The sequence below is a fragment of the Chanos chanos genome, chromosome 4 (genome assembly GCF_902362185.1).
Source record: "Chanos chanos chromosome 4, fChaCha1.1, whole genome shotgun sequence".
Lineage (NCBI taxonomy): Eukaryota > Metazoa > Chordata > Actinopteri > Gonorynchiformes > Chanidae > Chanos > Chanos chanos.
Genome location: NC_044498.1, coordinates 32,565,835 through 32,637,923, shown reverse-complemented (window position 1 = coordinate 32,637,923; position 72,089 = coordinate 32,565,835). Strand labels below are relative to the sequence as shown.

Here is a 72,089-nt window from a genome sequence, read left to right as displayed (position 1 = left end):
CCTCGGTCCTCTGAGTAGCAGAGATTTAAAGTCATTAGGCACGCATGGCTGCTAATCTAAAATGGAACCAAGGGAAATCTTGTAAATAGCATTCTGAACTGCGCTGTGTTGCAGCGCACTGCTACTTCAAAGAAAAAAACAAAAATAAAATAAAATAAATTAAAAATAAATAAATAAAATATGAAGATCTGAAGATGGCCAAAGGGAAGTTATTATTTAATGATTCATTTTGAAATATCTAAAACAGAATGTCAATACTATGGTTTTCTTAACCCCAAAAACATGTTGTACAATAAAAATAAGCGCAATACCAGCTGACCAGGGGATTATTTTGGGGGGTACGTTGGCACTGCTTTTAATGCAAATGTTCTTTCCACATGGAAGCAGAGTCTGTGGGTGCCCCAAATGTCATGATATGTTGACATGAACATGATTAGTGTATACTGATATCATAAGGAATAATTTATTTTCTCAAAATACGTTGAGGTGGACGTGGAGTGAATTTGTACAAGGCTCTGCACACGCACCATTGGTCAGTCATCAAACTGACATGTATAACATGTTGTGAATTATTTAAGCAAAGTGGCAAATGTTGTTTTGCAAATCTGTTCCTTTTCCGTGAAAATCTTTCTGGGGGGTTGTTTGTTTGTTTGTTTGCTTGTTTGTTGTCCTCTCAAAGCAGTGGTAGTGTCTAAGAGTCTTAGTACAAATATAAGGATATGGGCCTTTCTTCAAACTAAGAGAATAAACCCAGTCTCTCCATCAAAATAATAATAGTTTCACCTGTCTGGTTAGATGAATGGAAAAATAGCTCATGAAAATGAGTGCAATGCTGTTGTGTTTGTTGTTGTTTTTCTTCTCCACTGTAAAAGGATGCAGTTTACTCAACCCTGTGACAGGTAATGCTGTCACTGACATTAGTCTGAGTTGGACCTGATTATGATGGATAAAGGGTTTTTTTAAAGCCTTTTCTCTGTTTTCCACACGTTCAGAAGCTACAGAATTTAAATCATTTTCATACAGAGATGTACAGATTTTTTTTTACACATTTTAATTGTCTCCAGTTCTCACATTATGTTAACCCTAGCCCTAATGGCATTTTATTTGCCGTATATGAGTTGAGACAGGTATTTTACATGCTATGAAAAATACTTGGAATAATTCATAGTTATAAACAGATGTATGTACAAAAGAATCAATTAGGAATGTGGGAATGTCTGTATACCATAAATTCTCAAATAGGCCATTATTTGTGATTTGTCTTTTTTAGTAGTGTATTTTGTAATATTGTAGTAATCGTTAATTTCTAATTTATCCTATAAAGATTTATAGGTATACCTACTACTTGAATATAGCCTATAATGTACTGTACTTAAAGAATAAAAATATTAGGTCTACTACAAGCAGTTTGTGTCAGATTATGATGATATGGTGCTGATAATAACAGCAGACAAATAAAATAAACAGCGTATGGTAGTATGTACGAGATATCCAATGGAAAAAAGTCACACAAAACAATCAAGCTTCGATATCATATAGAAATATATTGGTCCACAAATTCTCAAATAATAGCATACTGTATCACGGTAACAAATGCTTTAACTATTTGGAAAAATAAAGAGCATGTCAGATGTACCGTTAGACTACTTGTAGGTAAAATACAAACTCAAAAAAAGATAAGGGTAAGACAGGGTAAAAGATTAAAATCACAGCTTACTGTGTGAACTAATGAAATAACACATAGGAAATAGGAAGGAGACAGTTTTGGCAGTGATGTCCCTGAATACTAATTATGGGCCATTAACACACATAGTCCTACAGCAACCACAATCCATGTGCATTAGAACACTATGACATGGTATTTCTGTTAAAAAGTGAAACTGATAGCAACAGAGTGGTGAGCATAACTACCGTATGTTGTCATACTGATGTAAATAATGCTGTGGAAATATGATGAATTTACCCCCTGAGCCTTTCTGTAATTTATGTAGGGTTTTTTTTTTCTTTTCTTTTTTTTTACCCTGCCTGTATTTGGAACTAGCCTTTATTTGCCCAAAAAGGTCGCACCCCCGGTTATAATTTGACACCCGGCCATTATGTGAGAATTAACAGTATAGAGGGGACTAAATCTAGGCATTCACCTATGTCCTTCACACACGAGTGAAAAAAAGTCCAATACTTGTTATCAAATTTGCTGTAGCAAAGCAATATGTGCACCTTTCCATCTCTTGCAGTTGACAAGAATGGGATAAATCTGTTAGTATGACGAAAAGAAAAATCAGACTCCACTAAACTCGATATTGAGATATGCATATGGTCATTATTGATATGACTGCAAAAATGTAACTGTTTATCATTCCATCTCATCTCAAAACCCTTATGAGTCCTTTCTGTCATATCAGACATTTTAAATTCTGCATTGACAGATACACTGTTCAGTATGCAGAGAGCATACCATCAAGGCTCAACGCCAAGATGAGTTTAACTTTTTGTAAATGTCCACTGTGTTCGAGGTTTTGGGGATGAGAATTAGAAGGAGCTGAGAGTATGCTTGGAAAGCTGAACCTTTTTTCTGACTGCATAGGTCAGCAATAAAACTGCCTGCAAAATTAAATGGAGAACATGCCTCTTTCATACACTGGTGTGAAATGTGCAAAATGTCAAGTCACATTTTGCTCTCTGCGCCAATTTGTCTTCCAGTGTAAATTGTTGCATTAAATTCATTCATTCTACATCTACAGCTACCCACTGCTGTCATGTAGGGAGAGAGAGAGAGAGAGAGAGAGAGAGAGAGAGAGAGAGAGAGAGGATAAAGTGCATTTATCAAAATTAGAATTCAAAATGCAAATGTAACATCAGCGGGGAAATAGACAATGCTAAAATAAGAGTAATGTGCCTTTGTTAGACTATTTTTCTTTCTCAGCATAAAATGATTGTCAAAGTGATTTTGGATAAGGGATTTTTTTATCTTTTAAATTTGTGGAAAATAAAATACCCTATAGACAAGAACAGACAAGTGAAACACTGGATGTCACACATCAGTGTGATTTAACAAACATAATGGCATAACTATCACTTGTGATATGCTGTTCTTTCCATAACCTTGACAGAACATGCTAAAAAAAAAACCTGAAAATCAGTTGCTGTGAAGCAGAGCGTGTTCGTCTCTTTGTAAACTCTCATAAATAAATAAATACATAAATTCACCACTGACGTGCTCTTCTAAATGTAAATTTGACCAATTGCATCAGTTTGCAAAATAGTTTGCCTCTATGTTGCTCATTTTTACTTCATTTTCTTTTTTTTTTTTTAAACTACTGATCACCTGAAATGTGTCAATATGTCACAGAGCATTCAAACTGAAAAACTGATAAAAAAAAAATGTTTAGTAAAAGCTGCCAATTTCAATCACAACGTATTCCCCCCCAAAAAACTGCCAGCAATGAAGTTCAGAGGCATAATTAATGCAGTGTCATTGGGACTGGATTGGAAGTGCAGTCAGCTTACCACTGCACAAGGCTATCTACCCACAGACACTACCGAGAGAGACTATGGGTCCAGAAAGAAATGGCCCAGAGTACAGGGAGGATAAAGGAGGCTAATCTTCACATGACTCAGGCCCTCTTTATACATTTTACATACTTCAATAATTTAAGGAAAAGAGGCTTAAATACTTTTTTTTTCTTTTCTTTTTTTTTTAACAATGGCTTGCCCTACTCCTGTAAAATATTCAGTTCGCACTAATCTGCCAACTAAATAACTATCCATTTCCAGCAGTCATAAGTTCAATCACGAAGCTGCTTTAAGAATTGCAATCCAGTCTCTGTTGACAATTGTAGATATGATGACTGGTAAAAAAAAAAAAGAAAACAAGGGAAAAAAAGGCCTCAGTACACTGAACACACACTGTCCAGAGACTGAGGCCCAGTCTACTGCAGTCCAGCTGAACCAGCCACACTGTGAGAGCAGTCAAATCTGACTGCAGCATGTGGCCTGTTTCCCTCACCGACAGAGCGACACACTTCAGGTTCCAGTTCATATCTATGGCAGATCACTGAAAGAACTTGAGAGAACCACCCCACCCCTGCTAACCTTACTTTCTACAACTTGCTATGAAAACCTGTGAAACTGCTTTTTTTTTGCTATAAAATTGCTATAGCCATACATGAGCTTACAGAGGACCAACCCCTCAGAAATTTCTCCCTCCCACTGGTTAACTGATTATACCAACAAGACTCTACAGGGTAAGACTGTCAAAGTCGAATCAAGGCCCGTGGAGTTAAACAGGTCTTATATTCCACTCTGTGGGTGATGGCTTAACACTTACAATTTCATTCTGCTTGCGCTTGACACATCAAGATCCATCAGGATCTTCCTCTCAGCTGAAAGCCCCTACATGGTTCTCTCTCTCCATATTCTCACACTTTACCCAGCTCACCACACCCTTTGGTCTTTACTGGTTCAGAACCAGGTTAAGGCTCAATGGGTAGCTGATTGTGCTAACAGTGATGGTTTTAAGTGATAATCATAATGTTAATTGAAATATATCAGAGGTTAGTAGCCAGTTAGCAAACAGAATGAATCAGAATTTAACATTTCGTTGTAGCTCTACAGTAAATAGATCAAGAGATTTTGTACAGTTTCAGTGTTAGTATGCAAAATGAGTATCCTCTGACAGGAATCACACATTTATTTTAATAGTTGAATAAGAAAAGTAAACAAAGCTGAAGAAATTGCAAAGTGAGAGGGTTTCGACTCTCCACTGCACTGTGAAAAGCTTGGGTTGAAGGACTGCTTTACCGGCTTGGGGCAGCAGCAGGAGGGACTGGACCAAACCGGCACTTTGTCATTACCATTGACAAAACTGTCAATGTAAACCTCACTGCCTAAAAATACCATCTTTGACTTTTATCCAAGGATGCATACAGCAGTCGTTAGCCCCCAAATACTTCCCAACAATGAAGGCCTTTCGTCTCTTCAATCCATGTTCCCACGAGTGTTAAGATGAATCCAAATCAGTAACAGAAGGGCAGGAGACATCTACTGAGATGTCTCCTGCCAAGTTCCACTGGGGAAACACTAGTCTGTAAGATAGAGTTAGAAACCAAGTGACCTTGCTAATGTAATGAAAGGGTAATCAAAAGGTCATCATTCCCAGATTGCAAAATTAAAGAATGACCGTGTTAGACGGTGCTTGGAGCATTAGTAAAACTTCACCTTAATCCAATGTTTGTATAATTTTTTCGCTAAAGAAACCAGAAAATATTGCCTTACAACTCACGTATTGTGACTGAATATTGACTGAATTACCGTTATCACTAAGAAGCAGGAGCAATAATCAACATATGTTTGCAGTTTGAAAAAAAAAAAAAAAAAGACCATTTTCCTTGAGACAGCCTTTCAATTCTGTTTAACATAATCAATTGCAATGCCCACAGACTCAGTAAATCAATTAAACCTCTCATCAATTTGGGGTTTTTTTTCCATCAATGATAAGCTACAGTTATGATTATTGTGCTCCTATTAGTAAAGGTTATATTGGACGGCAGGAGCTAATATTTAAAACAAAAACCGTTAAATGAAGAAAACCTGTTCAGCAATGGTGACATTTTCACTGTAAGCATGTAGCACAATTGTAGACAGATGTAGATTTGACATCCACAAATAAATGGTATGTAATGTGCTCTATTTAGAGAGTCGTGTTTTTTTGGCATGGCACGAATATCTGCGCCTTGGCAAAGAAAGGCATGTTAATCTGACAAAATTGGTTTAATTTGAATTAATGATTTGGTGAGGGTGTTCATTTTACCTTGACAACACGGATGACTAAAATTTTCCCTTTTCCACTGTGTTTTGTTCAAATGTTTAGTCAATCTTCTTCTCATTTCTCAAGCCAGGAAGAATAAGCATGCTGTAAAAATTAATCATATAGCGTGGGAGAGTGTTTTCTTTTGATGATACTGAACAAGTATTGATGATTATAATCCTGATAACAAGGACAGGTTAGATAGTCTGAGCACTGACAATCACATAAAAAAGATGATGAATTGACTGTGGATGTCAGCCTCATTTACTGCCATTCAAACAGTACCATTTTACAATAACATTTACACTAAGAAGAGGTCTCCATGGACAGAAACATGAGCCACTATTTCACCTCCAATCTAGCACATCGCACCTAATATTTTCAAGTCATGCCTGGTATTAAGTCACCCCGACACCCATTCTGGACATTACCAATCGTACGCAGACCTTAAAACAACTCCACTAATATCATAAAGCTGGAACGGCCATTGTTCACACAATTCACAAATGTTCACGCGCCCACTGGGCTTTTAAGGCCAGTGTGTTTGATTAAAACTCTAGATAGATAGATAAATGTGTGTGCGTGTGTGTGTGTGTGCGTATGTATATATGTGATACATATATATGTGTGTGTGTGTATGTATATATACATATATATATATATATATATATATATATATATATATATATATATATATATATACACACACATATATATATATATTACATACACATATATATATAAAGGAAACAGTAGAGCAGTGGCCACCAGAAGAGCCTCCAGTAAAAAGAGACAGATGTTTTCGAGACTAGAGAGTAGAGTGAGTCATCATCTTGGGGCTTCCCTGTGTTAAATGTTAAAACTGCTTAATTTTCAGGAAGTTCCCACAGAGTCACAGTGGAAGGTAGATGTCAGCTCTATGCAGGGTGTTGCATTTTAAGTGATGCCACTGGTTAGATCAAAGCTCTTTGGAATGGTCCGCGGGTGGTTTACAGGTATCCCATTTTGTTCTCACAATACCCAGAGCGTGTGTCACTTCATCTCATCCATTTCATGTTTTACTGACCAGTCTGTCTAATCTAACTTTATTACCTCAAACCTGTCTTTGTAATTTTTCTTTTCAGGCATACAAAAACAACCACTTTGTGAATTACAGTGGGGGGGGGGGGGGGGGGGGGGGGGGGGGCATTGTTTTGCACGGTTGAAGTTCTTTAAATATATGAATGTCATACAGTTTAGAGCTTTCCTTCCTCTTCTTCACTCAGGAGGCCATGGGGCGGGTGTCAGATACAGGGTATTTGTGATTTAAAGTATTGCTGTATTACAACAAGCAGAGTGCAGTTTTCATCCACAGATGGAGTAAGTTAATAGAGCTAATCCACATCATTACCTGTGTGTAGGAAGAGACAAAGTTCTGAATAGAGGTCATTGACGTCCACAGGTACAATATTCTGTGTAGTTTTCATGGCTGCCTCATCACTGAGCTCTGTGATAGAGTTGAACTCAAACTGGTCTTGACAGTAAATGTGAGCTTAAGAGTATCAAGGACAGGAGTGACTGGAATAGCAATATGATTTCAGCCCCCAGGCTTATTAAGTAGCTGTGTGTCTGGCCACAAAAATCTGGACTTATATAGTTAAAACAGTAAATGTCAGTTATGCTTTTTTTTTTTCGCTAAACACAATTGCATATTTAATTTTCATACCCCTTGTATCTGGAGTTTAAGTTTATTGCTATTCGTGTAGAAAAGAGTATGACCAAAGTGAGAAAGAATGTTTCTATATGACAAATTATACATGTAATAGTACCATGTTATGTATACGATAAGATACAAAATTATAAATGACAGAATAGTTATCTAAACATGAACAAAAATATTAAATTTATATATATATAAAACCTTAAGCTTCATCTTTCTTGTGTTCATCTGTTAAGAGATAGACCACAGAGAGAAAAAAATCTTTATTTTCATGTTTGTGTTTTTAAACCATCTTAGCATCTGATAACAGACTAGCTGTTATGACATCACATATGTATTTGACATTTTCATGTCAAAGCAGACAGATATTAAATATGTACTTCCCTTCCATATGAGCTCAACAACCATCTCTCATTAAGATGTATAGTCCATTAGCTTTCTGTTCAGATGGTCACTCTTCATACTTTTTATATGATACATTAGGCCCATCTCTCCCTAATACGGATCCACTCTCATGTCCGTGTCATGGACCATCACCTCTTGCCAGGATCTACGTCCATTTAAGTCTTTCTGAACACATCATCTGTCCGTCATAACGTGGTCGTCATTGACGACAAACGTCTGCCAAGCTCTCGAATGGGCCAGCGTGAAGCCCAATTACGATGGTGTTTCATCAGGTTCTATCATAGCTGGGATGTGACGGAGATGAGAGGTGACGTGTATGGTTTAACATGGAATTGAAGGATGGGGGGGTGGTCTCCCATAAACGATGATTGGCATAAGGACAGACAGATTGGTGTGTGGTTCAATGCAGAGCTGTTGATGTGGATGCATGTGCTTATTCAAAGCTCACAGAAGGCCAATCCACAAGGGCCCTTTATAGGCACACTAAGTGTAGGATACAGCATATCAAAAGAGATTATGTCTCCCATAGGCACTGAAGTCCTCTCAGATTGGAATATCTGTGTAGCTTTGACATGTGCAGTAAATCTTTATCTACAGCAGGCGAGAGCCGGTTCTATTGCCTGGAATAAGAATACATATGTTGCATGAAAAACCCAGACTCTCCGTATGTCCTCTGATTTATTACCGAAGATTTATTTCTCTGAGACAAATATGACTAAGATCGTTTCATCTGTTCTGTCATTTTGCGTTTCTGTGCAAAGAAGAAAAAAATGAGGATAGAAATGTATTGATGTGTGCTGAATGTCCAATCAGTGTGTGTGTGTCAGTTGATATTCATCAAACTCAATATTTATCACTTTTTAAATGTATTAATGTACAGTGGTGTTAAACATTTAATATTTGGCTTCGAAGCTTCATTCGTTCACTTTGAAGGACTTGCTAAATTAACATGTAACACTAAAATGTCGCACTGGGAGAGATGTCCAGTGTGTTAGTAAGATCAACTGGAATCCATGGAAACAAGAAATCTGGTACACGTATTTCACAAATGACCAAAATGTTTTAAGGGATAAACTTTGAAATCTTAATATCTCTTGAATGAACTGAGCTAGAATGCAAGATATGGTATTTTGGTTCATACACATACACACACACACACACACACACACACACACACACACATTTTGTCGATATTCTTGTGAAGCAAACAATCAGTTTACCTGACATACAGTAAATGTTTCATATTTTTTACTTTTTTTTCCTCCATTTATTTTGGTTTCATTTTCTCCGCGACATGAATAATTGCTTAAGAGCTTGTAGCGACCATGTCCAACTGAGAGGGATGACTGGAGAGAATGATGAATGATGGTAGATATTAATAACTCCATATCCCTAGCATTCTGAGCCATGTTTCTCCATGGTAACCCTCAATTACTTTACGTTCATGCACTCCACCACAATATTCAGAGAGTCATGTACCATCACACCCATGTCCATCCCTATGTCTGAACTGGTCTGCCCGTCTGAACTATGGGTATTTCATGGGATCACAAGTTGTGTTTATGCTGTTTTCTCCTACTCCTGTGAGCTCTTTTTCAAAAGTAAGAACAGTATATAGAGATTGTGTAATTATGAAGAATTCTTTGATTTATTGAGGGAGTCTTCATATTACAGTCAGTACTTTAAGTGTTGTGTGTTTTTACCAAAGATTTTTGTAGGTCATTTAGCCGGCTATCCAGCTAAGAAAGTTCTGGAGTCTAGCACATACTAGATTGCTTCTCTTCCTAAGCCAAAGCTATGGATGGATGAGGAGTCATTGCCTAGCTTCATAAGGCTCGCTTGCTGCATTTCATGAGTTTGAATCAACACAAATATCATCAATTATTTGCAGTATATTTACCAACAAGACAAACACTGTGTAGCAGGTTTTCTCCCAAAATATTGACTTGGATTGAATTTAAGTCTGGTCAACAGTACAAACATGAACCAGCCAATATCAGTGAAATTTTATTTCGTGTATTAACACTGCTTCAAAAACAAGAACCACTCATAAATCATCATAATTGTCCCATGGGTGCACTTAATACTCATTATGTTACCTTTAGTCTGCATGAGGATGGGGCATTTATCAATGTCATTCTTTATCAAGCTGTGCTAGGATGAGGTTGCTTACATTTCACAGAGTAGGAGGAAACCCTAGCAACCACATGACATCTTCATCAGCTTCTGTGAACATACTGAATTTTATAACTTCAGCAGATGGTAACCAACCCCCTGTGCTAAAAAAATGCTTACAATAAAGGGATGGCAGTTGAGAAAGACAGTGAAGCCGAAGAAAGCAAGCTATTTAACATGTCCTGCTAGCCCCCTCTTTTTTAGTTAAAATATATTTTTTGCAGAGAGATTTGTGACTTCTCTTAAATATGATTTTGTACCTGTATTTGATCATGGTACAGCTCAGCTACAGTGTTGATCTGAGAATGGATGTAAAATTAACGCAAAATTAACATTGGGATTTTTTTTTTGTTTGTTTTGTTTTTTTGTAGCAATGGGTTAGGGATTTTCACAACAGAACGAACCCTCCTCAGAATTCCGTCAGTCTTAAGGAGAACATCTGGGGACTAACCACTAACTTTTTTTTTCTTTTTCTGTTTCACTTTATCGTCTCTGGACTCTCTAGGCATTCGAACAATCTAAAAAAGAAAAAAAATGTTTTATCTTAATCAAACTCTTTGAAGCTCAGAAAGTTTCAAGGGACACTCTATGATTGCCATGGGACTGAATTCAATTTAAGAGTAAGCCAGACGTATGGCTGTACAGATGAGTTAACCAAGTCTATGCCCGACAGTCCTGCCCCAGAGTCGCATGAGAACCCCTGAAAGTCAGCCATCATATGGCGCTCTATCCTCTGTCCTCCACATAAGGTCTCATTTGTTTGTTTGTTTGTTGGTAGGTTGGTTGGTTGGTTGGTTGGTTGGCTGGTTGGTTGATTGGTTCGTTTGTTTACTATCCTTCCCAGGTCAGTGAAAAAATAGCCTAAAATTGTTGGGGTAAGATCAGCTTTTTATGGTGGTTGTACCGCAAAAGATATCATGGAATATCATGGAATAATTTAAATGCATTTCAGAAACTGCTTCTTTTACTTACGAGTTGAGCATTTACCATTGTACATACAACATAAAGCTATTAACCATAGAGACAATGTAGAACAATATAGAAACAATATAGAACAACACTAATCAAACTGTTAAACAACGGAAGCTGGATCATACTCAGTGTTAAATGGATGATACATTGCTGCTCACACCTCATACGTCCTGTTACTACTGGACATGGAATTTTAAGAAGCGTCTCTTGTTTTACTGGCCGTAGTTCCTTTTTGAATGCAATGTGTGGAAAATTGTGCAACGTTCTCTGTGTAAACATTTTGACTGGCGCCAATATCATCAACATTTAGATTTCGTGCAAAAACAAACCAAAAAAAAAACTGATTGAAAAGGACTCATTGTGAAAATATTAAAATGAGATGCACTATTTTGACATTGTTAATGAACGTCATTTACACTAAACAGGATATAGGTGCTGATGTACTCATTCTTAGTGTTACATTTGATAGATACTGACATCTGTCAAAATACACATTTTACCCTTAAAGACTCTCTTCACACTTCAGTTTGCATTGACAGTAGGAAAAGCTATAACACAGGAAATCTGAAGTGATAGGGTTTGACTGACTGAATTTGTCTGACTGGTGACTGAGTACTTGTGGCCTGCAGTTTAACTTACTCTTCAATATCCATAATGTTTATGAATTACTTACACTGGGTTGTCAGCTTCGTCATGACAACAGTTAACATGAGAAAATTGACATGAATTACTTGTTTCCATGTAAGTTTATTTATATTTCCACTTATGCTTATGACAACATTTACACCTAGACTGGGTGTCTATGAACAGAGAGACAAAATCGAATATTTCACCTTCAAATTAGCACACGGCGATCAATATTTTTCATGTTACACCCAGTTTAGTCGGTCCATGGATCCTGGTGGTAATAATGGTTTACAGACCACCAAACTGACAACCCAGATATGTGAAATGTGGATTTGCCTCCAGCAAACAGGATGAAATGAGCAATTCTGTGACCATTCAGCCAGGTTCTTCCTACCACTGGGTTTTAAGCCTCTCTAAATAGAGCCCTCCTTGTGTCTGGTCTGCGTAACAAATGATACTCTAATAGACATAGATCATCATAACTAAACAGGTTTTTTTTCTTATTCTCCGACCTTCTGTAGGACTTACAGCAACTGTATTATAAATTTTTGTCTTCTCCTCTGTGAACTTCTAAGAATTAAATGAAATTTCAGTTTCTTCAAAGCTTACAAAATGGATTGTTGGTGGGAAAAAAAACACAAATCTCCACACACTGAAAAATTACTCTTGATCCAGTGATGATGAAACTGTATGGTACCATAACTCAGCCCTAAACAGTTCATTGGTGCGTGAGGGGGGCCTGAGGTCAAAATCCTCCTCAGCACACACACACACACACATACACACACACACACACATACACACACACTAACACAAGTTGAGATGTGGAGTGAACAAGTACTATACGTACCTGGAGTTTAAAAAAATAAATAAGTCATAAAATTATAGTTGTGTGAATAATGATTCATTAAATTCTGTAAACAGGGTGTGTTTTAGTGGCTTATCCATGAAAGAGAATGAGCTCAAGCATGAAGGTGAGTCTGTGTGCAGATGGAGTCAGACGCCACGCTGCACATGCTCTGTTTAAAGGCTGCGATTGATCTTTAGCTATGCATCCTTTCACATATAGTACATACTGCTTCTCTCCAGCCTCCGAGGCCCTGGTCCAGTCACAAACCGAGTGACAGTTGGAACCTTGCCTTTTTGCCCTCTGATGCCCGAGTGCGCCCGTTGTGCAATTAGCAGATCAGAGTGGAGGAGTGGGGGAGTTAGTATAACATGCTTTTGAGGCAGTTGCCTGAGATTCAAGGCCAAAATAATCCCCACCCATGTAAACAGATGAGGAACCAGTTATACATCACGCCGTGAAGCCAGACCTCAGTAACCAGTGACAAAGCACAAACTTATGCATTTACTTACTGCTTCCTCTAAAATCTAGACAGAAATAGCCTTGAAGCTACTTATGTTTCAAGAAAAGAATTTCATGAGCCATGTTTCATTGTTGTTGTTGGTTTTTTTGCTTGTGTGTTTGTTTTTAATTTATTTCAGTCCTGCCACCCTCCTCACATTTGTAACGTCTTATTTTTTGTGTTTTGGGGGATTATATGAAATCTGAACACTCAAAATATATATTCCAAAACATCCAACAGTCAAATCTTGATGAGAATAATTCTGTGTCATTTTATGTGCTATTGAAAAAACAGTCAGACAGACCTGCAATATATATTGCCTTATATGAAATATGTTAGTCATGTCATAAGTACAATGATATTTTTTTCATATGTTGGTCACAAACAACATTTGTTAACAAGATCTGGGACTCAGCTGGCAGCAGGTTGTAACCCAACGTTGCCAAAAAAAACAAAAATGCATTCATTCATTAAATAATAATAATAATAATAATAATAATAATAATAATAATAATAATAATAATAATAATTAGCTCTGACTTAGGTGTGGTAGTGCAGGGTTACCTCGAATATACATAAGAAATGGTGGATTCATACATGCTACCATGTGATTAACACACAACTTAACACAGAACTAACCAAGAGATAAAAGTAATTAAGCCACGCCTCCTCCTCCTTCAAAAACACCTCTTAGGTCACATTGGAGATCTCTTCATAACCAGCAAAAACAGACAGAGACAGAGACACAGACAGATACAGAGAGAGAGAGAGAGAGAGAGAGAGAAGAGAGGCAGAAGAAAGAGACTAGACTGCATTAGTGAACAGATTGCACACATGTATTGTGGATGGGAATGGCAGAGTGTAGATCCTTGGCATGGCTATCTGTATGGGGATCATGTCTCAATGCAGACTCCTGAGAAGCCAGGATATATCTTTCTGCCTCAGTTATTCATTCTGCCTGGCCCAAAATTGAAGTCACCTCATTTAAAAAAAAAAATAGATGGGCAAATATAAGAGTGCCTCTCCCCACAGGCACTCTCTCTCTTGCTCTCTCTCTCTTTCTTTCTCTCTCTCTCTCTCTCTCTCTCTCTCTCTCTCTCTCTCTTTTAGAAAAAGAAAAACCATGAACAGGACACAGCTTAAAAACTCTAATCCAGAAAATGTGCCCTCTTACGGTTTCTTCAGAACTATTTCAAAGTGTGTGAGATCATTTCCAGGATAATGTCAGGCCCAAAGACAAAAATAGACACCATTCTTCATTTTCAGAAAGCAATCCCAACATTGAGAGAGCACTCCTAATTTTGTCAAATGTTTTATCAGGCAGACATATTTAGTGATATTACTGACATATAAACATATCAGTCATAACAATGCACATACCGTGTGTCATAGAGTCCTGACACAGACATGCCCCAGAATCAATAAATAAATAAATTCTCACAATTAAGGTTTTTTTTTCTCAAACTCAGTTAGAAATGAATCTTCCTTAAAAGGGTCATTTTCGCAGGAGACACGCGAAAGACACAGCTAAAGCCCATCTGTCCTGACTCCTCAATTTTATTCTCTCTTAGATGGCAACAGAGACCAATGATTCTAGGCGTAGAAGGTATAGAAATAATAGGAGGAGTTGTCTTGGTCTCCAGAGGAGGTTGGGGTGGTGTAAAAACCCTGGCAAGAAGCAATAAAAGATCTCTCAGATTAGCTGTGAGGAGGTGTTGAAATTGAAATTGATCAAGTACAGCAGCAATGAATCTAAAATCAGGTGGAGATGAAACATGGGGACAAAAATACAGTGTTTTCATGGTTTCCTGAGGGTTTTGCAATTTCTGTATACTTCAATATTTTACTATTGCTCAAGGGGGCAGAAAAAAGGCAAAGCATAATCAATTTCATTGGCATGTCAGAGAAGGAAGAGAAATATCCGCATTGTTAATATGTTAAGCCGTTTAAAATGTAACAAGGCGCACAATGTTTTCTTTTTTCTTTTTTCTTTTTTTGGTGTTGTTGTTGGTGGTGGTGGTTTGTTTTAACCAACATACTATACAATGTTGACACACTTGAAAGACAAAGCCATCCAGACATGTAGCCTATATTCTTACTCTGAACTATGTGGGGGTTTTTTCCCCCGTGCAGACTCCATGTGACAAATAGAGGATGTGGCACATGTGGGTTCAATAATTCTTTATACAACAGCACTGTAAGTTGAATCATTTGAGTTCAAATGAGATTAGTAATTTATTGTTTCACAGTGGTCCTATCTTCAGTTCTAGCCAAGCCTTAATATCTCCCTCGAGAAGACAGACAATCTTTCACTCAAGGGAAGCCGTGGTGTGTTGGGAAGGTCAGGTTTTAGAGGGTTTTTTTTTTTTTTCGCCTTTAGCAGCAGGATTTTTTCTGCAGAATTTGAAACAGGCAGGTGGGTTTTCACACTTCTGATGATGTCCACAGCTTTCTAATCAGCTTTCAGAATGAACAAGAGTTCTTCCAGACCCATTCTTTATGACTGACCTGTTTGGTGCATGAATAAAGATGATGAAAAAAAATTCTCTATAAATGACTTTAAAAATAAACTCAATGATTCAGTTAAACTGCTTGACTGATATGAGATATTTTAGGAATTACATGTATCAGATAGATAGATAGATAGATAGATAGATAGATAGATAGATAGATAGATAGATAGATAGATAGATAGATAGATAGATAGATAGATAGATAGATATCACATATCATAACTGAATGAAATGTGATATTTTGGTTATTTTGGCATCCAGGCTTGGCTATGATGGCATATGACATTATCATATATAATATAATGTTTATCATTCTCCTTTTCATATAGTTAGTCTCATGTAGTACTCATGTTTGCACGGTTGTCTTATCTCATTAATTGTTTGACTGTTTACAGAAGAATCCAGCATGTTGCAAAGTTTTCAGTCTTGAACTTAGAAGTCTAATCTTGAAGTTCAGTCTCTCTTGAATCAATAAAAACAATAACAGCATAAATAAGCGAGGTTCTGAAGTGTGATGAACGAACGAGAACATCTCCAGCTTTTTCGCCTGTTTAAGGGCAATTCACATCTCCATTTCAGTCATAACAAGAGCAATCACCATTATTCTCACCCTCTTACTGTTAAGTCTGCAAAAGAGCGACGGAACATTTCACAGCTTACAGCATGGATATTATTAGTTCCCTTTGCGAAATATGACCTTGTTTATTTTTGTATCTGTGTAAAATCAATTTTAGATCCCTCTGTCATTCTGACCTGTGCGACTTGTCAGGAAAGATATGTGGTATTACTCTGAGAGCGGAGCCTGACTTGCAGGGACAATAAAAACACAATGATGTCCCCACTTTGCTCGTCCTGTTTTATTGAGATCCCTTGTCCTTAAGATATTGCCTCTTGGGCCAGGGGAGGGATTGATTGTCGTTCCGTTTAAGCCATTTATAAGAATAAAACCCTACCATATATAAGAAGGACTGATGTCATTTCAAACTGCTTGTCAAGGGAATTGTTTAGAAGCCCTTAAGACATTCAGTTTTGTCCCCCTAAATGAACCACTGCCTACTGCAATCATGAACAACAAAGAAAATCACCTATTCTTTGGAGAATTACCTGTATTAGGCCACTAGTTTCATTTAGCTAAAACGTAATATAAAATATCATCTGTCTTACACATATTTGTCTGTTACTTCTTTTGTTGTTGTTGTTGTTGTTGCTGTTATTTAGTTTTGTTTTGTTTTGTTTCCAATTATTATTGGTGTGCAGTTTCTTCTAATATTAACGCTCCACTAGACAAATGAGTCAATGTTAACTCTTCTGTTGGAATGAGGTTATTTGGAGATATAAGGTATAATTTCCAATTTCACTCACACTCATAAACAAAATGAGATTGCTGAAACGGGTCAAAAGTTGGCAGATGTTGTGTTATAGAATGTTACGCGAGCATTATGTGTGAGTAAACTTTGATCTAATCTTTCTTCTCGCCGCCTAGCCAAGCAGGGAAGCCAGGCAGTTGGCGTTCTGTTTTGTGTACTCCTCAGACAAGGCTGTTTAGCATCCACATTTTGTTTCTGCTCGCTGATCCGTGCGACAAGAGCACTCTTCATTAACCATTCACTACCAAATACATACTTTGCCACTAAAGAACCACCTCACCTGTGTTCTGACAGCGCTTGGGAGAAACTAAATCTGGAGAGATTTTTTGTTTCCTTCATTTGTACTTATATGTATGCAGCCTGTGTGTACCTTCCCTTTTCTCCTCCTTTGTTGATATTGACAGCATCTTACATATGTGGATTATATGTGGCAGGGGTGTTGTGAGGGATAGGAGACACAGAAGCCAGCTTCAGCCTGAAACTGATAAATGCTGGTATTATCCAGATGACATTCTGATAGTGATATCTGCTAGAAAATGATCACAGCTAATCTCTGCAATAGAGAAGAAAGACTGCCTTCCTGGGCAACATCTGAAAAGTAATCAGTGAGAGGAGGTTTTCATTTTGCATATGGATTCAGAAACCTTCATTTAGATCACCAGGGATGTTTGCTTGGCTAAATCACTAAGACTGCAGATTTTCAAAGCCCTGTCGCACTAAGCTTAGGTTGAAAAGGTAAACAGGGTATGATTGGTTTGTAGGCAAGAAAAAAAAACATTAAATGAAAGAAAATGTAATTTTCTCCTCTAAGGCATTTTTAGCAAGGCGCTTTCTCATTAACCACCACTATTCTAGAACTTTCTGTAACAATTAAGGTGGTGTTGAAATTGCTGAGTTATGGTGTCATTTCTATAAAAATCACATATAACAGACAATCTAAATAGCCTTTGGGATCAGTTTGAACAATGTAATTGTATAAGTTTTTCCTGAAAGGAAAGGTCTGTGTATTTTTTATTTAACAATTAAAGTGAACTTGTCTTCTTCTTGTCTGGAACCAAAGTGTTGGGCTCAGTAGACCTGAGTAATTATCCCTCCAAAAAAGAATGCTATGGCATTCTGACCTCATTATCTTTTTCATCATGTTAGGAGAAAAGAACATCAGCATAAATTTGTGGTCCAGACCATTAAATAAGTTACTGTATACTTGATGGGTCACCCACTGTAATTTAACTATTCTTCCACTGAAAAGTCGGCATTTTACAAGCAAAGGAATTTTAGCATCGGTGGCACATGAGCCATGACTGTGAGAGACACTGTAGTGACACTTGTTACTATGGAGACAGCCTTGCCAGCAGCTTCATCAAAAAAAAAAAAAAAAATTCTGTGAAGTTTAATATGTCCAACTCTGCTATGTCAAACCCTTCTGAGACCTAACAGAGAGATCGACCTTGCTGTGTGGTGTTGGGCATCAGTGGGACGGCTGCTTAGCGGAATCATTGGATGAAAATGGATTCTGACTTGGGGAGCAGGTTTGGTGGAAATATTGATAATCACTTTTGTTTTCTCACCTAAGACCATAGCTCACACTGAATCACATTTTCTATTACGGCTTCCACCTGGCTTTATTATCACTGGCCAACGGACGAGAAGATGTGTCTCAGAGCTCCAGATAGCACCTGCTTGTCCCATTCACACTGGCTGCATGAAGGCTTCTGATGTTATATGGTTTCTCATCTGATTTTCTTGACGCTTCACAGACAGAAAAGAATAGCATATGACAGATATTTTCAAACTTTCCTACACCTCCGCTCCCTTAAAGGAAACACAAAGCAATAAAGTATCTCTTACTTTAAATCTTCACATTAAAAAAAAAAGCAGCACATGAAGAGAAACACCGTCTTCCTGACACAACCCCCAACCCCCAAAATAGCCACCTGTGTTAAAAGCCCAAAATAACAAATGCTGAATTAATTCCATGAATTCAGCATCTTCTAAGTTCTGAATTAATGGAAAACATCATGGCTACCTTGCATAGCCAGAAACTGAACATTCAAGTATCTGGCCAGGCAAGGTAGTCACAATGTTTTCCTCTTTTTTTTTATCTGTATTTAGAATCTCTGTATGCACTGAATAAATTACGCACGCTGAATCCTTTAACACTGTAAACAATGTCTCTGCATGCTCAAGACAAGGTTCTTAATATGGCTCTCTTCACAGTGTTCAGTAAATCTCTTGGTAACACCAAGTCTGAGTAGCTTTTCCTCTTTGTTTTTTTGTTCTGTTTTGTTGTTTTGTTTCTTGTTTTTTCCTTCTTTTCTCAACGAACATGCATGAACTTGTTTTTTTTGTTGTATTTGTTGTTTTTGTTGTTGTTTTTTGTTTTTCTTTCCCCCATAAGGTGTTACTTTCAGTCAGTGAGAGCACAAAGCAAATGCTGAGTACTACAGTGAAATCCAGCTCCTAGCTAATCACAGATGTTTACCAAGCGGGTGAATTCTCATTTCTAGTGTTAGGGTTTAATAAAGGCATGGTTCGTTCATGGTTATATTTACTGAGGTACAACACAGTATCACTCATTTTAGGTTAACTGAACTTCTTCAGTGTAGTTCCAGTTTTTTTAAAAAATCTTCACATATGGTGAAATAGTACAAAGGCACACCCTAACTGGTATTCACACAATACATGAGAAAACAAGACTGCACTATGTCGTAGCAATTCGTTGGAACTAATTGTTACTCTTCAACTGATATTAAAAATCGAGATAATGTTTACCTCTGCAATGGTCTGGCGACCTGTCCAGGGTGTTTCCCCACCCAATGTATGCTAGGTAGGCTCCAGGCCCCCCCGCGACCCTTATTAGGATAAGCGGCCTAGATAATGAGAGAGAGAGTGAGAGATAATGTTTACTTGGGTGTTGAATCATAGAAAATATTTCTCAGCTGTGTGTGCGTGTGTGTGTGTGTGTGTGTGTGTGTGTTCAAACAATGTGATATCAATAGACCAAGTTTTCAGAAGTATCGTTTGCTTTGGGGGGAAAAAAATAGCTCCAATCAAAAGTAGTAACAGGAGGCAAGTGTTCTGTTGCTAGCTTATCAAGGTACTGTTTAGAAGGATGGTGGATGTTTTGTTCCCTTTTGGACCCATTAGGTTCAATGCTTTCAGCACAACTGGTGATGGACGGAACCATATACACAAGTTAGCTATGTCATAGATTAAAACTGAAAATGAATAAATAAATAAATAAATAAATAAAGCCTACAAAGGTACACATTACCAGTCCTTGCTGCATGAACACAAGAGATATACATGCATTAAAATCTGAGAAATACAATAAGCTTTAGCTTGATGCTGAAATGTTAGAAACGAATGAATTTGTTTCTCCATTGGGAAGGCGTATTGATTCTTGTGAAGTGTTTTTTGCTCCATTTTCTGAACACATTGTCACCCTCCATGCAGTAGACAGAAGTTGGATGGCCTTAAGGTGGACAAGTCCTTCCCTAATAGAGATCTATTCTGAGTAACCTGGGTAAGCTGTCAAACAAGTCCCTCCCTATCATCGACACTCAGATTGTCATCTTTCTGACAGGATGATCCAGAACAGGAAAAGCCAAACCAAAGTCATCTCTCTTTAGACAAGAAAAAAAAAGAAAATTTTCAGTTTTTTCTGGAGACAAATAATTGTTGCAATGTCAGACCTGGCATGATAATAAATGAAAAGAAAAAGAAAAAGATAAAGTGAAAATCACTAATCAGCATTCAAATGGATTTTGTTAATGACTGCTAAATATTTATAGTCCCCACGGTAAATGTAGTTCTTCTTTCAATATCTTAGTGACTGAATTAATTACTTTAACAATGACCAAACAAGTATAAACCAACGCATTCTCTGGCTCACAATGTTTTTTGCTTATCAGCAGCTCTGAAGCAGCCCTAGCTTGGCAGCCAGATTCTTTGCGAAATGTAATTGCACGTTTCCATTTTTAGTTAAAAAAAAAAAAAAAAAAAGCAGTTAGCAAAAGAGACCGGGATGTTGAAGGTGAAGTCATGTGCTTCGGGTGTGTCATCAAACCAAAGTACCTTTGGTGTGGAATGACATCATTAAGTGTGAAACAGCAGTGCTAAATCTGCAGCCATTATGCAAATATGTTAACCATTCACCTACTAATCAAAACTAATTATTCAGCACTGTTGTGGAATAAATAGTATGTTTGTGCAATTAATGACATTTTAAAACCGATAATTTTCTTTTTTGTTGTTGTTTTGTCTGAATACATTGTCAATAGGGAAATCAGAGCAATATCATAAGCATACAAGAGGGAACACATGAGCAACACATTACAAACCTACAGTCTGTTCCAAACATATAAAATGTATTTACTAAAGGAAGCCAAAAAGAGAGAGAGAGAGAGAGAGAGAGAGGGAGAAAAAAACTTCATGGTACAACTTTTTAAAAGAAGCCAAAAGCCATGTTCATTTCTAAGAGGCGTTACTGTCCAAGTAGACTGTCACAGATGGAAGGCAGAGGGTATTTTACAGTTTGGCGTTGTGGGCTGCACACAAGACAGATGCTGTGGATTCAGGACTTTAGGGGAATGTTGGCTTCTAGCAAAAAAGTTTGATGAAAGCTCACGGCTCAGTGTCCTGTGAAAGGGCGGAAAGACTCCATCCTTCTTCTCTGATGTGCTGCCTCTGCAGATTGCCATTGCCATTGTCTTCCACTTGGTCAGTTAAGAGATGGTAAATGCGTAATTAAGTCCAACTGCATAGTTCCGTGAATCGCAACCTTCTGCCGTCCGCACTGTCGATGCAGCTGCGTTTCCACATGACTTCTCTGCTTGATTAGGAGTTGATGAAAAGAGATGAATGCTGGGTATTTCAATCCCTGCCCTTCTCTACAAACAATGAAGCTATTGGCATTCCTCCTTCATTTCCAAATGTTTGTAAATGCGTGAAGTAGCTCGCCATATCCATTTCCACTAAGACTTTGTTTTCTGTATTGACTTGTTGGCAGTCTTAGATCATGTTAGATCAGACTCTGAAAGCTACTCAGAGGAGTTCAGTTCATTTTAAAAGCGTATGGCATAAAACGAATGCCCATTCAAAGAACTTTGGGACGTTGACGAAAAGATGTGAAGTATAACTTTGATAGAGTTGCTAACCACTGGTGACCTCTGTAACTTGAAAGTAAACATGCAGTTTGCCTGGTGATGGAAGAGCAGGTCTTCTGGGACGTGCTAGAATGTTCATTTGTGGAACCATGGAGCTTGTCCTCTTTGCGGATCCCCTGTGAATCTGCTTCAGGCTTTTGGGTATGTGCACTCTGGCTGTATTGGCATGTGCTAGGGCAAACCCTCAGCATTAGTTTCTCTACAACTGCTCCCTCATGTTATTCACTGCTTTCAGTCCTGGAGGTATATCCCCCTTTGCCACCCCACCCACTCCCCACCCCACCCCCACCCCCCAATCCTCCAAAACAGCAATCTGCAGGCATGACCAAGGGTGCAGGGCTCGAGTGAAGCAGAACATTTTTAAAAACTGGACTGAGATTGGTTGGTTTCAGTGCCGTGCTGGGTGCAGTTAACCAGGCCTGAAACAATCAACTACTTCAGATGCTCCGAGTTTTCCAGACCTTAGGCAATACAGCGCTGGCTGTAAAAGAGTGTAGTTAGTTTGATAACTCTCAGTAGATATATTTATCTGCACTGTTATCAGCTGAAATAAGAGCTGGGCCAGTATGGTTATAAGGTGGTGTGAGTCCAGCTTTATATCCAGTTGTAATGAGTTTATTCTGAAGTGCAGATTAATGGGAAAAAACTCAGAGAAATCATAGATGACTCCTAAGGTTTTTTTTTTCTTATTGTTTTATTTTTTAGATGATCTGGACTGTTCTCATTAAACTCACTGTGAGGTATCCCTTGACACTGTGCAAAATGTTTTTAGACTTGCGTTGTTTAAGTTTGATACAGACGCTCTTTGGAGCAGCTGCTCTGTTCATTAAGCATGAGGAATTGATGGTACAGCTGTTCCTCTCTTAAAAATTCAAACAGAGGTTTGTTTGGGGTTATTTACTTTTTTTTTTTTTTGACCTACATGTATTAGGGAATATAAAAATAATGAATTAAGTACATAGCGACATGGTGTTAAACTGTAAAGACTCTTGGTTGTTCTTGTATTCCTATTCTGACCCTATGCCATTGTCTCTATCTTCACCCAATCCTGACTAACAAGCAGTCATTTTACATGCTGTAAAAACATAAAAACAAATATTTAACTTCACCAGAAAACATTATATAAACCCATTGCCTTCATTGCACAAACTGCTTAAATCCTGCTAATTTTAATCAACTTCAGTTCACACATACACAGTGATTCATATTAGCTTGCCAAGTTAACTTGTAAATCAAGTTAACTGTTAAATTTTACAGTGTATGGGTACCCAGGGCTGTGACTAGGTAGGTCGAAGTCTTTTCATGGCTGAATGACATGACATAGATTGAAACAAGATCAATACATTGTCATTTTTGGAATTCATTATTAACTGTGTGTTTGTGTGTGTGTGTGTGTGTGTGTGTGTGTGTGTGTGTGTGTGTGTGTGTGTCGGGGGGGTCTCCTGGATATAGTCCACCTATTCATGAGAAACACATTACAGTGAATGCAAGCCAATGAAGATTTCATCCAGGCTGAAAGGCTCACTGCAGGGTTTCATTTCCTCTACTGGTTCCATAAAATTTACCTAAGATTGAACAAAGCCCCTGTAATCACCCACTGAATTTGTTTGTTGAAGTCCCATGTTACGATGAAACAATGAGAGCCAGAAAAAAGGTAACTTTATTTTTATTGTCATGTGAACAACAGAACAAAAAAAATCCATTGCTAAATATGACAATCACACAAACCACTTTGACACATGATGTGTACTATATGCCATCCAGATGACAAATGATGGCTGGCCTGGTACTGTGGCACAAATCTTAATTACATTTTGACTAATTAGACCACACAATCACGGTCAGTGACATCATATAAAGCCATAATTCAAATTAATTTCGAGTCTGTATTGACACTGTGGGTGGGAGAATAAGGATATTTTTTGAACACAATAGAACTTAGGATTCCTGGACTACTGATGCCCTTTACAGTCCTCTGAGAAGAGGATCCCTTACAAACTAGCCTGGAAATATCAGTTCTGTTCAGGTCTCAGTTACAATAAGACACAGCAGCCTGTCTGGAAGGATATGAATATTAAAACTGAAAATGAAGTACCCTTTAAGGAGGCAGTTTCTGATTTTCAAAATCATGCAAATAACACGGCTGAAATACAGATGAGACTTTTAAACGTTTTTCTGGCATATTTATTGGGTGTGCAAAGTGCCTCGCATCAATTAAAAACCCATTAAAAGCTCTGTAAGTTTTTGTCAAATGAAATGGCAAACAAATAAATGAAATGACTTCTTAGATAAGAAGACAGTTTTCTCAGAAAAACAGAAACAATTGCTGAGCTGCTGAGAGATGCTGGAGTGAATGCTGTTTCTAAATTCCCTCTGACCTGTCCATTAATGCTTCACAGGGGGACAGGTAGCACAGAAGAGCATGGAGATATGGAGTTATATAAAAGGTGTTTGGTGTCTCTGGCTCATTCTTGCTCTCACACACACACATACACACACCTCCAAAATAATGTATGTGACTAAAAGGTTAAAAACAAATTGCAATCAAACTCAAATCATTATTAAACCATTCTCACCGAATTGGTACCCTGGCATTCAAGAAATGTGATTGCAGCTCCTATAAAGTTAACATACAATCATATTTGACATTCCTCTTCACGCAGTACAACAGCTGAGAAAATGATAGAAGGAGGAATGAGGTAGGATGAGTGGGAAAATGGAGGCTGCTGAAATGTATCTGACGGTGTATGGCACCGCTCACCTCCCCAGCACGTCCACGTCTATTTTTAGGCAATGCCCTTTGTTTGCATGTCTGTTATTTCTCTCTTCTGCTTCTTCTGCCTTTTTTTTTTTTTTTTTAAACATTGAACCCTCAGGCTCACGGTTCATGAATGTGGCTACAGTTTTTCTGAAGATGGGAAAGGGGCCCTTGGGCCTGACTTCGGCATTTCTTTCTCTCTCTCTCTCTCTCCTTCTGTCTCTTTGTCTCTCTCTTTCTCTGTCTCTCTCTCTCACTCTGTCACTCTCTCTCCCTCTCAGTCTCTCTATCTCTCTCTTTCTCTCTCTCTGTCTGTCCCTCACTATCATCCTCTCTCTCTCTCTCTCTCTCTCTCTCTCTCTCTCTCTCTCTCTCTCTGTCCTTCACTATCGTCCTCTCTCTCACTGTCTCTCTCGCTCTCTCTCTCTCTGTGTCTTTTCTTCTCTCTTTCTTTCTTTCTCTCTCTCTCTCTCTCTCTCTCCACCCCTTCAAACCCATCCCTCTCCTTCTAGCCAAGACCAGTCTGATACTCTTGCTACAGATCATGCATAAACATCACCATTGCCCAAAGATATTTGTATGTCCAAAACATACAAAGCAAATAAACAGTTTTTTTCTCCCTGCTACCCATTTGAGTTTCGTCTTGGGGTCAAGTTAAGAGGCAATGTTTGGAAGATGTATACTGAGGAAAAATATTAACAAAACTATTGACATTAACAATAACCTCTAGGCGACAGAACAACATATAATTCATATATTTCACTGCAAAGCTGCTGAGCCGTTCACACTGAAGTATGTTTACTTTTCTTAACTATGCCACTAAGTGAACTTTCTTGCTGAGATTTACACAAATGAAAAAAAAAAAAAAAAACAGGAAAAAAAAATGTTGCGATATAATATTTGTGGCCCCGCTCTTCAACCCTGCTCCGAAGAAAGATCCTTGAAATGCCAGCACACCGTCCAAGTACTTGTGGAGATTTTTAAAAACAAAGCACCCAAGCCCAAGACAGAGGGTAATGAGTGTAGCCAGTCTGGCAGTGAGAAAGCCCCGCTTATTGGAAGAGAGCATAAAGCAGTTATTAACCTGTCGGCACGAGAGAATATTCACAATGCATAAGCCTGAAATTAGTAATACATTTCCATAACTTGAGTCAGAGTCGGCGAACAGTGGATGGGGTGACGTACAATATGCTTCTTTGTGGAATAATAAGAAGGGAGATGTTTCTGTTAGCAAGAATAAACACTCAGAGATCACAAGCATCACAGCTCAACGTTGCCGTTCTCCGTGTCACAATCATCTGGCAAATGCTTGTTCGAATAAACCCCGATGATCTGAGGTTAATGCATTTTCCAAGCCAGCATTGTTTTTTTTTGCTTGTTCTTTTGGTTTTTGTTTGTTTGTTTGTTTGTTTTTTCACATTGTTGTTGTTGCAGTTTTTTTTTTATTCACCTCGTTGTCATGATACAGCAGAGACATAACAAATCAAGGAGAGCGCAATGATGTGTGGAACCATAAACACTAAACTAAAAGCTACAGCACCTTTAGGACAGGACATTTTTTATTGATTTGTAAGAAGAAAAAAAAATATGACTATTCTATAATAGGAGGCATCTGCAATGAAACACAGGGTATGTGCCTTTTTTATTATAATTTCAGTCAGTCTTTACTGACATTTGAATCAACCTTTGTGTCATAATTTCAGTCTTTATTTCAATCTGAGTTTGGTGCCATAATCTGAATCGTTATTGAAGCGCAATTACACCACAAATACACATCTGGACTGATGTGAATACTGAGACTTCAAGGCAAATGTGTAAGTATGTAGCAGGAATTGATTTCAAATGACAGCTGAATGGTCTAAGGGTTACGCCTTCAGAGCTGGATAGACCTCAGAGGAGTTAAAAATACCAGTCTTCGACCTTGGCCCCTGCCTTTCCTTCAGAAGCTAACAGGTTCCTGATAAATGAACGGACAGGCAAACGGCTGTGAGCGTCTCTGTGGTGGAGTTTGTGAACTGCGGTGTGTTCCAGGTTTACCATACAGTGTATATGTGTATATTAAATAAAAGACGGAGATGATCTGATTGTGTATAGACCACCCAGTGTTGTGTGTCCCCTGTTATGAATATTATGAGGTCAGCCGCAATGACCACCCCCCCCCCCCCCCACCTCCACCCCATGCCCTCGCCGCAATTTGTACTAGAGGGCTCTGTGAAACAGCGCTATGTCCTAATGTTATTATTTTTCAGCAACCTTTCCCCATTTCTATGGCTTTATCATACTGAGTGGTGTGCTTTCAATTCCTAAAAAGACTCTTACACTGCACTGACATGACTGTAAAAATAATACTTACTGACTTAAAACATGTGTGAGAAACAAATTGGATTTAAATGGGAACAAAGAGGAAATAAAAAAAGGAATAATAATCTAAAAAAAAGCAGGGGTGAGGGCAGAAGGGGGCGGGGTGGGGGGGTTTGCTTCAAAACTGTCAAATGTCTGGGGGGAGCAGGAGCAGAAGGACACAATGAGAGAGTGTGTGTGATATAGAGGGCCTGTCTGCCTTCTGATAAAGCTATTGTCTGTTTATCTTTTGGAATTAGTTCCAGCATGGGCCTGGCTGAGGTGACCACAACACATTCACAATACAAACTTCGCTATGTGCCCAGAGGGCTTGTGGGATAGGAATCCCTCCAGCTGCCACCACCCAGGAGTTTCCACCAAGAGCATGCCAGGCATTAAATGGACCCTAATGCTCTCCGGTCTCAAAAGGAATTGAGCAAACAGTATCACAGCAAAAAAAAAAAAAAAGAAAAAAAGAAAAAAGAAAAAAAACAGAAGGAAGATGAAGAGGATAAAAAAAAAAAAAAACAGAGGATTGCTTTGTGGCTTTGTGCTTGGTGAGTTGTAACAAACTGAGGGACAATCCTTGGGTAGCCTTTTGCTGTTCTATATACATGTATATATATATTGCACCATAAACATGTTTCTGTATAAATGCAGCAGTACTGTAAGCCGAAGTGATGTGTGAGTGTATGACATATGGAAAGTTTTGTTTAAACTTCATTCAGAGTCACATTCTGGAATGAAGTCATGTGACTGTTGCCTTGTAGTGTCGGTGGTGATTATCTAAACTGAAAACACGTATCTAATTCCTCGGGAATATGGGTTTCTTTTTCTTTTTCTTTTCCTCTCTTTTTTTTTACAAGGGAAGATTGAAATTCAAAGCTGATATGAGGCATGTGGTTATCTGTTGCGTGAAAACAAATATTGCTGACCAGACATGTAATGAAAATCTCCCACAGAGCAGTCTTAGATTTGATGTTTGCCACACATTGGAAAACAAACTGATCAATGAAATATAGTTCCTTCAAAACATTTTCAGGTGAAGTTACAGTGAGTGGAAAGACATCTAATCACACGCTGAGAAACACAAGCTCACTCTGCATCCAGATCAGGACATGAATATGTAGGCTAGAGCAGTGAGAAAAAATATATTTCAGATAATTCATATGAAGTAGTTTGGGTCTGATAGTCCACAATTACTTATTGAGACTAGTTAGTTCATTTTATATCATGGGAGATTCGTTTGTTAAATAAGTAAATAGATTTATTTTATATTATTTATTTTACAGGTATCTCAGATATATGCAATTGGGTTATTGACGGGAATTGTCGGAGAATACGATAATATGTGTATATGTTCAATTCACATTGAGCTATTGGTGCATGGAGATTTGCAAACTAAATCTTCGCAAAGAGTTGGTTCTTTTCATTATTACATAGGACTACAGATCTTGTCGGTGCGGTAAACCGCCCATGACAATGTTGGATAAAGGTACTGTGTGGTTTTCTTCTGCTTTTGCCCTTCAGTGAGCGAAGCGGCCATTTTCTTCAGGCCACACCGAACAATTCAGGCCTGCAACATTTTTATTTGGTTAGTTCATTCGTAGGTGTAGGTTGTGTGAGTGTGTGTGGGCCCATGGATCTGCTAAATACGAAGGTGTTACATGTGAATGGGTTGGATATGAATGTGTTAAATGTGAATGTGTTACATGTGAATGTGTTACATGTGAATGGGTTGGATATGAATGTGTTACATGTGAATGGGTTGGATATGAATGTGTTAAATATGAATGCGTTACATGTGAATGTGTTACATGTGAATGGGTTGGATATGAATGTGTTAAATGTGAATGTGTTACATGTGAATGGGTTGGATATGAATGTTTACATGTGAATGTGTTACATGTGAATGTGTTACATGTGAATGTGTTACATGTGAATGGGTTGGATATGAATGTGTTACATGTGAATGGGTTGGATATGAATGTGTTACATGTGAATGGGTTGGATATGAATGTGTTACATGTGAATGTGTTACATGCGAATGGATTGGATATGATTGTGTTAAATGTGAATGTGTTACATGTGAATGGGTTTGGATATGAATGTGTTAAATGTGAATGTGTTACATGTGAATGTGTTTGGATATGAATGTGTTAAATGTGAATGTGTTACATGTGAATGGGTTGGATATGAACGTGTTAAATGTGAATGTGTTACATGTGAATGGGTTGGATATGAATGTGTTAAATGTGAATGTGTTACATGCGAATGGGTTGGATGCGAATGTGTTAAATGTGAACGTGTTAAGGCGAATGTGTTAATGGTAGCTCTGGAGAGCTTCATGCGGTGTGTTATTTGAGGTGAATTAAGATATGTGAATTCACTTACATTTCTGTTGGTAAGGTATTGACAAGAATTTTATTTTATGCTGAGGGGATTTTGTTTAATATTTCTGTAATACCAGAATTTGGTGGGTTTTGACATTTGATACTTTTTGGTTGGTTTAACCCATACAGATCTTAAATAAGTAAATCATTTTGCATTTAAATTTGAACTATAGGGCTTCTGAGTTTATTTTTAAAACATAAGTGCATAACTAGAGTTTGTGTTAGAAAGTTGCCATTTATTACTAATATTTCATTTGTTTAATGCAATAAATTTTTACATATTTACACACTGAGACCGGTATGATATACTTTCTGTTACATACATATAGAAGGACACACAATACAGACAACAAACCGGGAGATTTAAATTAATTTATTGTGTTGATAAAAGAACCCAGGACGCCCTTTTAGTACCAGGTATATGGTCTACACATATTTTGTGTTAGTTATCTATTTACTTCTTTGCTTTGTTCTATCCTTACTAGATTTCAAAGACAACACATTGAGCATTGTCTCAGTACCCACAGAGAAGCTAATGTAAACACCACAATCACCCACAAAATATGAAGAATTCATGAGCCTACATCAGCCATTTTCATACAAACTCCTTCCTTTCCTTTTTGAGGGGAGCCAGTGGAGGACAGTCAGCTTTGTGAGGTTCGTTTCTCTCAGATTGCTTCATCAGTAACACAATACTAGTGCATATCGAATTACCATAGGCTTCAACAACCTGCCTGATTTCCTCATTCCCTCATCACAAAGGCAAATCATGGCATGAATATGCTCACAAACTCAGAATCCATTCCTTTTTTTTGCCCACTGGAACTTGCATTCCTAATTCTTCATGTGTAAAGTCACCTGAAACGCACTGCTGTAACTTCATCTGAATCAGATATAGCACTGAATCCTGGAAGAAGAAGAAGAAGAAGAAGAAGAAGAAGAAGAAGAAGAAGAAGAAGAAGAAGAAGGTGGAGGTGAGACCAAAGAATTTCCATAAATGAATGTATCTGGGTTGTGTCTGTCATGAGGAGAGACTCCATGGTGGCTGAGCAGATGTGTACACACTGTAGCTGTTAGGTTAAGCAGTAACGTTAGCACACTCCTCTCACCATTAGATAACTCTAGTGCAGAAAACACACTGTCTCTGTTTCATCCCGGTAAGGACTTTTGTTTTCCATGTGTAAGTAGGACAACTACGAATGGCTGATTTAACCACAGGTTCCACTGTCTTTTTCTTTTTTTTCTCTCTGTGCACCAAAGCTTGAAGACAGGCTGATGGAGACGACCCACATTTTTTAATCCTCTGTATTGTTCGGGTGTGCAGGGGAATTATGGGAGGCAGAAACACTGAAACAATGGGCTCATGGAATTCCTCATATCCAGAGGCCCAAACAACTTTGCATTTTATCTCTCTCCTGTTGGAAAAAGCCAGGCCCAGAAGACGTGCCACTGTTTGAAGGAGAAATTATTCTCTTTCTCTCATGCACGGCAGCCAACAACACTCTTCGCCTATTCCAGAGCAGAGGTTCAGAGCTCTAATGCAGCTCGTCAGGTTTTTGCCAGCTTAGTCTAATATTTCAGCAGCTTCCAGTTCTCGCTGATTGAGGTAGTGGCTAAAAGCCGGTCAAAACACTGGCATTCGTTTTCACATCACCTCCGGCCTGTTCAGCGCTGTTAATGTGAATCACAGTCTTGGTGTAGATTGTCTAGGTGAATGCAGGGAATTTTTTTGCTCTTCAAAACATTGCTTGTTGCATCAGAAATGGAAATAAAGACAACAGAGAAAATAAACAAAGCTGGGGCATCATTAATGCAATTACCATCCCTGGGATAAAAAAAAATCACATTTTCCTTCATCAATCTATTGAACTGTTCTGCTTTAATCAACTGGCTAGAGCAATACTAGCCATGCTAATTTTTCAATAGCCATTTGAAATGTGCATATTATACCACAGGGATGGCTTCATCAAGAATCTAACTATCTTAAACACAGAATCAAATTTGTCTGGAAACTCAGAAAGTTTGTAATTACATGGGGGGGGCAACAAGAACAACAACAACAAAAACTCAGAAGGATAATTAACACAAGCCTTACTAAAAGCAGAATGTTAATTGCTTTCAGTAGGATGAGATGTTTCCATTCCACTCAGGATTAATTGGATATTAAATTTGAATTACAACAAAGATATTCATTTCCTTTGTGCTGTTATTGATACTCTCAGCTTTGATTTTAAGAAAGAGATTCTCTCTCTCTCTCTCTCTCTCTCTCTCTCTCTCTCCCTGTCTTGTCTTTTTATTTGAGGTTTATGGATGAGGGCCTCATTGACTCATGAATTGCTAATTGATTTTTTCTCTAATTTAAGAGGTTTTTGTGTCTCTTGGTTCAGAGCCTTGATCAACCTTTCCCTTCTTTCCATATGTAACCTTTACACCAAAGGAGTTTGAAGTGTATTAGCTTTTCTACCAGCACATGAACAAAACCTTATCTGTCACCAGTTATTGCTGAAATTTTATCATTTTACCACATCACTTCATTACTGTAGACTGTAGATTACTGTCATGTCTTTCAGTGCTCTCTGTTTAGCTGTCTGAGTATGAGAAAGCTTTTGATGATGACCATGTTTATAAGCTGGAGCATGTAACACAGTATGTAGATTGTGCTAGGTAAGTCTCACCTAACTGAAGAACTGTTGAGAGGAGCTTTGACCACACACAGGGGTTTCAGAACCTATGGAAAAAACCTCCACTTTCAGTGCCATACGTACGTGGCTAAAGTTTGGGTTCTTTTCATTTATCAGTAGTAAAAGAACAACATGTGCAAAAGTAATAGGAGTAAGATGTAATTTAGTTCAATCATTAATTCAGAAATGTTGAATGAAATCAGAAAAGGGGTGTGTTAAGTTATAAATCTTAAATATTGGGTGGAATCTTTCTAACATCTTCAGTTTTTAACACTTCCTGCATGTTCTTGGAAGTGTTCCAGAAAGTAGAACCTTTAGCTGTAATCTTCAGTTACTTTCTTGTACCTGTCTCAGCAATACACTTTTGCATTTCAGCCTCATATTTAGCTAGTTCTCTGTGACATTATCTCTTCAAAATATGTGACACTGTGGGGTCCTTTTAAGCATATTTTTTTGCTGCATATTGTTCATTGATAAAATGTCATTCATCCGTTGTGGTTGCAAAGTCAGTCAGAAAAAATCACATCAGTCAAGCAGAGTCATTTGGCTGTAGACAGGCAAAAATCAATATTCTCAATTTAGGATAGTATAGCTATTTTCTCTGGGACTTCTATCTCAAATGCTCTGCATCACACTAAATTGTCAGATATGCAGGGATTGCAACAATGCTTTGCTATCTTTCCAATGAAAAAAAAAACTAGCTAACTGAACATCAATCTGATTGACACAATCAAATGAATCTGACAAGTAACTTTCTGAAAATGGCAAGAAAATTGTATCAGCCCATATAGAATTATTAGAGCCATTCTGGCACTTGTAAGTTATGGGATAGTTTATTTAAACTGGAAAGAAGGTTGCAAAAACAAAAACAAACAAACAAACAAAAAAATGAATAGCTTCCAAATAAATAGATTTTGCTCTTTTCAAAACCAGTGGGACTGCTTCCTGTAGCTAACTCTGACACAGGATTCCAGAGATGTTTCTTAAATCTTAAGTGCTCAAACTAGGCTAGAAAGTAAAATACGTAGTTATGTGATTCCAAAAAGCTAGTCGTCAAAAATTACTTTTAACATTTGTTCTCGAAGACTGGAAAAATGTCCTTCCATTAATGGATTGCAGTAGCCCCATCTAACACACAATTATCACCCAGAGCAGAATCTGGCAATTAGGTGGACGGTTGCAGATGGTAGATCCTGGAAGCCTGGTGCAAAGGCTTTTATTCCTGGAGAGATGGCAGAGTCCGGTCGGAGCGGCAGTAACTGTGGGAACCAGGAATAATGGGCATTTTGTTATGGTAGACATGAAGTCAGCACGTCCGCTGGCTGGAAACCCTGTTTGAAATGACCAGAGGTGGTGGTTTAGAGCTTGAGACCGGGGCCCTGTCATTTTTGATTGGCTCTCCCCTGAAGCCACTGGCCAATACTCCAGCAGCCAGCATGAGCTCTGAGAAGAGGACTGTGTGCTGTTTACATGAGCATCAGGGTGAACCTCAGTCACAGCAGCTGTACTCTTCTAAAGACAGATTACTGTTTTACACACTTTATTTGCCCTGGACTCCCAGATAGCCTATTGCCTCAAGGGCTGTATTCAGTCCGGGTCTCCCAAGTTAGCTTGGGTCAAAGACGGAAATCTGTAATTTAAATGGATGTATAACATTAACAAAACAACTGTTGACGATGTAATTAGCAATTTCGAGGAATAAAGGCCTCCCTCAGAGAACAGATCTATTCTAATCTAGTCTGGGTTGGAGTTCTATCTTGGAGTAGTGCCTTATTATAGTGTGGGAGAGTTTTGGAGATGTAACCAGTAACCACAAGGAACCACCTAACCATATGTGAAGTTCTTTCTGCAATATCAGACAGAATATCAAACTAACATGCCAGTTTTCCCTTTTTTCCAACCTTTTCTAAAGGCTGCAATTGTATTCTTTTTTTAAAAATGTAAAACTAAAGTGTTCAGAGTATAAAACAGTAGCCCATCCATATGTAGATACAGATTAAAAAAAGTTAAAAAAAAAAAAAAAAAAAAAAGAACTTGCTGAGGGTAATTACACTTGTATTATATTTGGCAACCATATGGCCAATTAATTAAGCAATGCTAATCAAGTCTTTATAGGCAAAAACCTGTACATTTTCCAGGGATGTTCAGACGCCCAGAAGATTTTAAAACAAACATCTCAATAGTCTTGCAGTGTGAAGACATTCATTAATGAGATGAATCTGCCTTCCCTGAAGAACCCTTACCTCACACAAAATCTTACGCAATCTCTCCTTCGCCGAGCAGATGTCTGAGCAACACACACACACACACACACACACACACACAAAAACAACATGTCCATTCTCTCCAGGATGTTAAGTCATCATTTTTGCTTAATTTCTTGAATGAGTGATGATGGAGAATTGGACAGAGAGACAGTGGGACATCTAACCTAGGGTTAGTGATTCTGCTGAGCGTGCGTTTGCTGGCTGTTTGTGACCTAATCAGGAAAAAAATGCCAACATTAAAGTGAAAGATTACTTTTTCTTACTGTTGCATGGTGTACACACTGAGCTTGTTTTTAATGGGCTTTCAAAGTTATTAATGTGACAGGTGAATAATTGCCCCAGCGCTGTTTTTTCTTTCTCTCATATAAGCATATCAAGGACCTTGAGATCCATAATGCAGTTCAAAGATGCAGGAGGAATTAAGTTTATTTAAAAATAAAATATGCTGTTATACTCTCAAGGCATCCATCTCTGCCTGTTTTCTTCCTCTGAGTTCCATAAAACAGGAAAAGTTTTCCGATGTTGCAAAGCGTACCATGGTGTGTACACAGGTGACAGGCATGTCAAGAACTGAACAGGGACAGATTTTGTGTCATTATGGCTGTAAATGTCAACTCTATCTGAGAAATACAGAGCTCTAGTGTATCTCCTCGAGTCCAGTGCAGCAAAGAGCTCTGTGCTGTGAAAAGCTCATTAATGTCCCATTGAATCAGATTGAGAAGACAGACCTGAAGGTCATAATAATGATGTATGGCAAAGCTAAGTAACGTTACTTTACTTAGCAAGTGTCAAAACAGTCTTTCACAATTGTCTCTTTTAGGAAATCTGCCATGCCACATTCAAGAACACCATAGACACTCAGCGTTATTCATAAACACCGACTGTGAAGACATCTTTCATAGCTAATGGTTTTAAGATCCATGGCTTCATAAAACAAGCAATGCTTACATTATTATGTTATAATGCATATTATTCATCCCAAAAGACATAATGTTATTGAAAGACAGTTTTTTGTTTTTTGTTTTTTTTACTTCTTGAATACCGCCATCTTAAAGAGCAAACAGGATATCTTCTGTGCTTTACAATGAGGTTATTAAATAATATGCAAACAAAAGAGTTTGTGAGTAGTCTTGAATATGTATATGTAACATATAATTTAATTATGTGAAACGTGTATGGATTCAGATTAAAAAGATAAAGTCAAAATGACTACATGGACAGTTGCTGTTTTTGTCTTTGGACAAAACTGCTTTTTACACTTGTATTTTATAGGTTGTCACAGGGTTTTCTGAAGAATATGGTTACAATTCTGAAAGACATGGCCTTTTCCATTAAGTGGTTGATTTATCTTCTTGTACAAACACTGCGGTAACAGTCCTAAAGACATAAATGACATAAACAGCCAATAAACTCTCAAACTTTTAATTTTTCATCCCTGCTGGAAATTGTAATTTATATTTTACAAAGGATCCAAACAGAAGCACTGATTTTGAAATATTGCATATCTTTATGCCACGTGGACTCCATGGTTATAATGATCAGCTCTTCAGTTCTCCAGAGACATTAACTTTTATTTTTTCACTTAATTAGTTTAAGTTACCTATATTTATCATGTCTGTAAATAGTAATTTACTTGAACAGAGTAGAACAGCACACACAGTTCCCCATAGTGGAAATTCCCTCACCTAATTCTGAACAGTCTTTTTATAACACACAGTGGGATTCCAGATGGCTTGAATGCATAATTTTAGATGGAGTGGATACAACTGCAGAGACTCCAGCTTTAAACACAGAATAAAAAAAGAATCTCATTCATTGTGTGTTGGCCTCCATGTTCTTTTCATGTCATCACTATTTGAAACCATTCTCTGTAACAGTGAATTTAGCTTCTTCTTTTTTTCCTTTTGGCCTTAGCTTTGGGAGAACCACGGCCATGGCATTGGTTCTTGATTTCTGGCATATTTCCAATACCATTCGGGAATCAAATCCACTGGAACGCATGAAGAGTGCGCGCCATTGAACCACTGTTGATTCATTTAAATTGGTTTGAAATATAGTTTGAAAGCTACTTTGTGCTTCACCCAAAAATACATTTTCTGACTGGACCTTCTGTGTGCAGAGAAAATTTGACAGAAAAAAAAAGTGTGATCTCTTCTCTGGTCAACGTGTAGCCTGGTGTTGCATGAGGGAGGGGTGGAGGGGGGGTCATATGACAGCGAAATGTCATCAGAACCTTGACATATGACAGCACTCTCAAAGTATGGGTCCTTTATAGATGTGTGTAGCAAGGTATAAAAATATATATTTAACAATCTGTGGATGAGAATAAGACGAGTCCCAAATCACCATTCCAATCATGATTTTCCTACTTTGTTTGATTGCTTTGATTGCTTAGAGCAAGGTCAAACCAAGTCTGAATCTGCTTTCTTTTTCTGGACGAGGAGAATCTTTCTTTTTTGTTTTTTTTTTTTGTTTTCTTTGATCCCTTCCATTTGTGACGGTTTAAAAAATATCATTATGACAATAATGACAATGAGTTGATGAAGTGTCTCCAAGCATTATGATGGACTTAAACCACCTATAGGTGGGATGAACATTTCACAAGGATTCTGCAAAGGAACACAGCCAACAAAAAAATCAATTAATTAATGAAAAATAAAAATGCAATGCAAAAAAGGAAAATAATATTCATGAAGTCGCAATTCAAGTATCACACTTCTAAATGAGAGTCCAAAGGTTAAACTTCCCAGGACAATTTGATTATGTAATGATAGCATTGCTCAGCTTACACCTTTAGCCACAACAATTACCTCAACAATTCCCAATCCACACATCATGTCATTTTAAAACAGTCAACAAATTAGAGACTTACAACATGATGTAGTCCCAAATGATCATCAAGTACCTTGATGTTTCAAGACAGGAACAGTTAACTTTTAGTGTGAACCGGCGCATTCAGTCAGTTATATCAATGTAAATTAGTATGACTGCACCTGTTCACATTACAACCAGAGTCCATCCTGATTTGATGTGGACAGTGGTGGAACTACATTCCTTGCTAACAACCACTTGCAGGCAAATCAAAGGAAAACTCAGCAACACACATTTTACATGTATATTAAGTCAGTTAAAGAGACAGAATGGTGTATCAAAACTATTTCATTTAATATCAGTTTGTTTAAGATCACGTCAGACTTACGAATTTCATGACACATGCTGAAGGTAAAGGCCAACAATAACCATCTCATGTCAGAGGTAATAAAGATTTCTGAACATGCCAGAAAGAAGTTTTAACTCTCATACAATGGCAAAAGTCAAACCCACACACACCTCACCTTACTCACCATATGCTAAACTGGTTTAGTATCCCTTATTGCAATGCCTCTGTCTCAGGAAAGAGGAAATTGATTTCCTCTACATGACTAATCAAACAAGTGAAAGCGTGTGTCATCATTCATTTATCCAGTGTCTGTTCAAAGAATCATACAATGCTCATGGAGTTTTTATGCATATGCTTAAAATATAACCAGTAAAACCATCCTGACATCTCTGTCATGATCAAATCTTGAAGCTGAAGATTCAGTGTGAACCTCATCCTTTAAAAACCATCCCTTTGCAGTTGCACTAAATATGTAGGAAGTCTGAATGCAGAATGAGTGACAAAGGCTGGGTGTTAAAGTCTTCGTTCTGTACGAGATGGAATAGTTTTTTAGTCTCTCAGATGTTGATTGGTACCGTGATCCGAGACATCGTATCAAATGCACATGCAAAAAAAGTATACCATTAAGGAGAGATTTTCAATGTTTTCAGTAAAAATAGCTGACAAACAATATCACATTTTTCATCATAAGGTGTTTTTTTTTCTCCCTCTCTCTCTGTCTGCGGTTGTATTTATGAGTGACTCGTGAAATTCTACTGGCGTGGTTCCTTTTGTTCTGTCTAGTGGAAGCTGATACATCTTCAAAGCAGTCTCCCCCACTCCCAGATTATCTGAGAGTGAAAATGCCTGGTGCATCCAGCTATGATAACAATGGCAAAGGTTCTGGTTCAAAATAATCTCAAATTCTATTTCTGAAAAGATTTTCATATCCTAAGATCATGGCTTCTTTTACGAAACCATCTGCATTCAAAGGCTAAAATGCATCAGTTCTCAAATTACTTCTCAACGTATGAGAATCGTATTTAAAGTCTGTATTATGATATGAGTTAAGTAAAATCAATATTCGTTTCAAACAAAGCAATTATCACTCAAGTGCATCCATTCATGTGTGCTATCGATCACTGTAACTGTTGATCATATTTGTAGAGCACAGGGGAAGGTGCACTTGGTGAGAAATGTAAATGAAGTCTAACACTGAACACTACTGAATCAGGCAGCAAGTGAAGCATTCGTAAAAACATACTGTTACTTCTTTGCTCAATTAACTGGTTTTACAAAGTCATGCTCTCACCATAAACCAAAGAAACTCACTAAGAAAAGATATTGAGGCTTCCTCTTCACTTCCTTGTTTGGGAGGTATTTTGTCCACTTTACATAGCTTTGTAATTCACCTTCCCACAGCAAATCAGTGTGTAAAAGTGAGCCCCATAATTTGATGCCTGGACTTTTTTTTTCTCACGTTACTTTGGGATGATTTGTACAGGTTCCCTCCTGAGCCTCCAGTGCCCCCATGTGGAAATCTCTTATAGAATGTAATCTACACTATCCAACTATATGAGTGACGATCAGTCAGACATACTCAGAGATGCGACATCTTAGAAATTATAGAGGTTTTGCCCCTTTCATGTGAAAACAAAATCCATTTTTTCTTTGTTTGTTTGTTCGTTTTTCTGAAGAGTGACGACACAGAGGAACTCCTTGTGAAATATCTTTAGAGGATTTGTATTGCCAGAGTAGAGAGTTGCCATAGAAACCTATGACTTCTAAGCAAATCATTTCTAGTGATTAAAAATGCATGATTTAATTAAAGCCACATTTGCAATCTAAACAATTTCAGTTTCCCTAATTTTAATTTTTCTAATCAAATTCCTATTGAAGTATAAAGATAACAAGAGTCATTTCATCAGTGAAACAAGAACTGGTACAAATAAAGCATTTCCAATTTTGATAGAGTTCTGTCTCCAACTATTAAATAGTGAAACGTTAATCAACTCCAGAAGAGGAGGAAAGGGGGGAAAAAACAAGATCAGAGCATGGCAGGCAAATGGATTTCCATCAAAAGAAACTGACACTGCATCAGTTCTGTTAAGGCTAGAAATATATTAATTTCCATGTACATGCGTGCCAATGGATTAGCATGTGCTGCATGTGAGCTGGCATAGCACACGCGGTGTGAAATGATCCATATACATGAAATGATTTGTCGTGGACAAAATGCAAGTCGTCAAGAGATGCTGTGAAAAGTGCTGATGTGATTAAGATAGGCCAGTAGTTTCTTTAATCGCCTTCCTATTTTTCCTTCACCAATGCATTAAGAAACTCTGTGTGTGTGTGTGTGTGTGTGTGTGTGTGTGTGTGTGTGTGTGTGTGTGTGAATGTATGTGCATGCCCCACAGTAAACATCACAGGGAAGACTCAACAAAAGTGATTTCTACTTCTTTTATTAACACAAAAGCAGAAGGAAGACAACGTAGTGAGGATGTGACACAATTTATCTGTAGTGGGGTGGTGGGGGGGGGGGGGGGGGGGTACCTGCTACTGTGAGCTAAGTGGAGGTTCAGCTCTGTGGGGTCATTCATCCATAGTGAGAGCAAATGCCTCAAGATTCCACTGCCTAATTGAAAGTGCAGCTTTTAAACACAGAGATTTAATAAACTAAACATCAAAGCCGGTCATTTTTCACCAAAGCACCTCCAGGGAGAGGGAGCCAAATTCATTAGAGCCCCACTCAGCTGAGCAGAGCCAGTTGACAAACGCATTCACTAATTTGTGTGGTTGGAAAAAAAACAACAACAAACACTAAATATAACATGACCCCTACCTCCTTCTCCCCTATCTAAGACGGTGCTTCGTTTTAGGAGAAAATACAGAGGAGCTTAAAAAGCTTCCACTGTGACAAATATTATCTGCTTTTATATAACTTTCATTATTCAATGACTCGCACTGCAAATTAATCGCTTTCATGCTGGCCATCTCTCCACAGAATTAAAATCTAGTTTGTCTGATGTTTACTTCTTCCTGGAGGGGGTGGGGGACTTAACACCGCGACTTGGTGTAGGGGATTTAGCACCATGTGGGGGGGTGGGAGACTTGGCAGCCGGGGCTGGGGATGAGGCTGGGGTGGTGGGGACTACAATGGGACCAGTGGGGGGCATGATCCTCTTTGGCGAGGGACTTGGTTTGATGTCTGGAATCTTGTCGCCTTGCTTGTAGACACTGACGACGATGTCCACAGACTCACCACCGTACTTGTTGTGCACGGTCATGGTGTATTTGCCAGAGTCCTCTAGGGACACACCCTTTATGGTGAGGCTGGCAAACTTGCCCGAGTCCAGGGAAATGACATACTGGTCACTGGGCTCCACCTCGTGATCATTCTTTGACCAGCTGACCTGTGGTTTGGGCTCACCACAAACTGTGCAAGTCAGGCTCAAGGTCTGCAGAGAGCAAAGTAAAGAGATACTTTACTGGGGGACATTGTTATTGTGTATGCACAATTTATGTTGTTAATTGTGTTAGATATGTGATATTAATGCCTCTTCTAGCATTAATATTGTTAAGTGGCACATTTAATTACATTTCCACATATATGTAAGAGCTATGTTATGTTATGTTATGTTACATTACATTGTGCTGTGCTGCATTATGCTGTGCTGCACTGTGTTGTGTTGTGTTGTGTTGTGTTGTGTTGTGTTGTGTTGTGTTGTGTTGTGTGTGAGATGTTTTAAAGAATTTCCCAAATGCAGAGCGGGCAGTGTTGATAACCAATGAGTTCATTCTATAAACTGTCTCTCTCAATTATGTAAATGTCGTCCATATTGCTAATCAAAATGTAATCAGTACGTTATACTCATTTTAGCTTTTCAGGGATCACTGCATATGATCCAGCATAAAGAAAATGCTTTAAAAGCAATAGCTATCACTCTCTCTGCCCTTAGGCCAGTTCTCATGAGAATGAGAGCTCTGTGCAACACAAGGCTACTATGAAGGTCCCAGCCACCAACTTACCAAGATTCTAATGGATATATGAGCCACTGACCTGCTACATTTGCGTTTCAGGGGGGAAAAAATGCTGAACATTACTGCTGTCAACTATTCAAGCGAACCACAATTTCCAAAAATATCCTCCAAAAAGCCTGACGGACAACATTTCCTTAGCATGCCCAGTGCCTCAGTGGATCATGAGGCTTGAGACAAGTGAAACAGATATAAAGCAGCCATGGATGTGAAGCCCCAAGCGTGAGCGGCTTGTGTGCAAGGGCTGATTTTCGACCTGGGCTGCAGGCCACTGCAAAGAATGGAATGAAAGCCCTCCAAGCAACAGTGCCTTTAATGTAATGACTACAGCAGCAATGACTACAGCAGCATCTGGGTGACTTTGCGGTTGGCAAACACAAAAGCGAACAAAAGGACGATTCACATCTGTTTATTGTTTTACAACCATTCAAACCATTAGTAATTAGTGAAATCCCAGGGATAACAAGACTGAATGTTTCACACATCAAACACACAGGGGACGGATCAAACCTTCTTTTCCATAATGGTGACAACGTCAGGGAGACCACCAACCACTTTGCCACGATCTGAAAATTAAAATATTTCGCAGTCCGATTTAAGAATATAATTATGTCGCTACAAGCCCAAGTCATTGGCACGAGCGAATCAGAAAAATACTCACTCTTTTCGGCATATGCCTCGGCCCTGAAAAAGAGTAGAATGGTATTGTTAGTGGGCTCATTAGTGCAGTCTAATATTTTCCCCACACGCTGACATGCTGCATACATGCTCTGCATTGCAAAACATTTTGGAAATGGAGCAGTGAGAAGCTTAGAAGGCAATGATTAACTTACTTCAGTCTCTGGAATTCAGCATAGGCTTTATCATACACTGAAAGGGGAGAGGAAAAAAATAAAAACACATATAAAGAAAAAAAGTTAAACGTGAAAGAAGCAAGACAAATTTTCTTTTGGTCCCTGTTCCTACTCTCACAGTCTTTTGTCCCAGAGGCATAAAGTTAAAAAAAAAATCATCTTGAATTATTTTAATAGCATTGTTTTTCTGCTTTGCCAGGAATAGCTTTTCCCCCCCTCATACTCATTACTGTCTCCATTCCACAAATTGCACGACCTGTCAGCGACCAGCCCTTGATTATGTTTGTCATCAAACACTCTGTTGACTAACTGAAGCTCGAGCCAGGATGGCACCTTTGATATTGTCTTCCTGTTATTTTATCCACGGATTTGCCTAAATATCCTGCCTGTGTGTACGCAGCTGCAGGGCTGGCCTTTACTTTCAATTATGAATGTAGAGCTGAGCACAGGGGCCGTGCTGAAACGGGGGCTATAGGTGACATTTTGGTGATGAGAACACTTACAGCAGCTCTGACGCACAAGACAAAAAGTGAATCTTCCTGAAACTGAAACTGTCTTTCTTTCATTATGTGTGTGTCAGTAACAAAAACCTAACCTTGAAAACATGTCCATCTATCAAAAATGTGTAGCCACAATGTGAAGTACTTTATTTTATAATTAATTGCTGGGGGTTATTTAAGTCAATTCAGAGTGTAGTTTCTATAAGAGTGCAACAGCTTTGCGGCTATACAGAGAGCCAGGCTAAGTGGTTAACATACACGCTTCCCTTAAAACTATAGTTTGACTTAAGTTGAATTATTATTCAGGCATTTGAAGGTCACAGAGAGGCTTATTTCTATTTGTTTCAGAATAACTGTCCTTCAGACATAAAATTAAGCGGAAATCTAAAGAAATGATCTAGCTCATTTAATTTTTATACCATCGACTTCTTCTGTTCTTGACATTTATTGGACATCATAATTATAATAATAATAATAATAATATTAACAATAATAATAATAATAATAATGCCAGTTTCCTCAGTGTTGCATGTAAATTGTAAAACATTACAAATACTCTCTAAAAAGTCAGTCCCTTCACTTGCCTTGTCCAGACAGGTCAAGGGTACGAGTGTGCGTCTTCTCTGAGTCCAATATCTCAATGGTGTACAGGCCTTTGTCATTGTCAGTGGGCTCAACGATCTCCATCGTGGCCATACTTGGCGTTCCTCCAATCCTCATCTTTTCAGATGCAGTGATTTTGGTTTCCCTGAAATTAGAGAGAGTAGACATTAAGTCATGCATAACTCTTACTACATCATAATGCTTTACTGGAAATAAATTAGTTTCTCTGCTAGAATCAGATGAGCAGTAACTAGTGGTGGAAATCATAAGAATTCCTTTAAATCATCTTTTTTTCCCCTTATATTGTTGTATGAGTCTATGAGTGATATCTGTCATAATTGTCCAGAAAAAAACAACAATGAACAGTGTCTGGATCTCTTTTCTTTTTTCGTTGTCTCTTCGGCATTTCTTAGTATTATGGAATCATTTTGTCTGAAATTCGACAGAGTGAAAGAGAAAGAGAATAAGGTAGTACTGCCGAGCTACTTTATGTGGAATGTTCTTTTGTACTCGTACTCGCTTCTCTGTGTTCCAAAGAATGCACAGTGGGTGAAAGGAAAGATCCGGAAACAAGCATTTCAAAATGTTAACAGAGGGATTAGAAGGCACAGGCATATTTACCAGCAGCTGGCTTGCATTATACATGCCCGTTTTAAAGACAAGACAAATGAGACTACGACATAAAAAATCTTTGTCCTGTGAGCAGGAATTCTACAAGCCACTGAATCATCCTGGGCACAAAGCATGAGGTGGTGCTAAATCTGATAGAACTGTTTTTGGATTGACAATAAAATATGACGCAAAGCAGTCTACAACAACCAGCAGACTCCTCTGCCAAGTGTATGTCATTCAATAATCTTTTTCCCCCCTCATGCCTTAGACAAAAGCAACACAAATCTAGACCATAAATCTCAAATCATGTTTCCATGCTTAGTTCATGTTACGCCTGGAAACACAGAACCAAATTGTGCCTAGAGACATAGAACCATACATGGATTTCATTTCCATCTTTTTTTTTCTTCTCTTGATGAAATTTTAAAACCTCAACGTAGGGAAAAAAAGGAAAAAAAAAACAGATTGAATGTTTCCATACTTATGCATCCAGTTTATTTTCATCTCCTCTGTGAAGTATTTCATGTGGCACTGGAGTTGAATGCCCTCTGCAGTACACTGAATTGTCAACTCAGCAGCAGAGGATCCTGTGTGAGGTAAGAAACAAACGCAGAGACATTCTTAAGTGTGTGTGTTCTACCAATTATATATTCTACCTCCTCGTTGAACAATATATCAACGTGGTGGAGTTCCACGGTGGGATTTGTTGGGAAGTAATTGGTGATTGGTATGGGAAATGGGACTTGGCGTATGTCATTCTCTACCTCCAAGCAGGTTCATGAAGGTGACTGTGGACCTGTGATGCGGGAATTCTCTCGAGTCTAGAGGAATGCTGATGAGTCTCTCTGTTTTACTCGGTTGAAATGAGAAGTTACCGAACAATGAACTCTCTCTTTGCGTAATATGTTATCAGTCAAATTTTGGGTTAGTTAATCAGTCATATTTAGAAGTGCTGACTCAAATGTGTTTAAGACCTGTGTTGATATGGAGTTTATTATATACCACAATGCACAGTGCTGCGAGACAGACCAATAGTTAGCCCTGAAACTAGAATGTGGCACAGTTGAAAGGATATTTGTTACCTTCTCCACATTATGTATTCAGTGACTATCTGACCTTACATTAATCCAGATCCAAAGAAGTTTGTTTTCTGGGTTCTCTGCATTTTTAAATTTAGTGCAACAAGTTCCCTTATTTAAATCAATACAATTCAATTCAATTCAAACAATATGAAAAGGTAGATATTAAAGGAAAACAAGTTGGTGTCCTCCACCAGATTTAATTAGAGGTTTAATTTTAATTTTTCCATCCCTACGGAGCAAATAAGCACAAAATTGGCTTGGTAATAATGGATCATGTGAGCAACTGACTTGTGTTTGGTGAGGTAATGGGTGAATGGTGAGGTGAAAGTTAGCTTCAATACATCATGAATTGTGTGTTAAGTGTTAATGACCGCGAAGTTCTTCTTGTTCCCCAAACATACATTCTACACATCACCTTATCAGCTGCCAGAAGCTTGACTTTCATTAGTCCATATATTGCAGTCATGAATGCAGCTTTAGAGCTGGTTGCATAGCATATTGGGAACTGCCTGAAACCGTAATTTGTTCCTCTGCAGTCTGAATGTGCTCTGTGTATCTCTCTTAATTATGCGCAAACTGTACAAATGGCATTACATCATTAATTTACCTTAAGGGGCAATAAAAACAGTTTAGCCAAGTTTAAATTGATCTATAATGTGCAAAGGAAAGGACAGGCATGATATGAAATCTCCTCCTGGAGCGCCAATTCTGGCAGAATTTCGTTCTGCGCCTAATCTAACAAATCTAGATCTAATATCAAAACGATTCTCCAGAACTTAATTAGCTGAGTCAGGTGTGTTTGTGTTGAACTGGGAAAAAAAAGAGCCTGAATCCTTTTAGTGGAGTACTTACCTCTGCATAAGAGCGTTCATATGAAAGACAGAGAAAATCATGTCACACTTACCAGCAATGCGGGAGATTTCGTTGATGATATCATCAAAAGCTGCGATTGAGAGATAAAGTAAAAATTGGAGTGAGTTTGCACTGGCTAAACAGATGAAACTTTGTATTTCATATGTTCAGTGGGCTGAAAACAGCTTAATCACCTTGTCCAGATATGTCAATGAGAGAAACATCCATGCCTCTGTCATCGCTGATGGTTGCCTTGTAAACACCCACATCTTTCTTGGAAAACTAGAGGTGAAATTCAGGACATAATAGGTGGGTGTGGGGGTGGAAAGGAGTGGAAGGGGGGTTATTGTGATGTTCTGCTGAAACAGGCCTCTTGAGTAGGATTTGTAAAGGCATTACCAGTAAAGATACAGCTCTGTTTCATTGGCTTGAGAGTAAATTATTGCTATTTCATGCAATTTTCTAATTCTTCCTAACTGTGTATCAGACCTCCTACATCAAACAGAGGCCACAGTGGGCAAAATTACCATTCAAGCACCAGGATCAGACAACTGCACTCAATCTCTTTGTGAATGCTTGGAGAAAAGGGCTTGTGTGATTATTTATAATAACACCATAAACACTGCCTGTGCTGTCTGTGAGTGTAAGTATGTGTGTGTGTGTGTGTGTGTGTTGGATATTCTCAGAGAGGCCCCATTGTTTTCGGTGGCTGGGGAATTACTTTCCCTCCCTAAGTACTTGCCGTTTGTTGTCCCAAAACTGTTTTTTCTTCCCAACATATTGTGTGTGTGTGTGTGTGTGTGTGTGTGTGTGTGTGTGTGTGTGTGTCACATAATCTGATGGGAGAGTGTGCTTGCTTTATTGCTTATTATTCCTAAGTCTTCAATTCAGACATTACAGAATGTTCAAAAGCACGGTGCATATAATTTAACAGTTCAACTCTGTGTTATGACAGTCACTTCCCAGTCTCACCATAAACAAATATTAATAGCAAAGGGCTGTGTATTTGAACACACCTCAGAGCGCTATGCAGAGCGAGACATTTACCAGAGCTAAAGGCAGCCTGCAGACTCCCGATGTCAGGTCGGCTGGCACCTCAGGGACGATTTCAACATCATCCTTGAACCAGTGGAATACGGATTCTTTCTTCAGATTAGCCACCTGCATCAGAAAAAAAAAACATGAAGCAGCAACAGAGCAGCCAAAGAACATGAGTGCATTAGCACGCCATCTGTCATGCTGTTCAACACAAGGCTCTCGACACGAGGGAGTGACAATGATCTCCATGACAAAGATGAATTGTACAGGGTGCATTAGTCATTTAGATTGACACTGGTGATAATTCAGGCCATTATTTTCATTTTGGCTGATCTACTAGCGCTCGGGGCGACCTGTTCACTTGCCTTGCATACGAGAGTGACGGAGCAGTTGTCCCCGATTTGGACTGACAGGAATTCCATAAAGTGCGGGCCTGGGAGGGAAGGCTTCCGGTTACACCCATTTTTTTATTTTTATATGGAGGCTAGTGAGGTCATTTAGAAACATTACATCAATAACTACACCAAAAAGAAATTAAACATAGCTGTAAAGCTAAAGCCATCGATATATGTGAAGTAGTAGTTTTAGTATGTATTTGTTTATTTATTCTTTCGGCTGATGAACTGTGCGGTACCCTCTTTGACTCGGATATACTCTTTTCTTTGGTACTCCGCCTCGGCCAGGGCTGCCTTGAAAGCTAGGGAAGAGAAATAAGGTAATATTAGAGGGTTAGTGCATGGATATGGGAAGAGCATAATATCCCAGATTAGGGGCATGATAACCCAGGAGCAGAAAGACTCTCACCATCTCCGATAAGCACCAGCGAAGACTGAGCCTTAGCTTTTCCATCCTGGATCTGAACGGTGAAAGTGCCCTCACTGTCCTCCGTGAAATGATCCAGCACCATCTCAATAACACCCGTGGCCACGTCGTGACTCATCTTCGTTTGCTAGGAAAAAAAAAAAAGTAAGGTCAACTTGTTTTTTTAAAGAGGCTATTGCACAAGAGAAAAAAATTGTGGTAAGTGGAAAAGATTGTGGTAAATAGAATAAAAGTGAAGAATGAGAAACATATTTATGGGTGATTGCATTTCGTTTTGTTGATGTTCTGCAGATAGCTTGCAGATATCAAAGGCTATGATGGCCATGGGTCAGTAAGTCACTTCCATTTAAAAGGAAATAGCTCTTCTACATGACAGTTTATTTGTCGATAGGTTTTTATTTCTCTGACAGCCCTGTACCTCACAGTTGACAAGCTCCTTGTTATTGGCAAAGAACTTGTAGGTCACAGCAGAGGAGATGCCCTCAGCTTGGAGCCAGAAACGCACACGACCTCTCTCAATAATTTTATAGGCCAGTTCAGTCTTCAGTGGAATAACTGGAGTGAAAAGGGAAAAAAAAAGGAGAGCAAAGATGTGACACACTGTGTTGGTTCACACATGAAAAGGAAATATATGTGAAAAAACACAAATGAAGATCATTTCAAATCCCCACAAATCAAATCACTCGCTACTATTACTACTGCCATTAAACAAAGAGAAACTGTTGAAACATTAGCTTTGCTAACAAGAGAAATGCTAACCATACCTTTTCCCCTATGGGATATTCTCTAACCACAGCATCAGTAAGGATAAAAATAACAAGATACAAAAATATCTAAATATTGTTGTAAAGAGTTAACTTACTGGGGTGGCGGATTTCCTGGCTCAGGGTGAGCATCTTTTGCAACTCTAAAAATGGAAAAGAACAAAAAGATTGTTTTTTTCTTTGGTGTCCCAAACAAAAGAAAAAAACCACAGACACACACGCGCACACACACACACACAAGGGGCCTGTTTCACGAAATCAGTTACAGAATGCAGAGTGCAGTCACGTCTTTGTCTTATAGCGCCCAGAGATTTATGCGTCTCCACAGAATGACAGCGTACGATGGAGACTGGGTTTGTAATGTCTGTCAATCTGCGGAAATGCATTAATAAATAAATCTCTGGGTTATTATATATTTACAGACCTCACCTTCTGCTGAGATTCCATAGCTGGCTGAGACACCATCCGTATGTGTTACGGACACTGAGAATGTTCCAACGTCTTCTTTGTCTGGGTTCTTGAAAAGCAGTGTTGACCTAAACATTGCACAGAAGTGAGACTCACTCACAAGATACATACAATGAGACTGCTGGTGGCTAATATGATTAATTATGTAGGAAATGTTGTCTGCTACGTTTCTTTTTAATACAACATGTGTTTTTCTCCCTTGTGTTTGTGTGTTTTTTTAATAACTGAAAGACCTGATAAGAGTCTTTTCTTACTGACTGCCAGATGACTGAACAACGATTCCTTTGGAGAAATCCGTGATTTCTTCGTAGGATTTCTTCCAGACAAACTCCGATTTCTCTGTCATCTGGCAGCTTTCGAATGAAAGATAAATGTCGCCTGTCTCTGCATCGACTCCACACTTGATTTCCTGGGTGCCTTTGAAATAATAGAGGAGCAAAAGAGGATTTACAAAGAAAAACCAACAGAGGTTGAGTTTATGGAAAACAGGTTGAGTATCCATATGCTGGCTTTATGGTATGGATATGTTGGATTTATAGTATGGATATGTAGGATTATGGGTCAGTTTTCTTCTTCCCACATCCTCCTCCAACTTTCCTGTTTATTTGGGGCTCTCCTACCCTCTCTCTCTCTCTCTCTTTCTCTCTCTCTCTCTCTCTCTCTCTCTCTTTCTCTCTCCCCCTTCTCTCCTTTGGTTCATTGCTAACTCCACAGTGCACTCTGCTGGCCACTCTGCTCAGATATCTCTAGATCCGAGGTCAGCCTGTTTCCTCCTATAAGCTCACTTTATTTGCAGGCTTTTGTTATAAAATCTAATTAAGCATACCTGGCTCTACTATTAAGATACACATCAGAGCCTCAGTCAAAAAGATTTTGAGTTAAAGCAAAAGCCTGCGTGCACTGCAGCTCTGTAGGAGAAAAACCCTGCACCCACCCAAAGCCAGACAAATAACCATTTAAAATCCCATGAAAAATGAAATCCCACGAAAGATGAAAAATCCTACTGTCTCTTGAGTATGAATACAGACAGATGATGTTTATATTGTGTACAAGCTACCAGGCTATATGAAGACATCTTCCATGGTGTGACTGGCATTGCCAAACACAGCTGCCACTGTGAAGTCTTACACTGTCTGTCTTTCACATTTTATGGGAACTGCTCAAACACACTGATGACTGCTTCACAGTAGTCAGAACCTGGACCACGCTACAGTCAGTGAATACGAAACGCTGCTTGTTATTACCTGGCAGAGCCTTGGCACACACTGGGTCGGAGGAGACGGACGCCACGCCAACGCCCTCAGCGTTCTCCGCACGCACACGGAACACGTAAGACTCGCCCGTTTCCAAACCAGTCACCTGTGCACCACACTCTAGTTACTGATAGTGACCCAGTGTAGTCTCCAAAACTGATTCTTTTCCATATAGTAATCGCTAGCATTTTGGGTATAATTCGAATGCTTGGGTGTTTTCAATTTTTTCATACCTTATGGTAGCAGTGACCGACAGCAGTTTCGTTAGCAGTGGTCCATACACCAGAGCCTTTCTTGGACACGTCCACATAGTATCCTGTAATGGCGCTAGCTCCAGTGTAGACAGGGATCTTCCACTCCAGCACCAAAGAATCGTCTCTGATCTCACAGGCGCTCAGGTCATAGGCTGGACCTGTCAATCAAAGCATTCTAAGCTTAGATTTTTCTCTTGCACACATGTCACATTTGCTGCATGTTTAAACATTCAACATTCTCTCATGTTCTGTTACTCCGTTCCATCTTAGGTCAAGCCAATTCAATATCTAAAATCAAAGCACATTCTGGACACACTGCATTATAAGACAATGTGTTTTTAACTGGTTGAGCTGGGTTGGGAGCACAGGTATACGATGCTTCAAGCGAATGTCTTGGATGTGTTACCGGGTTCAGGCATAGTCCAGGCATCACAGTGGAAGGCTGCACTGGGAGCGGCGGGTTCCCCGAGCCCAGCAATGCTGGCCCCATAGATCCTAAACTGATACACTGCACCTTCAGTCAGGTTCTCAACCTACAGACAACACAGACATGTCATAACCCATTCAGTGAATGCTGAAAGGACCCAAGAGAGAGAGGCTTTCTCAGTGTAAACGTCACACAGCCATGAAATGTCGCGGGGTAAACAAAAAAAGAGGGAAAAAAATGCTACCTTGTGCAGTCTGTGTTTAATGGGGGGGACATTGACTTCCCTCCACACTTTCTTGGCCACGTTGTATTTGTCGATGTAATAGTCTGTGACCTTTGCTCCGCCAGAGTGGAGAGGACGTTTCCAGTTCAGAACCATAGATGTACCGTCGCAGTGAAGCAGAGTAATGTCATAAGGAGCGGAGGGTAAAGCTACAGAGAAGATAGAGTGTGTGTGACTTGTAGGCTCATTACTCATTGTCCATAGCAGAAGGAGACAAGCCTACTCCCACAGTGCCCTGGATACCTCTTTAGCTTTTGATTACTCAACCTAAAGGAAGTCGTCATTTGCAAGTTTCATGTATGACAGAGAAAAATGGTAAAACTGCACACATTACGGCTGATATGTGTTAGCAGTTAAAGAAAGTAAATGACTTGAATAATATGTAGCTAACTTAAAGAAATCATATATTAAAAACAAATGACACCTATAGAGACATCATAAATCAAGACAGAAATAGCAACAAAAACATAAAAAAACTTGCCAATATATCTTTTTTCATCTCAGAGATACAATGACAGAAATATGAAACTACTAAATGTGGCTGATAGGAAACAATCATATGTGGCATAATAGTCTAACACAGTTTATTGCAAAGCAATTATGAAGAGATGCCTTAAGTCTAATGATCAAAACACTAAAGTGCTGACAGTGGGTAGCTAAAAAACTGGAACAGATTTCCACAACACTGTACTCTGTTATTGCCTGCAGCACTTGTTATACTGAAATTAAATCAAAACTAATAACTATCACAGGCTGTGAGAAACAAAAACAAAAAAAAGGGAAAAAAGCATTTGGCTGTGTGTGTGTGTGTGTGTGTGTGTGTGTGTGTTTGGTACAATAATTTCCAGATAATTTCCAGTTACCTGTTCTGTTTTCTAAGAAAACAGGAATATAATTGAGACTTATCTGAGGTACTCCTTACCAAGGGCAGCTTTCACAGAGAGTGGGGCTGACTCCTGAGATTCATCACTGAGACCAAGTTCATTAATGGCCTGCACTCGGAACACATAGGTCTCACCAGTAGTCAAGCCATGAACAACAAACCTAACCAAACACAACACCATTTAAGACAGCATGTAACATCATCAGGAAACAAAGTCAAAGTCAGTCTCTCTCTCCCTCTCTCTCTTTATTTATTTGTCTGTCTCCAGCAAAGGGAAACAGGGAAATAAAAGCATAAACCAAACAATAAGAACTTACATATACCATAAGAAGTTCTTCATATAAAGGATAAAACTGGATGAATAGCTGACAATCAACTTTTAAAATCCAGCCAATACAGTATTTGTTTTTTAATAAGCACATACTTGGTCTTCTTGTTTGGTTTGTGATTGGCCGAAGTCCAGTTCTTAGAACCTTTTACACAAGAATCGATGTAATATCCAATGAGGTTGTTTGGCTCCTTCGGAGGGGCCCACTGAATGAGAACGGATGTGTCCGTTTCTCTGGTGGCAACGACCTGACCAGGCGCTGAGGGGACACCTGATTGAACATGGTATTTAATTTCAGGGGTGATTTCACATACCCTGATTAATTATCAGCACAAATTTAATCGTATAAAGCTACAGAAAGCACAAGACAGTTCATTACAGTCTAATATTAACACGAGCAGTGCAAGACAGGAGGCCATATCCCATCTCAAAAAACTGAAATTATCTTTCTGAAATTACTGTAAAAATGACTGTCCAAGATTGTCTGTCAAAGACTGAATGACTGTCTAAGAAGTAGAGCCTGAACCAAATTTGGTAAGAGTTTACACTAAATTGAGTAACTAGTAGGAAATTGCCAGAGATTAAAAAAGAAAATTATCGAAGAAAACGATTTACCACGCAGTTCCTGAGTTTGGATTGGGCCAGTTGGCTCAGAGGCTTTGCTGGTGCCGTACATGTTAGCGGCTAACACGCGGAAGAGGTACTCTTTGCCCTCAGCCAAGTCAAACACGGCGTAGCGAGGGGACCTCACCGGTACTTGAGTATTCACTCTCTGCCAAGAATCACTGCCGACCAAACTCTAAGTGGAAATAAACCCCAACGAAAAGTATATCATTACTTTACCCACATGACCCGTGACAAATTATGATTAACTGCTGAGATAATATCAATTTAGAGCCATTTACTTGAATGAATTCAAACTAATGATAGTAACCATGTCTGTCTTTAATTGTGCAATTTTATGATCATTTGGTGAGCTTCATGAAGGCTATAAGTCTCAAACAGTAGTCATCAAATGATAGTTTTGTGACGAGCTTGGCTCAGCTGGAACCTGGGGACGAGCGAAGACAAACCTTTTCGATGTAGTACCACATGGGGGCTTTGCCGTGATAGACTGGGGGGGACCAACTGAGTACCACATATGTTCGGTCTGTCTCTGAAGCATAGACCTTCGATGGGGCTCCCGGAGCCTCTCCCTCTGCTGTAGGAACAACACATCAAACAGAATTATGGTCATCCAGAAATACACAGAGTATACATATACATTCATATGCATGCACACAAAAATACACACACACACACACACACAGATACACGCATCCTGGTTTCAAAGGTCTTTTCTGGGGGGGATTTTTTCACCATTAGATTGATGTGTGTGTATCATCTGCCTTGTGGCCAAGGCACACACATTTCTGTGACACTGCTTGATGTGTTCATTTCAATTTGAAATAGCACCACAGATGGTTGGACGTTCCCTTCCTGATGGAGTTTTCATCAAAAACTAATCAGCCCCTCTCAGATGAGGCCCAATTACAGGCTGTATAATTATTGCTAATTATTGAAAGAGAGAATCATGAAAAGCACGGGGAAAAATGGGAGAAAATCTGACAGCCACTAATGTTCAATTGTACAGGTAACAAATAAAGAAGTGTCAAACCCACATAAAAAGGATTCATTAGGTACCATATTTCTGAGGAAACTGCACCCGGTATGAGTTCATACAAAGAAACAATCATAATAAGTAAAATAAAATCTACATCTAGAAATGGAATATGTGTGCTACCTTCAAGGTCATCATGGTAGGTCACAACATCAAGTTTTCCACCCAATTTAGTTGCTGTGAAAGCCAAAAAGAGAATTAACATTGAATTACTGATTAGCACAGTAAGAGTCTGAAGGGTTATCTAATTCATGATGCAAAAAACAGCACTTTCTAGCCCAGTAAATCTATCTATTATCATTATCAGCGTCAGGGTTACCGTGTAGTCTCTCGAACTCGGTGGGGTCCACAGCAGCAATGGCATCCGACATCCGTGAGGGTCTGCTAATGCCGTGAGAATTAACAGCTCTCACGCGGAAATAATAGGAGTGTCCCTCAAACAGGCCAGACACTGGATATTTACAGATCTTAATGGGAGAATCATTACACTGCGTCCAGTTCTCTGTCCCAACTTCACATCTGTACAAAGCACAAAAAAAAGCGAACGAAAAGCGTCTTTAAAGCTGACAGGTAATGAGGTGTCGACAGCCTGTATTTCCACAGAACAGTATGGTTGATTTGTTTGTATGTTTGTTTGTTGAGGTGCAGCCTTGGAGTAAATGGCCTGAACTGATCGCCATTTATAGATGAATATAAATCCGGCTGCTGTACAACAGATGATAGACCACAATACCTAAATTCAACATCTGTTCTGCTCAAAATACCATAGAACTCATTCATCATTCATAGCTCATTTTAATACATGGTAACTATGCATGAGGCTAACTATGTTACTCTAATCAAAATCTTAAATTGCCTCAATTAAAAGGGCAGCCAGCCTGAGACGTTTTCCATCTTGGAAAATCACTAATCAAAATTTCACTCTTATAAGGAAGCATTAACTGTTAAACATTTTTTCCCTGTTGCTGGAGGTTACTAACAATGTGATTTGAATTGAAACTCCAACTGATAAGCACTTGCTTCCTACATACTGTAGGTATTTTTTTTCCACAATCAACAGAAGACCAAAAGAAAAACAAAAACAAAACAAAAGAATAGCTACTCACGGGGGGTTAGATAAAATGAAACAGAAAACATTTCGGACAGCTCAGTCACCTGTCAACAAAGTATCCGATGATGGGGCCTTCGGTTGTAGTGTTGGGTGGTTTCCATGAGACAATGACATAATCTCTGTTCGCATCGTGGATCTTAATGTCCATAGGGGCTCCGGGGGCTCCGGGAACTGGGGGAGGACCATCTGTTGAGGGAACACATGGTTTATAGTCTGTCAGGAAAAGCGATTGGGGAATCAGAGCTGTGTGATGCATGACTGAGTCCAGTCAGACCCTCAACGACGCTGCTTTAAAGTGAAACTGCGGGTAAAATCGGCCATCTGAAGACCTTTATTTTTAACCTTTAACATAGAGGTATGCCCGGTGCACAGCATCCCCTCCCTTGGTGACCATGCGGAGGGTATAAAGACCCTCATCATCCTTGTAAAGCTGAGGCAGCGTGAGCTTAGCAACACCTCCGCCTGACTCCATTTTCACCCACTTTGACTCCTTCAGGAGGTGCTCTAGAGGGGGAAAAAAGGAAAAGAAAAAGAAATAAGAGAAACCAAGAGAAAGTGTATGAATGTCTTTGGTGAGCTAGAGTCAAATAAAAAAAAGCCATTTTCTGTGAGAATTTTGTTAAGTATAATGAATACTTCATATAGAGTAATTAGGTTCAACACATGGAAAAGGTCAAGCTTACATGACTTTAGAAAATGAAGGTCAACAGTAATACGTACAAAGTATAAGAAAGACACTGAGCTCATAAAGCATATTATGTATTCCTCCGCAATACACCCTATATTTCATAAATGGCATGTGCAGCTGCTATGAGTGGATGAATGTGCATTGTATGGATCTACTTGTTGTTGCGGATGAGTTTAAATCTGTGTCAGTGGTGCAGCACACATGTATCACTCCTCATACCATCTCTGTACCACAGGGTTTGAGGCTGCAGGTTGGCAAGGTTTGGACTGATGGTCATCGTACAGGCCAGAGTGACCGAGTCACCCTCCTCTTTAAAGGTCACGTCAAATGTCTCCAGAAAAGTGATGTTAATTTTGGTATATTTAATCTCAGGTAAGATGGCAACTGAAAAAAAATGTATCCAGACAAGCAATGGGTATGGGTACACACACCATCCATTTATCCTCAGAGAAAAACGAATGCTTTAGAGGAGCACTCATCTATACACTCTCAATGCTGTGCTCAAGTGATGCGTTAAACCATAAATGTGAATGTCACGTCTCGTTTTACTATGTATCATTTATTATTTAAGGAGTTTCCAAAGCAAGCAAAACAAACGTCTTTGTTACGTCTGTGGTGTCACTGAGACACAAAGAGATGTCTAATCCTATATGTACTGCAGGAGAAGAGTGAACCACAGGGAGCTGCCCTGAGCTCTCACATTCGTAAGGCATCCATCCAAAAGGGCATATCTCCTCTTCTTTCTTAAACCCTGCAAATATGCATAAAGTTTCAGACAAAACCAGCCACACCTCGTGTCATCTGACATATAATTTATTCACTACAAACACCATAATCCAAATTAGCAGCGTAACATAAAAACCTGTAATTATATTAAACTGGTAATTAGGCAAAAGTGATAATGCTTGGCAGTTGTTTTATTTTATACTCCCTGATAAAGACTAGGGCAGCAGTGGAAATGGCTGTGCAATGGCTGTCTGTAACAGATAGCTCTCCTATAGAGAATACAGCACACACTCACGTTTGACGATGACAGACGCCTGAGTAGAGACCTGACCATGGATGTTAGTGGCTACAGCAGTATACATGGCAGTGTCATCAGTGCTGGATCTATAAACATACAAACAAACAGAAACAGTGGGACAAACATCTAACAACATACATATTATCCCACTTTACAGTAATGAAACACAAACCACAAAAATGTTCAAAAGCCCATTGTGCTATTGACTGTCTGAAAACAGGGCTTGCGGTTTGTTTTTATCATAATTAGTGGATTTGACTGGTCCCCATTTCACGAAGGACAGCAACGTTTATGGTCCAGCACGCTGAGGTCAGGGGGAAACGATGACGTACTGCAGGAAGGATCAGCCGACGCATTCAAGTCATATTTAACAAGGGAAGCTCTAAGACATGAATGGCAAACATCTGAGGGTGCAAGGAGAGAGGGGAGTGAGAATAGACGGTAATGTGACCTTCCCCCTCACTGTACTATTTTAAAAAATGACCCCTCGGTCCACCATGTTTCTACAGTTCAAAAACCACTACTGCTATTGTCTTCTTTTTTTATTTTTGCTTCAACAAAGCCGAAAGGTGTGGAGGTGTCAGAACCGGGGCAAACGGAGAGTGGCGGAGTCGTTCCAAAAACCGTTCATTTGGAGCAGGAGGTGAGGTGCTGAGAACGTTTTATGTGACTGTAGGCTTGACACTGTAAGGACGGAGAAACATGGTGCTCTTTCAGGAGCCTGCGTGTCAGATGACACACAGCTCAGCACTTCGCTATGAACAGCTGACGGCCCCTCAAGACAGGGGGCGGAGCCACAGACAGGCCTGGACAAACTTGGAAAAGCAGACGTGAAACGCAGTCCACACAGCTTCCTTTTGCGGAAACCTACATGATTATTCTGTTCATTTGTAGGTGAAATGGTTATGTCTACAAGACAAGAAGGCCAAATTCTTCTTCTTATTATTATTACTATTATTATCGATAACAACAACAACAACAATAATAATAATAATAATAATAATAATAATAATAATAATAATAATAATAATAATAATAATAATAATAATGTTTATAGAAAGAATGTGTTGAATAATATGTATTTCTTATGGGATCTTTTTGTCTCTCCGCTTTTTCCAGCTAAATGAAAATTTCTGCATGTGACTGACTGTGAATGCTTTCTACTCATATACAGGTCTAACAGGATACTCTCAAGCAGACATGCTACAGTGTGATAAAAACAGCAAGTATTTGTTCAATGAATCCTTAATTAGTGTTAAATCAATTACTTTGGAATCTCCAGGGTATGAATCCCAGTGTTACTCCCCACAAAATATTTTCCTGATGAGTTATCAAGGATGACATCATCTTTATACCTGAAAGAATGACAACAACAAACAGTGAGATGTACAAGGCATATTTTGATAGCACCATATAGCTCAAATGTTCATACAAATATTCAAGCCTGGCTAATACCAAGTGGCTAAGTCAAAAACATTCTCTACCTATATGAGTTTACAGTGCATTCAGCTCTTGGTTTTGAATGTTTATTGCATGTGATGTTTCAGGGGTTTTGTCCCACAACATCCTCTTATTCTGTCTGTTTAGGCAGGGGCAACACCAGAGCCAGTTAGGAATGCAGCCATCAGCAGACCTTGGTCTACCATCTCTTCCTATCTGATAGACTCAGATCAGCAAGGCAATAAATGCAGAAGAAATGAGCTTTCACTGGCTAACCATAGGCAGCAGAAAAATGACTGACTTATGCAGAGAACAATAACCACTGTTTCTCCACATTTGCTTAAGCAATCATTCCCATACAATTAAAGCGATGGTAAAGCTGTTCAGTAGTTATTTAGTGAGTGAGACTTACCATCTGACAGACGGAGTGGGATATCCCTGCACAGAGCAGAACAGCTTCACAGGAGTGTTCTCAAACACAGTGTGGGACCTCAGCCTTGTCAGAAACTTAGGGCCCCTGATCATGGACTCCTCACGGATATATTTATCTGATGTCTTCATCTTCTTTTCTACCTATTAAAGGGGAAAAATAACACTACAGTAACATTTGACTTACATTATGAATACAAATCCAAACACTCAATAAGAAAAATTCTTCATCTCTGCCAGTTGCGTTAGTACGCCTGATGTGAGAGTCTAATTTGATTTACACACAGATGTGAATATCTGAGCCAGTTCAAACACACAGTTGGAATTTTAATACTCCGAAGACAAGAAATATCTGAAATTCAGACATAATGTTCATGTGTCAAACTTCAGTAGAGATTTTGTCGTATTGGACAGATTGAAATGGACTTTACCACTCCCTGGATTCTCTTCTCCTTGTGGTACTGATAGTCCACTTCCTCCACTTCAGAGCTTAAACACACAGGTATACACAGACTTAACACAAAAATGTGAATCACATGAATTAAAAAACATTAAAACTGACAAATATATGAAAACTTTAAACATACACATTCATTTTGGCAATCCATGCTTGACGGTTTCACATTTAGAAAATTTAATACATAATGAGTGCAAATCCAAAACATTCAAATTTGAGTTTGAGTACACTCATTGCAGTCACATAAATTCCATTCCACATATACTGGAAATGTAAGAGTATGGATGAAGTCAAGCAATGGACCAGAGATAGATCATTTCCAATCAGTAACCGTGAAACTGGCGTGCAGCATGAACCAAAGAACAATGGCATTCAGTTACCCCTTTCCAAATTTTTTACTTGGTCCCAACAACACCCTGCCTTGAGAGCATAAGATTTGCCCTAATCTAAGCCAAAATCGGCCTACTATACTACAGAACATCTTCATACTAAATACTGGTGAACGTTTGAAAACCGAAAAATATTAGCAATATTTGAAAACATTTACTGCAAATAGCTGTATTATGGCAATCTTTGTATGTCTTATGTGTGTATTTTAGAGCAATATTAACCCTTTCTCTCTCATTTTAATGTGAATCTGTTAAATATTGCTCAATGCCACAATACATATTTGATATTATAGAATACCTCTCTTGAGGTTTAACCTGAGAGCATACCATCTAGTTTGTAAACAGCAGACACTTACCACCAAAGCTAACACATTTCTCCTTGCATTTGAGCAATGATTTCAATGTACTGAAAGTCTTTCTTTCCTGATCCATACTTACCATTTTTTTTCAACAAAATTTTGTATCTCCAAGCAAAGAAACATGTAGGTAATAACCACCTCTAAAAAATGAAGATTCTTTCACAGATTAACCAGAAGAGACCAATTTTGCAATCATTGAAAGTAAGCACAGGGCTTAAGTCATGTAATTATTGTTTAACTGTTGTACCTTTGGCAACATACCTCAGGAGAATTTTCCTCCTTCTTTGCTGGTTGTTTTGTTTATTTGTGAGGTTTTTTGTTCTGACTGCCTCTGTCGTTTGTGCTCTTGGGAGATGCACACTAATGATTGGCTGAAACAATTTGTTCACGTGTATGGTACGTTGTTCTATAATTTCTATAACATAACTTACCTTGAGTACTCCTTGACAACATACTTAGAGTGAGTTCTGTGGTAGTCGTGACTGAAATGCTTGTGTTGTCTGGCAACAGCTGCAGCCATATTTGACAACTTCAAAGGACCTATGGATCAAACCAGGAATATGAAAAAAAAAAAAACATGCAACCTGTCTGCCCGGTGAACAAAAAACACTTCAGGTTCAAATGCACTCAGGCCAGGTTTAATGGAATCGATACTTCAGGGCTCTGGTTTACTTTTTTCCTCTGTGTGCCAGCCTGCGGAGCCTCTTAAGTTATCGGCCTACTTAAGTACAGTATATGTGAAGTTGCCTGGGTCTCATGCAACTTGAGGGTAAAGTCAATATCAGTGGGGCTTTTTTTCTTATTGGGGAAAAAAGGTGTACATTACACCCTCTAGGAAACAAATCTGTGTTGTAAAATTAGAGGCAGGCTGATCTTAGATGCATCACCCATCTACTTCCACTGTACCACATTTTCCCAGTAGCAGAAGAATAACTACTCAGTATTACTTGTAATTTATCTGCAATGACGGATAGGCTTGGGTCCTTGGAGCTCAAGCCCTCACAGAACCCTGGGTTTCCCTGACGTTATATCTTGTGAAAAGGGCAGGAGGCCCCAGGATCTTGGCAGGACCATAAATGCTTCACAAGAGTAAAGGGAACTGAAACCAGTAGGTCCCAGAACTCAAAATTAATAGAATCCATTCCTGTTAATGCAGACATGTAGAGATAGAACTTTGAATCCAATGTACCAACATTCCAGTGTACCAACATGCCTGCTTTTGTGTCAAATACAAAACACCAGGCCTGGTTACCCTGTGTTCGCATAAAACAGGCAAGCAGGTTTCTGGCCGGCTAGTTTTGAATATAAGGCAAGATGACTTCAGGGCGATTCACTTCAAAACGAACAAGGCCTACATCCACCAACGTCTTTAATGTCGCGAACTTCACATGTACCGAGCATGCATCTCATCTGTAATAAACTGCATGCGTTTTGAAGTGCAATGTTAGGTCACACCAGCTTTCAAATACCAGAAATATCCACCTCACACACTTGAACTCCAGGCACTTGATCTTAACCTTGTCAAACATCTCTCATCATGATAAAAGTATTTTAGGTCATTTTCTCTCATGTATAATGAAGAAACAACATCTATTCTATCAATTTTAAATAATATTATGCAATATAATCAGTGTTTGTAAGAATTTAACCCCACTCATAATTTTATGAAATTATGTAAGAAGCTATTGCATCTCATCTAATAGCTTCTATATTGCTGTCGCTGACCTTTGAAAATGCTGTTTGAAAAGTTTTAATGCATCTTACAAGCAAGGAAACATTTATTCAAATATAACAATATCAGTGTTTTTCCTTTAAATTAATCTTACAATATGCAAACAATCATCAGTATATCTGTCATCAAATACTGAACTGCAAATTTTAATCATTATTTCATGTTAAACATGTTAAACAAACCAGTAATCCCACGTTTTAGTTGCCAAATTCATATGTAACGTGTATGAACATATGCTCTGTTCGTTCTTTTTCCCCCCTCATAGACAATGAAAAAATTTTGAATTAAAAAAAAATATCAGAATAAGAGGCCTGTCAGACTTACCCGGGAGAATACAGGAGTGTAAAGCAGAGGTACACCACCCTAAACCCGCCTGGGAGACAGCCGCTGATGAAAACAAAAATATTACCCACACGGAATGCAGCGGCGCTTGCCTCCCATTTATGGATAGGCATAAGCCTATATATAGCTTTTACACTACCTTTCCGCATCACATCTCACAAGAACTGACACATTTAACAATTCCCAAGGATGATGACTTTCCTAAAGTCCTTCCAAGAATATATGTCAACCACAAAAAAAAGAAAGAAATATTTGAAAAGTCTTTTGTGGAGTGCTTTAGTATTCTGGGCACGTGTAACCGTTAAAGGTTGTCATTCATTTATGTACTACATGAAGTTATTGGTGTTTCGTGCACTCTGGAATAAATCTAGCTTTGTCTTTGAAGCCGCGAGCGTTAACTGGCAATGTAAAAAAAAAAAAAAACATTATTTCAGTGGCCAAGGACTAAAACCTCTCTCTCTCTCTCTCTCTCTCTCTCTCTCTCTCTCTCTCTCTCTCTCTCTCTCTCTCTCTCTCAAGGACTAAAACGACTCTCTCAAGACACACCTCAGCCAAGCGCTATTTTTAACGGTAGATTAAGTTTACAGTGCTAACAGAGGTCCAACAGCCATGGCCCTTGAAGTTCACAGATTAATTCACATGTTGTAACATCGTGTCGTTGATATTAGTTAACTGAAGAAGGATTTGGAAATTTTACGATATAATCAGAACATGTACTGTAAGACTATTTGCAGGCTACATTTCACAGCACACGGCTTTGTCTTCTTTCACCACAAGATTACATACCGGCTTTCTACTTCAGCGGCATACTAATGTGCGTCGAAAATAACATTTTCATTCTTAATTACACACATTAGCAAATAATCAAGCCATTCTTTTCTAAACTTCGCCCTTTGGCCATACAAGACTTTCACTGGCAACTGAAATTTTGTGGATATATTTTAGGTTCAGCACGTTCTGTGAAAATACGAAGGCCACGTCATTAGTCTCATTCACCGCTTAACTATATAATTAAATATGAGATTATTTAAAAGATGAGTATTATTTAAGTGTCTTAAATATTAGACACATTGTGTGCTAATAGACTTCATGCTTATGGTTAAACAACCTAACGTTATGTAAAGTATTAAATAGTTAACTGTTTAGCTTGACCGTAAATGTTACAGATAACACCTCTGTGTAACTCATCATTACTCTTAACCTAATTTGCATAACCCGCGCGCACATGACATAAAATTGCTTCGTAGTCACATGACCATCCGCGCAAACTCAGTTGCAGAGGTACTTGTAAACATGTAGAAACACTAATACAAATACTGTGAACACCACCCAATGTTCAAACGTTTACGGAGACACAGTGGCTAAGAGGTAGTCTTTGAAGTGTTATCTAATGTTCATCCAATTTTTTTAATGGAGAGGTTTATCTTACTTGCAGTCTATTAAGCTCGTGAGGTACCATATGTTTTCTTTTGTTACTACAGAAGCAGCTGTCAGATGTATCGTAAAGAAAGTTCGGAGAAATATATTTCAGCCTGAGTGAAGGTCTCTGTAGGAAGCTTATAAGAAAAGTCAGCAATACAGCGAAGCAATGAGATACAGGTGTGTTATCTTTCATATTGTCTTATTTCTTTTTCTGTCCTTCCCTATTGCACGATTGCTCTCGTTCGTCCCGTCTCAGCAAAACGGGGCAATAGGTCGCTCAAGGAACCTGTTCAGTCAAGCTTGTTCTCTGTACGCCCTGCTCTCTTCCTCATGAGTGCGGACGTTTTTACTGTTGCCTGTTGTGTAATTCTTTACCATTTGTCATTTATTCACATTTTTTTTAAATTTCGTTGTGAAAACATGTAATCGCGCATAAATGTCTCTTCATTGCTTAGCTGTTGACACGTTTAGACTGCGTTTGGTCGATTCTACGTGATCATTAGTGCTTATTTTTACACATTAATAAAATGTATATGGCACAGCTAAGAAGGGAGCACTATGATTTTTTTTTAATGTATTGTTATATACATTTACGGAATTTTTTGGTCTGAGTGTTTATAACTCTGTGTTTGTTCGTTCGTTTGTTTGTTTGTCTGTTTGTTTGTGAGAGTAGAATGAAGTCCTTAGGAGTCTTGCTCTTTCTTGGATTTTGCCTTGTGACATCATCTCACGTGTTGTTGTAAGTAACTGAAGTTGACCTGTTTCCTTCCTTGCTTCAAAAAAAAAAAACCCCACAGTGGTGTCATTGTATCTATCACTCTTCATAGGTGGTAAAAGAACAAGACCTAAAACACAGTGAAAACATAATATATATTTAGGTCTATTTCAGCTAAATGAAATTTCACACTTACTTTGTTGTGAATGTTTATGCAGAGGAAACAACTTAAAAGCATTCTGTATGTATATCACAAATTCAAATCACACAGTGATATCAAATGAATCTTTGATTTCATTCTAACTTTTCTTTCTTTTTGATTTTCTTTCAAGTCATGAGTGGACCAAACTGATTCTGACTCACCACTGGCCACAGACGTTTTGCACAGTAAGGGATTTCACATGAGATATCCCTTTTCTGTGGGCAGAAACTATGATGCTGATTTAGTTATGTGACTCACTTTATTGGAAGATGTTCTCACATTTGGTTCACTTCACTGGCTCAGATTCAAAAATCCATTTTGTTAAACTGATTAAGCAGGAAAAAAAGAGGAACTGGTAAATGTGTACGGGAACCACTTTTTTATGCTAGTAGTGTTAGCATTCTGAATAATTATCGTGTTTCTATTATTCATACTTGTTTACAGATGGAACACTGCCATACGAGGTTTAACTACTGGACCTTACATGGATTGTGGTAGGTTTAACATGGGAAAAAAGTGTGAGAAAGTGTGACTTAAATTAAAGTTTATAAAGTCTTCAGGTAGATTGGAGACTGTTAAGGTGAAATGACTTTTCATATTGGTTGTTAAACTGCTGTGGTATCATTTGTTTCTTTGTTTGTTTGTTTGTTTAATCAGGCCAGATCGTGGAGTTGCATGTAATTCATCCTGGCACTTCAATGAAAGTTTAATACAGGTAATTAATTATGTGTCCAAGAATGTTTTTTTACTGACATGCATTTACAGGCTTAATGTGCAAAAATTGGTATGTATCACATGCAATGAGACTTTTTTTTTTCATATGTATACATATCATTTTGAGTCATAATGATTAGAGGCTGAATGTCATGGTTTGCAGGACATCTTGCCAGATATGGAGAAAAGTTGGCCAGATCTTTTCAATCCCACGTCTACTTCCTTCTGGTACATTCTACTTCTATCATGTGCTATAGGTATAAGTTGTGTTACGAGTTGTGTCATGAAATTCGAAATTCCATAATCAGGCCTGCTCTGAAAAGAAATTTCTATCTTGTGTTTGTGTAGGAAGTATGAATGGCATAAACATGGAACATGTGCAGCTACAGCTGAGGCCTTAAACAGTCAACATAAATACTTCAGCAAGGCGTTGGAGCTGTACCACAAGTTCAACCTCGATGGGTATGTGAATTGTCATCTCCTTACAACTTTACTTTTTGTTAACATTTCGAATCTTTAGGGAAACTTTCAAATGATCTCAATATATCAAGTTCTGCAATTAGAAAAAAAAAAAGGCTAAAAACAATGGACCTCATCATGCTGATGAGACGTTCAGTTGGTCAGGTGGAATTAATCATTTCCCCTAAAACGTTCTCCAAAAATCACATTAAATGATCCGTTACAAGCCAGCTCCTCCTTAAAGCACAGAAGGCAAAGTCACGGAGGAATGGACAGGTCCAGTATTTTTATTCATGGACCAAAGCATGATGGGAAGTTAATTAAATCAGGAACCTTGTCTGTATGGAAGAAACAGCTTTCAATACATACTGTACCTTTCATTTCCTCAAATGTTAATGTTATTTTGCCAGTTAAGTGGATGTTTCACATAAAACACCCATTTCTGAGAGCTGTCATTAGTCAGTTATCCTGGAGACTTGCTCCTGGAAATTTAGTTAATTTCACTTAGTTCTGGTTACCGTAACCTGCATGTGAATAACAGACAACGTAATCCTGTGTGCAAAAGTTATTAAATAAGCTTCTTTTATGCTTTCAGAGTCCTGAAACAGAATCACATTGTGCCTTCCGAACAACACTACACTGTAAGTAATTTCTGACTGTGAAACCAAATGAGTCTTTGTATTGTGAGGGCTGAAGTGAAATATACCTTTTTGTTTGTTTTTTGGTTGTTGTATTTGAACTGGAATAAATATTTTGGCATGAACCCTGACCACTGATGCAGTATGGGGTGACTGATATTCACTGAGTGACGTAAGGGAAAGTGAGTCCACAGTCAGTGTAATGGTTTAACTGATCACAGTGAAACATGTGATCGTCTGTATGAAACAACATCCTGTCCACAAGATCTCGCTTATCAGTGGCGTGAGTCACATGACCTGTCAAAGTCAACAGCTATCATTCAAACTTCTGCTTTCTGGGCTGAAATTTTCAGATTAAAACTGCTCATCTTTCACGTTTCACAGACTTTAATTTTTTTTTCTGTCTTTTTGTCTTTTTGTATTAGCTGGATGCTGTTGAGGGGGCGATTTTGAATTCCTATGGAGTGAAGCCAAAGATTCAGTGCCTTCATCCAGGAAAGGTACGAATGTATGAATCAGGACCAGACGTCAATCAAAAATCTATTAAACACTCAAAGGCTGAAGTTCAACATTAGAATTCCAGATTTAGAGTTTGTTCAAAAAGGATCCTTTTCATATTTATATCAGTGGACAAAAAAAAGAGAGAGAGAGATTAGTATGGAGTGTGTGGAATGTTTTTGTAGAAATTTTGCATTCTGTTTTTCAGGGTGGAGAGTTTCAAACCCTGGGCCAGATTGAGATATGTGTTGACAGGGAGTTTGAGCTGGTGAGTTGCGAAAAGGCCTTGGATGACATATGGAGCAGAGTTAATGATATTTTGTCATATGCCTTGAATGGTGTCACAGGATTCAGTGTTTGTGATGAGGACTTGCCAATCTATTATCCACCGCTGACAGGGAAGTTCTGATCTATCAAAACCACAAAATCATGCGACTCGAGACATTTCACATGTCCTCCCTCATCTGTGCACAGAGTGACTGAAAATATGCTGAGACAAGTAAAAAAAAAGGAATATTCTGGAACTGCTTGGATTATAAAAACAAAAATATGTTTGTTTTAAATAACTTGAAAATTCACCTGAAAACAGGGCAGAGTTGTCTCATATGAGACAATACTTCAAAATAAAATAAACATTTCTCCTTTAGTGTATATAGACATGTTTTTGGAAATCAACATATGTATATTTGAGACCTTTTGTTTTCAGAATAGTGCATTAACAAACTGTTGGTTCGAAATCAGTAATGAATGATTTGATGACTGGGCATTTTAAGCAGTGTGGCTGTATTTAGATCGATTCACAAAAAGGAGCTTAGTCTCCTGGTCATCACACCTAAGCCTCTATAAAGATGACTCAGGACTACTTTGCACTGTCACCTGGTCACAGGATCAACAGTATAAAAGCTGTGCTTGTGGACCAAACCCAGACGAGGCATGTTCAAGTCTCTGCCACTAGAGGGCAGTAAATACTCTTTTAATGTCAGGAACATTGGAACCTGGAAGATGATGTCTTTGTTTTTATGCTTCTGGGTTACCTTTGTCATTCTTTTTTCTTTCTTTAGGACCTCAATTTTTTTTTAGAAATGTATAGAAATATCCTTATTATTGTCAAATTCATGTAAAATGTCTTTGCACAAAAATGTACGATAAGTTTAACTGCTGATTCTGATGAATCTGTTAAAAGTTGTGTCAAGATTATATGATACTTAACTTGTAGGTGTTGCAGAAGAGTGGAAATTAGGTAACTGTCTCTTTAAAACTTTCCAAGACAAGAAAACAATTTCATGACAAATGCTGAGTGGTTCTGATCATGTAAACATATTTTCATAATAATTGTTTTTATTTCAGAATCATGTTAATTAAGCACTATGACTCTTACCATTAGTTCATCCTCAACTCAACCAATGGAAAAGAATCATGCTATTTCAAATTTTTCTATTTTGTTTTTTTCATATGTTTGTGTTATACCAAGTCCAGCCCTGGTCTCCTTTAAGATACAGTGCCATTTTGTCCTAATTGTATTTTAGCTCCATAATTTTCATTTTTGGTGATGTTCATTAATTAAACAGAAGTGCTCTCTAATTCCACATGTCTTTATTACAGTCCTAATGTTGGCGTCAGTGTATATGGTTTGAATGATGTGCTTACAGTGAGGTATTTGCTGTAAGTTTTCCCTCACTGTCTTGTCTAATATTGCTGTGAATATCATATAACATTATTGTTGTTATTATTATTATTATTATTATTATTATTATTATTATTATTCCACTGATAGGCCATGCCTATCAATGCCAAAGCTTTTGGGACATAACGCTTCTCGTTGCTGACATGAGGAGGGGTCCACTGATGGAAGGGTGCAATGCCATTTTCCCTCAGCGGTGCTTTACCACTGTGTCCTTGATTCATCATCTCGACAATTTGCCTTGTGTCCAGAAGATTTATGGGCTGGTAAATTGTTTGGGACACTGTGCTCTCTACACACACAGGGCCCTAACTAAACACACTAGAGAGTCTCTTTCATTCATTAACACAATCTTCAACTCAGTTCATACCCTAATCACTCATGTCTTCGTTAATATTCACTGGTCATCAACCAGTTCACCTCAGAAGCCAGACGAATGCTGTTTACAAATGTGACAGTGAATCAGCTGCCTGAGTCAACACATGGTGGAGGTTGGTTGTGGTATGCTGTAGTTACCTTAATCACAAGACGGACAGTTTGACAGGTGGATTATGCTGTCAGCACGGTACCTGGTATCAGCCCTTGGGGCAGGGGGTTCTGGGGTTTCCTCCCTGTGCCTCCGTGAGAAAAATCCATACAGCATAATGCTCTTAATGACACTAAGCTAAGTCATAAAGCTTTACCTAATCGGTGAAGGACTCAGGCTGATCTCTTTTGGCTAAGAAAATTCCCTGGCTCCCAACCAGTACGTGGGCAGAGGAATGACTGATCTGAACCAAACTCAACTTTTTGTTGTCTTTATCTGTATATTTTTTAAATCCTTTCTTTTTTATGTAAACTGAATGGCTGAAGAGAGATGGTTACATTACCCAAAGCTGAACTGGAACACTCTTGGCCTACATTCTGTATTTGTCTGCATGAAAGGCCATTTTCCATACACCAGAGATACATGCAACCCAATTCCCTTCTAAGCTGCATGAACTGATGAAAGCTGGTCCCTAGGATAAAGGTTATGACTTAAAGCCACTCTGGCTGTCTTTGCTTGTCATTCATATGTGTAGTGAGATTTAAGATGCTGCGTTTCTCTCCCCTGTGCACTGAGTGACTTAATGGAGAAGACAAGTCCACTGTGAGTCATAGCTATCTCGTGAGTGGAGCGGGCAGGGACGGTCAGCGGAGCCTGGAGTCTGTTAAAGTGGATATGGAGATGCTGCCTAGTTACTGTGCCTTTTCTCCACTCACTGAAGATGAAGCATTTGAAACAGTTCTGGAACTCCTCAAGTTCAGTGATAGTAAGTGTGTGTCTATGAGTGGGTGTGTGTGTGAGAGAGAGAGAGAGAGACAGAGAGAGAAAGGAGAAAGAGAAAGAAAGCTTGAAAAGGGAGTTGTGTTTGGACAATTCCAGAATACCTGGATGACAAGAGACAAAAAGGTTAGGACCTGCTGTGCTCACACACTTCACCTTAATGAAATACACAACATCATTGTAAAATGTCAGTGATTCTGTAGTAATGTTAACCTTCATCCGAGTAATAGTTATTTAGACATGTATTTCTCATGTCTTTAGGGAAAGTCTGCGCTTAGAGGGTAAGGTCTGGGTGCTGTCAGGTATCAGTGCTCTACTTTTCCATAGATCATATGGCACTGCTAGAGAAATCACCAAACCTAGAGACACTTTAATTCCCTACACAGCCCACTAAAATCTGGTTAGGTTCAGCTAATCCTTCAATGTTAAACCAGAGACAATAAGAGATTGCTTTGCAGATTTTCAGACAAATCCTCTGGTGAACTAGAAAATGACATTGGTGGAGTCCATCTATGGTTTCAAGCAAGCTAGCAGGTCAACATTAGCTGAGTGCAAATCACTGCTAATGGCCCTTCTAGTAAATATACATTAATGTGTTTAGTACTATGAATTTGACTGTTTCTCGTCTGTGCTCCTTTTCCTGATCATATCTGCCCTTGTTGGAAAATTGACATCTATACACACTGTGTACTTTCAATGTGTGCGGAATGCAGACTATAAAATAGAGTCTGGAAAATGCCAGTTTCAGGATTTTCACTCATGATCGGTCTGTCTGAGTGAGCTTGGATGTCATTAAGAATGTCAGCGAAACCAGCAGTTCTTCGTGACACCCTCTGTGATCAGGCCACCTGAAGAGAGGGAGTGACACACCAAACCAAACAACAAGGCTAATGGATTTCGCTTAGTGGAAAACAAGGCATCCTTCCAACTGCCAAGATAACGCTTATCAGGTACAGATTGGGTACTAAAGCAGAGAAACGGCTTCAGGGCGTATTACCCCAGCTTTCCAAAGGCTCCATCTTTTTTCCTCTGTTCATTCACAAAAAAAAGACAGCTGCTTTAATTAGAACTGAATGTGGTTCATGTAGATAGTCCTAAAAGGTAACTAAAAGTGAAATCCAATTTAATTTTTAATTATTTCATATTATAACTTTAATACCCAGCTCTTAAACAAGAATTATTCTTAACTACATGTGAAATATAGTTTAGGAATAACCATTATTTAGGGAAATACAGCACTACAAAATGCTATTTAATCAAATGAATTTCACTCAAGTTCTGCATCTAGATTTGTGTACATGCAAACATTTAGAGAGTGCTTCCTTTGTCCTGAGTGAAGGTCATTAGACAAGGACAACTCCTTTCCTGTTCTGGCACTGTATGTGGATTTCATCCGTACTTGCCCTGTGTGTAGGTTTTGGAATAATGAGGAGAAATCCCACAGAATGCAGGCCAGTGCTTTAAGAAGGGGCAGCTTAATGCAGACACACCACAGAGAGGCTATCCCACCCTGATTCCTGTCCACAGGGAGCTGGGCTGTGGCATAGACCTGTGTAATCTCATTGCAGGATCACTAGATTTCTTTCAGCTAATTTAATTTTACTAATTGGCTTTACATTGTCTAGCAGTGTAGACACAAAGCTCTTATGTCCTTACCCCTCAGCCTGCCTGTGTCCTCAAGTAGGTTTGTGAACCTGAAACTTTTTGAACAAAGTTTGAAAGCTCCTGCTTTACATTAAAATATTTCCTGTAGTCTTTAAGCTGCTAAATCATAGTATTTCCAATCGACTTAGTTTAAAAGTGGATGAGGGACCAAAAAATAACAGAGCAAATTCATGTTCCCATTGCAAAAGCCTATAGAGTGATTAATATACTTAGATTAATACATAGTATCCATTAAAGACCTGCAATACAAAGTATCCATTAAAAAGCAAATGACGACATGCCTTTGGAAGACAGATATCTATAAACAGTGTCTGGTGATGAGTCATCACACTGACCTTCACTTTTACTGGAGTGTCTGTTAACCCAATACTCAGCACCTCCCTGTCCTCAGCATTTTTACATCAACTCCACCTTAACAATCAAGGTTTTAATCAAGTG

The 72,089-nt window shown here is 38.6% G+C and overlaps 2 protein-coding genes across 3 annotated transcripts; one reads left to right on the top strand and one right to left on the bottom strand.

Moving 5' to 3' along the window:
- Positions 1-40,688: 40,688 nt before the first annotated feature.
- On the bottom strand, positions 40,689-60,797 carry myom2b (myomesin 2b). The gene is made up of 35 exons (XM_030771103.1): positions 60,709-60,797; positions 59,504-59,561; positions 59,056-59,216; positions 58,472-58,558; positions 57,201-57,289; positions 56,880-56,930; positions 56,399-56,563; positions 55,834-55,995; positions 55,536-55,677; positions 54,700-54,899; positions 54,504-54,557; positions 53,794-53,921; positions 53,336-53,519; positions 52,817-52,991; positions 52,432-52,553; positions 51,471-51,658; positions 51,206-51,332; positions 50,779-50,957; positions 50,537-50,651; positions 49,547-49,709; positions 49,254-49,360; positions 48,923-48,967; positions 48,479-48,615; positions 48,043-48,187; positions 47,873-47,935; positions 47,604-47,671; positions 47,248-47,361; positions 46,395-46,482; positions 46,253-46,291; positions 44,748-44,853; positions 43,636-43,799; positions 42,531-42,567; positions 42,359-42,381; positions 42,208-42,263; positions 40,689-41,117 (listed from the first exon to the last, which is right to left on the bottom strand). Exons 1-35 carry the CDS (start codon positions 60,795-60,797, stop codon positions 40,689-40,691), a joined length of 4,260 nt encoding a protein of 1,419 aa, XP_030626963.1.
- A 2,852-nt stretch (positions 60,798-63,649) lies between these two features.
- On the top strand, positions 63,650-68,580 carry rnaset2 (ribonuclease T2). Of its 2 annotated transcripts, none has more exons than XM_030771102.1 (11): positions 63,650-63,719; positions 63,833-63,950; positions 64,447-64,509; positions 64,821-64,875; positions 65,135-65,184; positions 65,348-65,405; positions 65,568-65,632; positions 65,753-65,866; positions 66,459-66,504; positions 66,927-67,001; positions 67,208-68,580. In XM_030771102.1, exons 2-11 carry the CDS (start codon positions 63,940-63,942, stop codon positions 67,406-67,408), a joined length of 738 nt encoding a protein of 245 aa, XP_030626962.1. In that variant the 5' UTR covers positions 63,650-63,719; positions 63,833-63,939; the 3' UTR covers positions 67,409-68,580. The 2 variants fall into 2 exon arrangements, with proteins under 2 accessions (XP_030626962.1, XP_030626960.1); XM_030771100.1 differs by having other exon boundaries at positions 64,447-64,512.
- The last annotated feature ends 3,509 nt before the right edge of the window (positions 68,581-72,089 follow it).

Excerpts from the sequence above, each read along its gene's own strand:
- myom2b (XM_030771103.1), bottom strand. The coding sequence starts at position 60,797 with ATGGCTGCAGCTGTTGCCAGACAACACAAGCATTTCAGTCACGACTAC. Across the intron at positions 57,290-58,471 it reads CATACCCTGGAGATTCCAAA|ATCCAGCACTGATGACACTG; the intron begins GTAATTGATTTA and ends GTATGTTTATAG. Across the intron at positions 56,564-56,879 it reads TGGATGGATGCCTTACGAAT|TTGCCATCTTACCTGAGATT; the intron begins GTGAGAGCTCAG and ends ATTTTTTTTCAG.
- rnaset2 (XM_030771100.1), top strand. Across the intron at positions 64,876-65,134 it reads GGCCACAGACGTTTTGCACA|ATGGAACACTGCCATACGAG; the intron begins GTAAGGGATTTC and ends ACTTGTTTACAG. Across the intron at positions 65,633-65,752 it reads CCCACGTCTACTTCCTTCTG|GAAGTATGAATGGCATAAAC; the intron begins GTACATTCTACT and ends GTGTTTGTGTAG.